The sequence below is a fragment of the Colletes latitarsis genome, chromosome 1 (assembly GCF_051014445.1).
Source record: "Colletes latitarsis isolate SP2378_abdomen chromosome 1, iyColLati1, whole genome shotgun sequence".
Lineage (NCBI taxonomy): Eukaryota > Metazoa > Arthropoda > Insecta > Hymenoptera > Colletidae > Colletes > Colletes latitarsis.
In genome coordinates, this window is record NC_135134.1 from 27,519,974 (window position 1) to 27,592,062 (window position 72,089).

The window sequence follows — 72,089 nt, forward strand, 5'->3', positions numbered from 1 at the left end:
GTGGTCCCACATTACTACGTGATCCAAACCAGAAAAAACCCAGGATCTGTTCAATATGTATGAGAAATATGCGAAAGAATGAGCCTGATGAGAGCAAATCCCAGACCTTACCTTGACCTAACATGAATTATTCTCTAAAATATTGATCGAAACCAGATTTAATTGACTGTTTCAGCGTGATACCACACTACTACGTGATCCAAACCAGAAAAGCCCAGGATCCGTTCAACAAGTATGTTAAAACTGCGAAAGTATGAGTCTGATGAGGGCAAATCCAAGACCTATCCCAGACTTAACTTGCGTTATCCTCTAAAATATTGATCGAAACCAGGTTTAATCGACTGTTTCAGCGTGGTACCACATTACTACGTGATCCAAACCAGAAAAAGCCCACGATCTAGCCATGAAGTATGAGAAATATGCGAAAGTAAGAGCCTGATGAGGGCAAATCCTAGACCTATCCCAGACCTAACTTGCGTTATCCTCTAAAATATTGATCGAAACCAGGTTTAACTGACTGTTTCAGCGTGGTACCACATTACTACGTGATACAATCCAGAAACAGCCCAGGATCTAGCCATGAAGTATGAGAAATATGCGAAAGTATGAGCCTGATGAGGGCAAATCCTAGACCTAACCCAGACCTAAAATGCGTTATCCTCTAAAATATTTATCAAGACCAGGTTTAATTGATTGTTTCAGTGTGGTCCCACATTACTACGTGATCCAAAACAGAAAAAACCCAGGATCTGTTCAACAAGTATGTGAAAAACGCGAAAGTATGAGCCTGATGAGGGCGAATCCCAGATCTATCCCAGACCTACCTTGCGTTGTCCTCTAAAATATTGATGGAAACCAGGTTTAATTGACTGTTTCAGTGTTGTACTTCATTACTACGTTATGCAATCCAGAAAAAGCCCGGGATCTAGCCATCAAGTATGAGAAATATGCGAAAGAATGAGCCTGATGAGGGCAAATCCTAGACCTAATCCAGACCTAACATGCGTTATCCTCTAAAATATTGATCGAAACCAGGGTTAATTGACTGCTTCAGTGTGGTCCCACATTACTACGTGATCCAAACCAGAAAAAACCCAGGACCTGTTCAACATGTATGAGAAATATGCGAAAGAATGAGCCTGATGAGAGCAAATCCCAGACCTAACCTAGACCTAACATGAATTATTCTCTAAAATATTGATCGAAACCAGGTTTAATTGACTGTTTCAGCGTGGTACCACATTACTACGTGATACAATCCAGAAAAAGCCCAGGATCTAGCCATCAAGTTTGAGAAATATGCGAAAGAATGAGCCTGATGAGGGCAAATCCTAGACCTAATCCAGACCTAACATGCGTTATCCTCTAAAATATTGACCGCAACCAGGTTTAATTGACCGTTTCAGTGTGGTCCCACATTACTACGTGATCCAAACCAGAAAAAACCCAGGATCAGTTCAACAAGTATGTGAAAAACGCGAAAGTATGAGTCTGATGAGGTCAAATTCCAGACCTATCCCAGACTTAACTTGCGTTATCCTCTAAAATATTGATCGAAACCAGGTTTAATCGACTGTTTCAGCGTGGTACCACATTGCTACGTGATCCAAACCAGAAAAAACCCAGGATCTGTTCAACAAGTATGTGAAAATCGCGAAAGTATGAGTCGGATGAGGGCAAATCCCAGACCTATCCCAGACCTAACTTGCGTTATCCTCTAAAATATTGATCGAAACCAGGTTTAATTGACTGTTTCAGCGTGGTACCACATTACTACGTGATACAATCCAGAAACAGCCCAGGATCTAGCCATGAAGTATGAGAAATATGCGAAAGTATGAGCCTGATGAGGGCAAATCCTAGACCTAACCCAGACCTAACATGCGTTATCCTCTAAAATATTTATCAAGACCAGGTTTAATTGATTGTTTCAGTGTGGTCCCACATTACTACGTGATCCAAACCAGAAAAAACCCAGGATCCGTTCAACAAGTATATGAAGAATGCGAAAGTATGAGTCTGATGAGTGAAAATCCCAGGCCTAACCTAGACCTAACATGCGTTATCCTATAAAATATTGATCGAAACCATGTTCAATTGACTGTTTCAGTGTTGTACTTCATTACTACGTGATGCAATCCAGAAAAAGCCCAGGATCTAGCCATCAAGTATGAGAAATATGCGAAAGAATGAGCCTGATGAGGGCAAATCCTAGACCTAACCCAGACCTAACATGCGTTATCCTCTAAAATATTTATCCAGACCAGGTTTCATTGAATGTTTCAGTGTGGTACCACTTTACAACGTGATCCAATCCAGAAATAGCCCAGGATCTAGCCATGAAGTATGAGAAATATGCGAAAGTATGAGCCTGATGAGGGGAAATCCTAGACCTAACCTAGACCTAAAATTCGTTATCCTCTAAAATATTTATCAAGACCAGGTTAAATTGATTGTTTCAGTGTGGTCCCACATTACTACGTGATCCAAACCAGAAAAAACCCAGGATCTGTTCAACAAGTATGTGAAAAACGCGAAAGTATGAGCCTGATGAGGGCAAATCCCAGACCTATCCCAGACCTAACTTGCGTTGTCCCCTAAGATATTGATGGAAACCAGGTTTAATTAACTGTTTCAGTGTTGTCCTTCATTACTACGTGATGCGATCCAGAAAAAGCCCAGGATCTAGCCATCAAGTATGAGAAATATGCGAAAGAATGAGCCTGATGAGAGCAAATCCCAGACCTAACCTAGACCAAACATGAATTATTCTCTAAAATATTGTTCGAAATCATGTTCAATTGACTGTTTCAGTGTTGTACTTCATTACTACGTGATGCAATCCAGAAAAAGCCCATTATCTAGCCATCAAGTATGAGAAATATGCGAAAGAATGAGCCTGATGAGGGCAAATCCAAGACCTATCCCAGACCTAACTTGCGTTATCCTCTAAAATATTGATCGAAACCAGGTATAATTGACTGTTTCAGTGTGGTACCACATTACTACGTGATCCAATCCAGAAATAGCCCAGGATCTAGCCATGAAGTATGAGAAATATGCGAAAGTATGAGCCTGACGAGGGCAAATCCTAGACCTAACCCAAACCTAACATGCGTTATCCACTAAACTATTTATCAAGACCAGGTTTAATTGATTGTTTCATTGTGGACCCACATTACTACGTGATCCAAACCAGAAATAACCCAGGATCCGTTCAAGAAGTATGTGAAGAATGCGAAAGTATGAGTCTGATGAGTGAAAATCCTAGACCTAACCTAGACCTAAGATGCATTATCCTCTAAAATATTTATCCAGACCAGGTTTCATTGAATGTTTCACTGTGGTACCACTTTACTACGTGATCCAATCCAGAAATAGCCCAGGATCTAGCCATGAAGTATGAGAAATATGCGAAAGTAAGAGCCTGATGAGGGCAAATCCTAGACCTATCCCAGACCTAACTTGCGTTATCCTCCAAAATATTGATCGAAACCAGGTTTAATTGTCTGTTTCAGCGTGGTACCACATTACTACGTGATACAATCCAGAAACAGCCCAGGATCTAGCCATGAAGTATGAGAAATATGCGAAAGTATGAGCCTGATGAGGGCAAATCCTAGTCTAAACCCAGACCCAACATGCGTTATCCTCTAAAATATTTATCAAGACCAGGTTTAATTGATTGTTTCAGTGTGGTCCCACATTACTACGTGATCCAAACCAGAAAAAACCCAGGATCCGTTCAACAAGTATGTGAGGAATGCGAAAGTATGAGTCTGATGAGTGAAAATCCCAGGCCTAACCTAGACCTAACATGTATTATTCTCTAAAATATTGATCGAAACCAGATTTAATTGACTGTTTCAGTGTGGTCCCACATTACTACGTGATGCAAACCAGAAAAAACCCAGGGTCCGTTCAACAAGTATATGAAGAATGCGAAACTATGAGTCTGATGAGTGAAAATCCCAGGCCTAACCTAGACCTAACATGCGTTATCCTATAAAATATTGATCGAAACCATGTTCAATTGACTGTTTCAGTGTTGTACTTCATTACTACGTGATGCAATCCAGAAAAAGCCCAGGATCTAGCCATCAAGTATGAGAAATATGCGAAAGAATGAGCCTGATGAGGGCAAATCCTAGACCTAACCCAGACCTAACATGCGTTATCCTCTAAAATATTTATCCAGACCAGGTTTCATTGAATGTTTCAGTGTGGTACCACTTTACAACGTGATCCAATCCAGAAATAGCCCAGGATCTAGCCATGAAGTATGAGAAATATGCGAAAGTATGAGCCTGATGAGGGGAAATCCTAGACCTAACCTAGACCTAAAATTCGTTATCCTCTAAAATATTTATCAAGACCAGGTTAAATTGATTGTTTCAGTGTGGTCCCACATTACTACGTGATCCAAACCAGAAAAAACCCAGGATCTGTTCAACAAGTATGTGAAAAACGCGAAAGTATGAGCCTGATGAGGGCAAATCCCAGACCTATCCCAGACCTAACTTGCGTTGTCCCCTAAGATATTGATGGAAACCAGGTTTAATTAACTGTTTCAGTGTTGTCCTTCATTACTACGTGATGCGATCCAGAAAAAGCCCAGGATCTAGCCATCAAGTATGAGAAATATGCGAAAGAATGAGCCTGATGAGAGCAAATCCCAGACCTAACCTAGACCAAACATGAATTATTCTCTAAAATATTGTTCGAAATCATGTTCAATTGACTGTTTCAGTGTTGTACTTCATTACTACGTGATGCAATCCAGAAAAAGCCCATTATCTAGCCATCAAGTATGAGAAATATGCGAAAGAATGAGCCTGATGAGGGCAAATCCAAGACCTATCCCAGACCTAACTTGCGTTATCCTCTAAAATATTGATCGAAACCAGGTATAATTGACTGTTTCAGTGTGGTACCACATTACTACGTGATCCAATCCAGAAATAGCCCAGGATCTAGCCATGAAGTATGAGAAATATGCGAAAGTATGAGCCTGACGAGGGCAAATCCTAGACCTAACCCAAACCTAACATGCGTTATCCACTAAACTATTTATCAAGACCAGGTTTAATTGATTGTTTCATTGTGGACCCACATTACTACGTGATCCAAACCAGAAAAAACCCAGGATCCGTTCAAGAAGTATGTGAAGAATGCGAAAGTATGAGTCTGATGAGTGAAAATCCTAGACCTAACCTAGACCTAAGATGCATTATCCTCTAAAATATTTATCCAGACCAGGTTTCATTGAATGTTTCACTGTGGTACCACTTTACTACGTGATCCAATCCAGAAATAGCCCAGGATCTAGCCATGAAGTATGAGAAATATGCGAAAGTAAGAGCCTGATGAGGGCAAATCCTAGACCTATCCCAGACCTAACTTGCGTTATCCTCCAAAATATTGATCGAAACCAGGTTTAATTGTCTGTTTCAGCGTGGTACCACATTACTACGTGATACAATCCAGAAACAGCCCAGGATCTAGCCATGAAGTATGAGAAATATGCGAAAGTATGAGCCTGATGAGGGCAAATCCTAGTCTAAACCCAGACCCAACATGCGTTATCCTCTAAAATATTTATCAAGACCAGGTTTAATTGATTGTTTCAGTGTGGTCCCACATTACTACGTGATCCAAACCAGAAAAAACCCAGGATCCGTTCAACAAGTATGTGAGGAATGCGAAAGTATGAGTCTGATGAGTGAAAATCCCAGGCCTAACCTAGACCTAACATGTATTATTCTCTAAAATATTGATCGAAACCAGATTTAATTGACTGTTTCAGTGTGGTCCCACATTACTACGTGATGCAAACCAGAAAAAACCCAGGGTCTGTTCAACAAGTATGTGAAGAATGCGATAGTATGAGTCTGATGAGTGAAAATCCCAGGCCTAATCTAGACCTAACATGCGTTATCCTCAAAAATATTGACCGAAACCTGGTTTAATCGACTGTTTCAGTGTGGTACCATATTACTATGTGATCCAAACCAGAAAATAACGCAGGATCTGATCAACGAGTATGTGAAGGGTGCGAAAGTATGAGTCTGACGAGGTCAAATCCCAGACGTATCCCAGACCTAACATGCGTTATCCTCTAAAATATTGATCGAAACCAGGTTTAATCGACTGCTTCAGTGTGATACCACATTACTACGTGATCCAAACCAGAAAAAACCCAGGATCTGTTCAACAAGTATGTGAAAAACGCGAAAGTATGAGCCTGATGAGGGCAAATCCTAGACCTAACCCAGACCTAACTTGCGTTGTCCTCTAAAATATTTATCCAGACCAGGTTTCATTGAATGTTTCAGTGTGGTACCACTTTACAACGTGATCCAATCCAGAAATAGCCCAGGATCTAGCCATGAAGTATGAGAAATATGCGAAAGTATGAGCCTGATGAGGGGAAATCCTAGACCTAACCTAGACCTAAAATTCGTTATCCTCTAAAATATTTATCAAGACCAGGTTAAATTGATTGTTTCAGTGTGGTCCCACATTACTACGTGATCCAAACCAGAAAAAACCCAGGATCTGTTCAACAAGTATGTGAAAAACGCGAAAGTATGAGCCTGATGAGGGCAAATCCCAGACCTATCCCAGACCTAACTTGCGTTGTCCCCTAAGATATTGATGGAAACCAGGTTTAATTAACTGTTTCAGTGTTGTCCTTCATTACTACGTGATGCGATCCAGAAAAAGCCCAGGATCTAGCCATCAAGTATGAGAAATATGCGAAAGAATGAGCCTGATGAGAGCAAATCCCAGACCTAACCTAGACCAAACATGAATTATTCTCTAAAATATTGTTCGAAATCATGTTCAATTGACTGTTTCAGTGTTGTACTTCATTACTACGTGATGCAATCCAGAAAAAGCCCATTATCTAGCCATCAAGTATGAGAAATATGCGAAAGAATGAGCCTGATGAGGGCAAATCCAAGACCTATCCCAGACCTAACTTGCGTTATCCTCTAAAATATTGATCGAAACCAGGTATAATTGACTGTTTCAGTGTGGTACCACATTACTACGTGATCCAATCCAGAAATAGCCCAGGATCTAGCCATGAAGTATGAGAAATATGCGAAAGTATGAGCCTGACGAGGGCAAATCCTAGACCTAACCCAAACCTAACATGCGTTATCCACTAAACTATTTATCAAGACCAGGTTTAATTGATTGTTTCATTGTGGACCCACATTACTACGTGATCCAAACCAGAAAAAACCCAGGATCCGTTCAAGAAGTATGTGAAGAATGCGAAAGTATGAGTCTGATGAGTGAAAATCCTAGACCTAACCTAGACCTAAGATGCATTATCCTCTAAAATATTTATCCAGACCAGGTTTCATTGAATGTTTCACTGTGGTACCACTTTACTACGTGATCCAATCCAGAAATAGCCCAGGATCTAGCCATGAAGTATGAGAAATATGCGAAAGTAAGAGCCTGATGAGGGCAAATCCTAGACCTATCCCAGACCTAACTTGCGTTATCCTCCAAAATATTGATCGAAACCAGGTTTAATTGTCTGTTTCAGCGTGGTACCACATTACTACGTGATACAATCCAGAAACAGCCCAGGATCTAGCCATGAAGTATGAGAAATATGCGAAAGTATGAGCCTGATGAGGGCAAATCCTAGTCTAAACCCAGACCCAACATGCGTTATCCTCTAAAATATTTATCAAGACCAGGTTTAATTGATTGTTTCAGTGTGGTCCCACATTACTACGTGATCCAAACCAGAAAAAACCCAGGATCCGTTCAACAAGTATGTGAGGAATGCGAAAGTATGAGTCTGATGAGTGAAAATCCCAGGCCTAACCTAGACCTAACATGTATTATTCTCTAAAATATTGATCGAAACCAGATTTAATTGACTGTTTCAGTGTGGTCCCACATTACTACGTGATGCAAACCAGAAAAAACCCAGGGTCTGTTCAACAAGTATGTGAAGAATGCGATAGTATGAGTCTGATGAGTGAAAATCCCAGGCCTAATCTAGACCTAACATGCGTTATCCTCAAAAATATTGACCGAAACCTGGTTTAATCGACTGTTTCAGTGTGGTACCATATTACTATGTGATCCAAACCAGAAAATAACGCAGGATCTGATCAACGAGTATGTGAAGGGTGCGAAAGTATGAGTCTGACGAGGTCAAATCCCAGACGTATCCCAGACCTAACATGCGTTATCCTCTAAAATATTGATCGAAACCAGGTTTAATCGACTGCTTCAGTGTGATACCACATTACTACGTGATCCAAACCAGAAAAAACCCAGGATCTGTTCAACAAGTATGTGAAAAACGCGAAAGTATGAGCCTGATTAGGGCGAATCCCAGATCTATCCCAGACCTAACTTGCGTTGTCCTCTAAAATATTGATGGAAACCAGGTTTAATTGACTGTTTCAGTGTTGTACTTCATTACTACGTGATACAATCCAGAAACAGCCCAGGATCTAGCCATGAAGTATGAGAAATATGCGAAAGTATGAGCCTGATGAGGGCAAATCCTAGACCTAACCCAGACCTAACATGCGTTATCCTCTAAAATATTTATCAAGACCAGGTTTAATTGATTGTTTCAGTGTGGTCCCACAATACTACGTGATCCAAACCAGAAAAAACCCAGGATCTGTTCAATATGTATGAGAAATATGCGAAAGAATGAGCCTGATGAGAGCAAATCCCAGACCTTACCTTGACCTAACATGAATTATTCTCTAAAATATTGATCGAAACCAGGATTAATTGACTGTTTCAGTGTGGTCCCACATTACTACGTGATCCAAACGAGAAAAAACCCAGGATCCGTTCAACAAGTATATGAAGAATGCGAAAGTATGAGTCTGATGAGTGAAAATCCCAGGCCTAACCTAGACCTAACATGCGTTATCCTATAAAATATTGATCGAAACCAGGTTTAATGGACTGTTTCAGTGTGGTACCACACTACTACGTGATTCAAACCAGAAAAAACCCAGGATGTGTTCAACAAGTATGTTAAAACTGCGACAGTATGAGTCTGATGAGGGCAAATCCAAGACCTATCCCAGACTTAACTTGCGTTATCCTCTAAAATATTGATCGAAACCAGGTTTAATCGACTGTTTCAGCGTGGTACCACATTACTACGTGATCCAAACCAGAAAAAGCCCACGATCTAGCCATGAAGTATGAGAAATATGCGAAAGTAAGAGCCTGATGAGGGCAAATCCTAGACCTATCCCAGACCTAACTTGCGTTATCCTCTAAAATATTGATCGAAACCAGGTTTAATTGACTGTTTCAGCGTGGTACCACATTACTACGTGATACAATCCAGAAACAGCCCAGGATCTAGCCATGAAGTATGAGAAATATGCGAAAGTATGAGCCTGATGAGGGCAAATCCTAGACCTAACCCAGACCTAAAATGCGTTATCCTCTAAAATATTTATCAAGACCAGGTTTAATTGATTGTTTCAGTGTGGTCCCACATTACTACGTGATCCAAAACAGAAAAAACCCAGGATCTGTTCAACAAGTATGTGAAAAACGCGAAAGTATGAGCCTGATGAGGGCAAATCCCAGACCTATCCCAGACCTAACTTGCGTTGTCCCCTAAGATATTGATGGAAACCAGGTTTAATTGACTGTTTCAGTGTTGTACTTCATTACTACGTGATGCGATCCAGAAAAAGCCCAGGATCTAGCCATCAAGTATGAGAAATATGCGAAAGAATGAGCCTGATGAGAGCAAATCCCAGACCTAACCTAGACCAAAAATGAATTATTCTCTAAAATATTGATCGAAACCATGTTCAATTGACTGTTTCAGTGTTGTACTTCATTACTACGTGATGCAATCCAGAAAAAGCCCAGGATCTAGCCATCAAGTATGAGAAATATGCGAAAGAATGAGCCTGATGAGGGCAAATCCTAGACCTAACCCAGACCTAACATGCGTTATCCTCTAAAATATTTATCCAGACCAGGTTTCATTGAATGTTTCAGTGTGGTACCACTTTACAACGTGATCCAATCCAGAAATAGCCCAGGATCTAGCCATGAAGTATGAGAAATATGCGAAAGTATGAGCCTGATGAGGGGAAATCCTAGACCTAACCTAGACCTAAAATTCGTTATCCTCTAAAATATTTATCAAGACCAGGTTAAATTGATTGTTTCAGTGTGGTCCCACATTACTACGTGATCCAAACCAGAAAAAACCCAGGATCTGTTCAACAAGTATGTGAAAAACGCGAAAGTATGAGCCTGATGAGGGCAAATCCCAGACCTATCCCAGACCTAACTTGCGTTGTCCCCTAAGATATTGATGGAAACCAGGTTTAATTAACTGTTTCAGTGTTGTCCTTCATTACTACGTGATGCGATCCAGAAAAAGCCCAGGATCTAGCCATCAAGTATGAGAAATATGCGAAAGAATGAGCCTGATGAGAGCAAATCCCAGACCTAACCTAGACCAAACATGAATTATTCTCTAAAATATTGTTCGAAATCATGTTCAATTGACTGTTTCAGTGTTGTACTTCATTACTACGTGATGCAATCCAGAAAAAGCCCATTATCTAGCCATCAAGTATGAGAAATATGCGAAAGAATGAGCCTGATGAGGGCAAATCCAAGACCTATCCCAGACCTAACTTGCGTTATCCTCTAAAATATTGATCGAAACCAGGTATAATTGACTGTTTCAGTGTGGTACCACATTACTACGTGATCCAATCCAGAAATAGCCCAGGATCTAGCCATGAAGTATGAGAAATATGCGAAAGTATGAGCCTGACGAGGGCAAATCCTAGACCTAACCCAAACCTAACATGCGTTATCCACTAAAATATTTATCAAGACCAGGTTTAATTGATTGTTTCATTGTGGACCCACATTACTACGTGATCCAAACCAGAAAAAACCCAGGATCCGTTCAAGAAGTATGTGAAGAATGCGAAAGTATGAGTCTGATGAGTGAAAATCCTAGACCTAACCTAGACCTAAGATGCATTATCCTCTAAAATATTTATCCAGACCAGGTTTCATTGAATGTTTCACTGTGGTACCACTTTACTACGTGATCCAATCCAGAAATAGCCCAGGATCTAGCCATGAAGTATGAGAAATATGCGAAAGTAAGAGCCTGATGAGGGCAAATCCTAGACCTATCCCAGACCTAACTTGCGTTATCCTCCAAAATATTGATCGAAACCAGGTTTAATTGTCTGTTTCAGCGTGGTACCACATTACTACGTGATACAATCCAGAAACAGCCCAGGATCTAGCCATGAAGTATGAGAAATATGCGAAAGTATGAGTCTGATGAGGGCAAATCCTAGTCTAAACCCAGACCCAACATGCGTTATCCTCTAAAATATTTATCAAGACCAGGTTTAATTGATTGTTTCAGTGTGGTCCCACATTACTACGTGATCCAAACCAGAAAAAACCCAGGATCCGTTCAACAAGTATGTGAGGAATGCGAAAGTATGAGTCTGATGAGTGAAAATCCCAGGCCTAACCTAGACCTAACATGTATTATTCTCTAAAATATTGATCGAAACCAGATTTAATTGACTGTTTCAGTGTGGTCCCACATTACTACGTGATGCAAACCAGAAAAAACCCAGGGTCTGTTCAACAAGTATGTGAAGAATGCGATAGTATGAGTCTGATGAGTGAAAATCCCAGGCCTAATCTAGACCTAACATGCGTTATCCTCAAAAATATTGACCGAAACCTGGTTTAATCGACTGTTTCAGTGTGGTACCATATTACTATGTGATCCAAACCAGAAAATAACGCAGGATCTGATCAACGAGTATGTGAAGGGTGCGAAAGTATGAGTCTGACGAGGTCAAATCCCAGACGTATCCCAGACCTAACATGCGTTATCCTCTAAAATATTGATCGAAACCAGGTTTAATCGACTGCTTCAGTGTGATACCACATTACTACGTGATCCAAACCAGAAAAAACCCAGGATCTGTTCAACAAGTATGTGAAAAACGCGAAAGTATGAGCCTGATGAGGGCAAATCCTAGACCTAACCCAGACCTAACTTGCGTTGTCCTCTAAAATATTTATCCAGACCAGGTTTCATTGAATGTTTCAGTGTGGTACCACTTTACAACGTGATCCAATCCAGAAATAGCCCAGGATCTAGCCATGAAGTATGAGAAATATGCGAAAGTATGAGCCTGATGAGGGGAAATCCTAGACCTAACCTAGACCTAAAATTCGTTATCCTCTAAAATATTTATCAAGACCAGGTTAAATTGATTGTTTCAGTGTGGTCCCACATTACTACGTGATCCAAACCAGAAAAAACCCAGGATCTGTTCAACAAGTATGTGAAAAACGCGAAAGTATGAGCCTGATGAGGGCAAATCCCAGACCTATCCCAGACCTAACTTGCGTTGTCCCCTAAGATATTGATGGAAACCAGGTTTAATTAACTGTTTCAGTGTTGTCCTTCATTACTACGTGATGCGATCCAGAAAAAGCCCAGGATCTAGCCATCAAGTATGAGAAATATGCGAAAGAATGAGCCTGATGAGAGCAAATCCCAGACCTAACCTAGACCAAACATGAATTATTCTCTAAAATATTGTTCGAAATCATGTTCAATTGACTGTTTCAGTGTTGTACTTCATTACTACGTGATGCAATCCAGAAAAAGCCCATTATCTAGCCATCAAGTATGAGAAATATGCGAAAGAATGAGCCTGATGAGGGCAAATCCAAGACCTATCCCAGACCTAACTTGCGTTATCCTCTAAAATATTGATCGAAACCAGGTATAATTGACTGTTTCAGTGTGGTACCACATTACTACGTGATCCAATCCAGAAATAGCCCAGGATCTAGCCATGAAGTATGAGAAATATGCGAAAGTATGAGCCTGACGAGGGCAAATCCTAGACCTAACCCAAACCTAACATGCGTTATCCACTAAACTATTTATCAAGACCAGGTTTAATTGATTGTTTCATTGTGGACCCACATTACTACGTGATCCAAACCAGAAAAAACCCAGGATCCGTTCAAGAAGTATGTGAAGAATGCGAAAGTATGAGTCTGATGAGTGAAAATCCTAGACCTAACCTAGACCTAAGATGCATTATCCTCTAAAATATTTATCCAGACCAGGTTTCATTGAATGTTTCACTGTGGTACCACTTTACTACGTGATCCAATCCAGAAATAGCCCAGGATCTAGCCATGAAGTATGAGAAATATGCGAAAGTAAGAGCCTGATGAGGGCAAATCCTAGACCTATCCCAGACCTAACTTGCGTTATCCTCCAAAATATTGATCGAAACCAGGTTTAATTGTCTGTTTCAGCGTGGTACCACATTACTACGTGATACAATCCAGAAACAGCCCAGGATCTAGCCATGAAGTATGAGAAATATGCGAAAGTATGAGCCTGATGAGGGCAAATCCTAGTCTAAACCCAGACCCAACATGCGTTATCCTCTAAAATATTTATCAAGACCAGGTTTAATTGATTGTTTCAGTGTGGTCCCACATTACTACGTGATCCAAACCAGAAAAAACCCAGGATCCGTTCAACAAGTATGTGAGGAATGCGAAAGTATGAGTCTGATGAGTGAAAATCCCAGGCCTAACCTAGACCTAACATGTATTATTCTCTAAAATATTGATCGAAACCAGATTTAATTGACTGTTTCAGTGTGGTCCCACATTACTACGTGATGCAAACCAGAAAAAACCCAGGGTCTGTTCAACAAGTATGTGAAGAATGCGATAGTATGAGTCTGATGAGTGAAAATCCCAGGCCTAATCTAGACCTAACATGCGTTATCCTCAAAAATATTGACCGAAACCTGGTTTAATCGACTGTTTCAGTGTGGTACCATATTACTATGTGATCCAAACCAGAAAATAACGCAGGATCTGATCAACGAGTATGTGAAGGGTGCGAAAGTATGAGTCTGACGAGGTCAAATCCCAGACGTATCCCAGACCTAACATGCGTTATCCTCTAAAATATTGATCGAAACCAGGTTTAATCGACTGCTTCAGTGTGATACCACATTACTACGTGATCCAAACCAGAAAAAACCCAGGATCTGTTCAACAAGTATGTGAAAAACGCGAAAGTATGAGCCTGATTAGGGCGAATCCCAGATCTATCCCAGACCTAACTTGCGTTGTCCTCTAAAATATTGATGGAAACCAGGTTTAATTGACTGTTTCAGTGTTGTACTTCATTACTACGTGATACAATCCAGAAACAGCCCAGGATCTAGCCATGAAGTATGAGAAATATGCGAAAGTATGAGCCTGATGAGGGCAAATCCTAGACCTAACCCAGACCTAACATGCGTTATCCTCTAAAATATTTATCAAGACCAGGTTTAATTGATTGTTTCAGTGTGGTCCCACATTACTACGTGATCCAAACCAGAAAAAACCCAGGATCTGTTCAATATGTATGAGAAATATGCGAAAGAATGAGCCTGATGAGAGCAAATCCCAGACCTTACCTTGACCTAACATGAATTATTCTCTAAAATATTGATCGAAACCAGGATTAATTGACTGTTTCAGTGTGGTCCCACATTACTACGTGATCCAAACGAGAAAAAACCCAGGATCCGTTCAACAAGTATATGAAGAATGCGAAAGTATGAGTCTGATGAGTGAAAATCCCAGGCCTAACCTAGACCTAACATGCGTTATCCTATAAAATATTGATCGAAACCAGGTTTAATGGACTGTTTCAGTGTGGTACCACACTACTACGTGATTCAAACCAGAAAAAACCCAGGATGTGTTCAACAAGTATGTTAAAACTGCGACAGTATGAGTCTGATGAGGGCAAATCCAAGACCTATCCCAGACTTAACTTGCGTTATCCTCTAAAATATTGATCGAAACCAGGTTTAATCGACTGTTTCAGCGTGGTACCACATTACTACGTGATCCAAACCAGAAAAAGCCCACGATCTAGCCATGAAGTATGAGAAATATGCGAAAGTAAGAGCCTGATGAGGGCAAATCCTAGACCTATCCCAGACCTAACTTGCGTTATCCTCTAAAATATTGATCGAAACCAGGTTTAATTGACTGTTTCAGCGTGGTACCACATTACTACGTGATACAATCCAGAAACAGCCCAGGATCTAGCCATGAAGTATGAGAAATATGCGAAAGTATGAGCCTGATGAGGGCAAATCCTAGACCTAACCCAGACCTAAAATGCGTTATCCTCTAAAATATTTATCAAGACCAGGTTTAATTGATTGTTTCAGTGTGGTCCCACATTACTACGTGATCCAAAACAGAAAAAACCCAGGATCTGTTCAACAAGTATGTGAAAAACGCGAAAGTATGAGCCTGATGAGGGCAAATCCCAGACCTATCCCAGACCTAACTTGCGTTGTCCCCTAAGATATTGATGGAAACCAGGTTTAATTGACTGTTTCAGTGTTGTACTTCATTACTACGTGATGCGATCCAGAAAAAGCCCAGGATCTAGCCATCAAGTATGAGAAATATGCGAAAGAATGAGCCTGATGAGAGCAAATCCCAGACCTAACCTAGACCAAAAATGAATTATTCTCTAAAATATTGATCGAAACCATGTTCAATTGACTGTTTCAGTGTTGTACTTCATTACTACGTGATGCAATCCAGAAAAAGCCCAGGATCTAGCCATCAAGTATGAGAAATATGCGAAAGAATGAGCCTGATGAGGGCAAATCCTAGACCTAACCCAGACCTAACATGCGTTATCCTCTAAAATATTTATCCAGACCAGGTTTCATTGAATGTTTCAGTGTGGTACCACTTTACAACGTGATCCAATCCAGAAATAGCCCAGGATCTAGCCATGAAGTATGAGAAATATGCGAAAGTATGAGCCTGATGAGGGGAAATCCTAGACCTAACCTAGACCTAAAATTCGTTATCCTCTAAAATATTTATCAAGACCAGGTTAAATTGATTGTTTCAGTGTGGTCCCACATTACTACGTGATCCAAACCAGAAAAAACCCAGGATCTGTTCAACAAGTATGTGAAAAACGCGAAAGTATGAGCCTGATGAGGGCAAATCCCAGACCTATCCCAGACCTAACTTGCGTTGTCCCCTAAGATATTGATGGAAACCAGGTTTAATTAACTGTTTCAGTGTTGTCCTTCATTACTACGTGATGCGATCCAGAAAAAGCCCAGGATCTAGCCATCAAGTATGAGAAATATGCGAAAGAATGAGCCTGATGAGAGCAAATCCCAGACCTAACCTAGACCAAACATGAATTATTCTCTAAAATATTGTTCGAAATCATGTTCAATTGACTGTTTCAGTGTTGTACTTCATTACTACGTGATGCAATCCAGAAAAAGCCCATTATCTAGCCATCAAGTATGAGAAATATGCGAAAGAATGAGCCTGATGAGGGCAAATCCAAGACCTATCCCAGACCTAACTTGCGTTATCCTCTAAAATATTGATCGAAACCAGGTATAATTGACTGTTTCAGTGTGGTACCACATTACTACGTGATCCAATCCAGAAATAGCCCAGGATCTAGCCATGAAGTATGAGAAATATGCGAAAGTATGAGCCTGACGAGGGCAAATCCTAGACCTAACCCAAACCTAACATGCGTTATCCACTAAAATATTTATCAAGACCAGGTTTAATTGATTGTTTCATTGTGGACCCACATTACTACGTGATCCAAACCAGAAAAAACCCAGGATCCGTTCAAGAAGTATGTGAAGAATGCGAAAGTATGAGTCTGATGAGTGAAAATCCTAGACCTAACCTAGACCTAAGATGCATTATCCTCTAAAATATTTATCCAGACCAGGTTTCATTGAATGTTTCACTGTGGTACCACTTTACTACGTGATCCAATCCAGAAATAGCCCAGGATCTAGCCATGAAGTATGAGAAATATGCGAAAGTAAGAGCCTGATGAGGGCAAATCCTAGACCTATCCCAGACCTAACTTGCGTTATCCTCCAAAATATTGATCGAAACCAGGTTTAATTGTCTGTTTCAGCGTGGTACCACATTACTACGTGATACAATCCAGAAACAGCCCAGGATCTAGCCATGAAGTATGAGAAATATGCGAAAGTATGAGTCTGATGAGGGCAAATCCTAGTCTAAACCCAGACCCAACATGCGTTATCCTCTAAAATATTTATCAAGACCAGGTTTAATTGATTGTTTCAGTGTGGTCCCACATTACTACGTGATCCAAACCAGAAAAAACCGAGGATCCGTTCAACAAGTATGTGAGGAATGCGAAAGTATGAGTCTGATGAGTGAAAATCCCAGGCCTAACCTAGACCTAACATGAATTATTCTCTAAAATATTGATCGAAACCAGATTTAATTGACTGTTTCAGTGTGGTCCCACATTACTACGTGATGCAAACCAGAAAAAACCCAGGGTCCGTTCAACAAGTATGTGAAGAATGCGATAGTATGAGTCTGATGAGTGAAAATCCCAGGCCTAATCTAGACCTAACATGCGTTATCCTCAAAAATATTGACCGAAACCTGGTTTAATCGACTGTTTCAGTGTGGTACCATATTACTATGTGATCCAAACCAGAAAATAACCCAGGATCTGTTCAACAAGTATGTGAAAAACGCGAAAGTATGAGCCTGATGAGGGCAAATCCCAGACCTATCCCAGACCTAACTTGCGTTGTCCCCTAAGATATTGATGGAAACCAGGTTTAATTGACTGTTTCAGTGTTGTACTTCATTACTACGTGATGCGATCCAGAAAAAGCCCAGGATCTAGCCATCAAGTATGAGAAATATGCGAAAGAATGAGCCTGATGAGAGCAAATCCCAGACCTAACCTAGACCAAAAATGAATTATTCTCTAAAATATTGATCGAAACCATGTTCAATTGACTGTTTCAGTGTTGTACTTCATTACTACGTGATGCAATCCAGAAAAAGCCCAGGATCTAGCCATCAAGTATGAGAAATATGCGAAAGAATGAGCCTGATGAGGGCAAATCCTAGACCTAACCCAGACCTAACATGCGTTATCCTCTAAAATATTTATCCAGACCAGGTTTCATTGAATGTTTCACTGTGGTACCACTTTACTACGTGATCCAATCCAGAAATAGCCCAGGATCTAGCCATGAAGTATGAGAAATATGCGAAAGTATGAGCCTGATGAGGGCAAATCCTAGACCTAACCCAGACCTAACATGCGTTATCCTCTAAAATATTTATCAAGACCAGGTTTAATTAATTGTTTCAGTGTGGTCCCACATTACTACGTGATCCAAACCAGAAAAAACCCAGGATCTGTTCAATATGTATGAGAAATATGCGAAAGAATGAGCCTGATGAGAGCAAATCCCAGACCTTACCTTGACCTAACATGAATTATTCTCTAAAATATTGATCGAAACCAGGATTAATTGACTGTTTCAGTGTGGTCCCACATTACTACGTGATCCAAACGAGAAAAAACCCAGGATCCGTTCAACAAGTATATGAAGAATGCGAAAGTATGAGTCTGATGAGTGAAAATCCCAGGCCTAACCTAGACCTAACATGCGTTATCCTATAAAATATTGATCGAAACCAGGTTTAATGGACTGTTTCAGTGTGGTACCACACTACTACGTGATTCAAACCAGAAAAAACCCAGGATGTGTTCAACAAGTATGTTAAAACTGCGACAGTATGAGTCTGATGAGGGCAAATCCAAGACCTATCCCAGACTTAACTTGCGTTATCCTCTAAAATATTGATCGAAACCAGGTTTAATCGACTGTTTCAGCGTGGTACCACATTACTACGTGATCCAAACCAGAAAAAGCCCACGATCTAGCCATGAAGTATGAGAAATATGCGAAAGTAAGAGCCTGATGAGGGCAAATCCTAGACCTATCCCAGACCTAACTTGCGTTATCCTCTAAAATATTGATCGAAACCAGGTTTAATTGACTGTTTCAGCGTGGTACCACATTACTACGTGATACAATCCAGAAACAGCCCAGGATCTAGCCATGAAGTATGAGAAATATGCGAAAGTATGAGCCTGATGAGGGCAAATCCTAGACCTAACCCAGACCTAAAATGCGTTATCCTCTAAAATATTTATCAAGACCAGGTTTAATTGATTGTTTCAGTGTGGTCCCACATTACTACGTGATCCAAAACAGAAAAAACCCAGGATCTGTTCAACAAGTATGTGAAAAACGCGAAAGTATGAGCCTGATGAGGGCAAATCCCAGACCTATCCCAGACCTAACTTGCGTTGTCCCCTAAGATATTGATGGAAACCAGGTTTAATTGACTGTTTCAGTGTTGTACTTCATTACTACGTGATGCGATCCAGAAAAAGCCCAGGATCTAGCCATCAAGTATGAGAAATATGCGAAAGAATGAGCCTGATGAGAGCAAATCCCAGACCTAACCTAGACCAAAAATGAATTATTCTCTAAAATATTGATCGAAACCATGTTCAATTGACTGTTTCAGTGTTGTACTTCATTACTACGTGATGCAATCCAGAAAAAGCCCAGGATCTAGCCATCAAGTATGAGAAATATGCGAAAGAATGAGCCTGATGAGGGCAAATCCTAGACCTAACCCAGACCTAACATGCGTTATCCTCTAAAATATTTATCCAGACCAGGTTTCATTGAATGTTTCAGTGTGGTACCACTTTACAACGTGATCCAATCCAGAAATAGCCCAGGATCTAGCCATGAAGTATGAGAAATATGCGAAAGTATGAGCCTGATGAGGGGAAATCCTAGACCTAACCTAGACCTAAAATTCGTTATCCTCTAAAATATTTATCAAGACCAGGTTAAATTGATTGTTTCAGTGTGGTCCCACATTACTACGTGATCCAAACCAGAAAAAACCCAGGATCTGTTCAACAAGTATGTGAAAAACGCGAAAGTATGAGCCTGATGAGGGCAAATCCCAGACCTATCCCAGACCTAACTTGCGTTGTCCCCTAAGATATTGATGGAAACCAGGTTTAATTAACTGTTTCAGTGTTGTCCTTCATTACTACGTGATGCGATCCAGAAAAAGCCCAGGATCTAGCCATCAAGTATGAGAAATATGCGAAAGAATGAGCCTGATGAGAGCAAATCCCAGACCTAACCTAGACCAAACATGAATTATTCTCTAAAATATTGTTCGAAATCATGTTCAATTGACTGTTTCAGTGTTGTACTTCATTACTACGTGATGCAATCCAGAAAAAGCCCATTATCTAGCCATCAAGTATGAGAAATATGCGAAAGAATGAGCCTGATGAGGGCAAATCCAAGACCTATCCCAGACCTAACTTGCGTTATCCTCTAAAATATTGATCGAAACCAGGTATAATTGACTGTTTCAGTGTGGTACCACATTACTACGTGATCCAATCCAGAAATAGCCCAGGATCTAGCCATGAAGTATGAGAAATATGCGAAAGTATGAGCCTGACGAGGGCAAATCCTAGACCTAACCCAAACCTAACATGCGTTATCCACTAAAATATTTATCAAGACCAGGTTTAATTGATTGTTTCATTGTGGACCCACATTACTACGTGATCCAAACCAGAAAAAACCCAGGATCCGTTCAAGAAGTATGTGAAGAATGCGAAAGTATGAGTCTGATGAGTGAAAATCCTAGACCTAACCTAGACCTAAGATGCATTATCCTCTAAAATATTTATCCAGACCAGGTTTCATTGAATGTTTCACTGTGGTACCACTTTACTACGTGATCCAATCCAGAAATAGCCCAGGATCTAGCCATGAAGTATGAGAAATATGCGAAAGTAAGAGCCTGATGAGGGCAAATCCTAGACCTATCCCAGACCTAACTTGCGTTATCCTCCAAAATATTGATCGAAACCAGGTTTAATTGTCTGTTTCAGCGTGGTACCACATTACTACGTGATACAATCCAGAAACAGCCCAGGATCTAGCCATGAAGTATGAGAAATATGCGAAAGTATGAGTCTGATGAGGGCAAATCCTAGTCTAAACCCAGACCCAACATGCGTTATCCTCTAAAATATTTATCAAGACCAGGTTTAATTGATTGTTTCAGTGTGGTCCCACATTACTACGTGATCCAAACCAGAAAAAACCGAGGATCCGTTCAACAAGTATGTGAGGAATGCGAAAGTATGAGTCTGATGAGTGAAAATCCCAGGCCTAACCTAGACCTAACATGAATTATTCTCTAAAATATTGATCGAAACCAGATTTAATTGACTGTTTCAGTGTGGTCCCACATTACTACGTGATGCAAACCAGAAAAAACCCAGGGTCCGTTCAACAAGTATGTGAAGAATGCGATAGTATGAGTCTGATGAGTGAAAATCCCAGGCCTAATCTAGACCTAACATGCGTTATCCTCAAAAATATTGACCGAAACCTGGTTTAATCGACTGTTTCAGTGTGGTACCATATTACTATGTGATCCAAACCAGAAAATAACCCAGGATCTGTTCAACAAGTATGTGAAAAACGCGAAAGTATGAGTCTGATGAGTGAAAATCCCAGGCCTAACCTAGACCTAACATGCGTTATCCTATAAAATATTGATCGAAACCAGGTTTAATTGACTGTTTCAGCGTGGTACCACATTACTACGTGATACAATCCAGAAACAGCCCAGGATCTAGCCATGAAGTATGAGAAATATGCGAAAGTATGAGCCTGATGAGGGCAAATCCTAGACCTAACCCAGACCTAACATGCGTTATCCTCTAAAATATTTATCAAGACCAGGTTTAATTGATTGTTTCAGTGTGGTCCCACATTACTACGTGATCCAAACCAGAAAAAACCCAGGATCTGTTCAATATGTATGAGAAATATGCGAAAGAATGAGCCTGATGAGAGCAAATCCCAGACCTTACCTTGACCTAACATGAATTATTCTCTAAAATATTGATCGAAACCAGGATTAATTGACTGTTTCAGTGTGGTCCCACATTACCACGTGATCCAAGCCAGAAAAAACCCAGGATCCGTTCAACAAGTATATGAAGAATGCGAAAGTATGAGTCTGACGAGTGAAAATCCCAGGCCTAACCTAGACCTAACATGCGTTATCCTATAAAATATTGATCGAAACCAGGTTTAATGGACTGTTTCAGTGTGGTACCACACTACTACGTGATTCAAACCAGAAAAAACCCAGGATGTGTTCAACAAGTATGTGAAAAACGCGAAAGTATGAGCCTGATGAGGGCAAATCCCAGACCTATCCCAGACCTAACTTGCGTTATCCTCTAAAATATTGATCGAAACCTGGTTTAATTGACTGTTTCAGCGTGGTACCACATTACTACGTGATACAGTCCAGAAACAGCCCAGGATCTAGCCATGAAGTATGAGAAATATGCGAAAGTATGAGCCTGATGAGAGCAAATCCTAGACCTAACCCAAACCTAATATGCGTTATCCTCTAAAATATTTATCAAGACCAGGTTTAATTGAATGTTTCAGTGTGGTACCACATTACTACGTGATCCAATCCAGAAATAGCCCAGGATCTAGCCATGAAGTATGAGAAATATGCGAAAGTATGAGCCTGACGAGAGCAAATCCTTGACCTAACCCAGACCTAACATGCGTTATCCTCAAAAGTATTGATCGAAACCTGGTTTAATCGACGGTTTCAGTGTGGTACCACATTACTATGTGATCCAAACCAGAAAATATCCCAGGATCTGTTCAACGAGTATGTGAAGTGTGCGAAAGTATGAGTCTGATAAGGGCAAACCCCAGACCTATCCCAGACCTAACATGCGCTATCCTCTAAAACATTTATCAAGACCAGGCTTAATTGACTGTTTCAGTGTGGTCCCACATTACTACGTGATCCAATCCAGAAAAAGCCCAGGATCTAGCCATCAAGTATGAGTAATATGCGAAAGAATGAGCCTGATGAGAGTAAATCCCAGACCTAACCTAGACCTAACATGAATTATTCTCTAAAATATTGATCGAAACCAGGTTTAATTGACTGTTTCAGTGTGGTACCACATTACTACGTGATACAATCCAGAAACAGCCCAGGATCTAGCCATGAAGTATGAGAAATATGCGAAGGTATGAGCCTGATGAGGGCAAATCCCAGACCTAACCTAGACGTAACATGAATTATTCTCTAAAATATTTATCAAGACCAGGTTCAATTGAATGTTTCAGTGTGGTACCACATTACTACGTGATCCAAACCAGAAAAAACCCTGGATCTGTTCAACAAGTATGTGAAAAACGCGAAACTGTGAGCCTGATGAGGGCAAATCTTAGACCTAACCTTGACCTAACATGCGTTATCCTCTAAAATATTTATCCAGACCAGGTTTCATTGAATGTTTCAGTGTGGTACCACTTTACTACATGATCCAATCCAGAAATAGCCCAGGATCTAGCCATGAAGTATGAGAAATATGCGAAAGTATGAGCCTGAAGAGGGCAAATCCTAGACCTAACCCAGACCTAACATGCGTTATTCTCTAAAATATTTATCAAGACCAGGTTTAATTGACTGTTCCAGTGTGGTACCACATTACTACGTGATCCAAACCAGAAAAAACCCAGGATCCGTTCAACAAGTATGTGAAGAATGCGAAAGTATGAGTCTGATGAGTGAAAATCCCAGGCCTAACCTAGACCTAACATGCGTTATCCTCTAAAATATTTATCAAGACCAGGTTTAATTGATTGTTTCAGTGTGGTCCCACATTACTACGTGATCCAAACCAGAAAAAACCCATGATCCGTTCAACAAGTATGTGAAGAATGCGAAAGTATGAGTCTGATGAGTGAAAATCCCAGACCTAACCTAGGCCTAACATGCGTTATCCTCTAAAATATTGATTGTAACCAGGTTTAATTGACTGCTTCAGCGTGGTACCACATTACTACGTGATACAATCCAGAAACAGCCCAGGATCTAGCCATGAAGTATGAGAAATATGCGAAAGTATGAGCCTGATGAGGGCAAATCCTAGACCTAACCCAGACCTAACATGCGTTAACCTCTAAAATATTTATCAAGACCAGGTTTAATTGATTGTTTCAGTGTGGTCCCACATTACTACGTGATCCAAACCAGAAAAAACCCAGGATCTGTTCAACATGTATGAGAAATATGCGAAAGAATGAGCCTGATGAGAGCAAATCCCAGACCTAACCTAGACCTAACATGAATTATTCTCTAAAATATTGATCGAAACCTGGTTTAATCGACTGTTTCAGTGTGGTACCACATTACTATGTGATCCAAACCAGAAAATGACCCAGGATCTGTTCAACGAGTATGTGAAGTGTGCGAAAGTATGAGTCTGATGAGGTCAAATCCCAGACCTATCCCAGACCTAACTTGCGTTATCCTCTAAAATATTGATCGAAACCAGGTTTAATCGACTGTTTCAGTGTGGTACCACATTACTACGTCATCCAAACCAGAAAAAACCCAGGATCCGTTCAACAAGTATGTGAAGTGTGCGAAAGTATGAGTCTGATGAGGGCAAATCCCCGACCTATCCCAGACCTAAAATGCGTTATCCTCTAAAATATTTATCAAGACCAGGTTTAATTGATTGTTTCAGTGTGGTCCCACATTACTACGTGATCCAAACCAGAAAAACCCATGATCCGTTCAACAAGTATGTGAAGAATGCGAAAGTATGAGTCTGATGAGTGAAAATCCCCGACCTATCCCAGACCTAACATGCGTTATCCTCTAAAATATTTATCAAGACCAGGTTTAATTGATTGTTTCAGTGTGGTCCCACTTTACTACCTGATCCAAAGCAAAGAAAACCCTCGATCAGGTCAACATGCATGCTAAAACTGCGAAAGTATGACCCTGATGTGGGCAAATCACAGACGTAACCCAGACCTAACATGCGTTATCCTCTAAAATATTTATCAAGACCAGGTTTAATTGAATGTTTCAGTGTGGTACCACATTACTACGTGATCCAAACCAGAAAAAACCCAGGATCTGTTCAACAAGTATGTGAAAAACCCGAAAATGTGAGGCTGCTGAGGGCAAATCTTAGACCTAACCTTGACATAAGATGCGTTATCCTCTAAAATATTTATCCAGACCAGGTTTCATTGAATGTTTCAGTGTGGTACCACTTTACTACGTGATCCAATCCAGAAATAGCCCAGGATCTAGCCATGAAGTATTAGAAATATGCGAAAGTATGAGCCTGATGAGGGCAAATCCTAGACCTAACCCAGACCTAACATGCGTTATCCTCTAAAATATTGATCGAAACCAGGTTTAATCGACTGTTTCAGTGTGGTACCACATTACTACGTGATCCAAACCAGAAAAAACCCAGGATCCGTTCAACAAGTATGTGAAGAATGCGAAAGTATGAGTCTGATGAGTGAAAATCCCAGACCTAACCTAGACCTAACATGCGTTATCCTCTAAAATATTGATCCAAACCAGGTTTAATGGACTGTTTCAGTGTGGTACCACACTACTACGTGATCCAAACCAGAAAAAACCCGGGATCTGTTCAACAAGTATGTGAAAAACGCGAAAGTATGAGCCTGATGAGGGCAAGTCCCAGAACTATCCCAGACCTAACTTGCGTTGTCCTCTAAGATATTCATGGAAACCAGGTTTAATTGACTGTTTCAGTGTTGTACTTCATTAGTACGTAATGCGATCCAGAAAAAGCCCAGGATCTAGCCATGAAGTATGAGAAATATGCGAAAGAATGAGCCCGATGAGAGCAAATCCCAGGCCTAACCTAGACCTAACATGAATTATTCTCTAAAATATTGATCGAAACCAGGTTTAATTGACTGTTTCAGTGTTGTACTTCATTACTACGTGATGCAATCCAGAAAAAGCCCAGGATCTAGCCATCAAGTATGAGAAATATGCGAAAGAATGAGCCTGATGAGGGCAAATCCTAGACCTTACCCAGACCTAACATGCGTTATCCTCTAAAATATTGATCGAAACCTGGTTTAATCGACTGTTTCAGTGTGGTACCACATTACTATGTGATCCAAACCAGAAAATATCCCAGGATCTGTTCAACGAGTATGTGAATTGTGCGAAAGTTTGAGTCTGATGTGGGCATATCCCAGGCCTAACCTAGACCTAACTAGCGTTATCCTCTAAAATATTGATCGAAACCAGGTTTAATAGACTGTTTCAGTGTGGTACCACACTACTACGTGATCCAAACCAGAAAAAACCCAGGATCTGTTCAACAAGTATGTGAAAAACGCGAAAGTATGAGCCTGCTGAGGGCAAATCCCAGACATATCCCAGACCTAACTTGCGTTGTCCTCTAAGATATTGATGGAAACCAGGTTTAATCGACTGTTTCAGTGTGGTACTTCATTACTACGTGATGCAATCCAGAAAAAGCCCAGGATCTAGCCATCTAGTACGAGAAATATGCGAAAGAATGAGCCTGATGAGAGCAAATCCCAGACCTAACCTAGACCTAACATGAATTGTTCTCTAAAATATTGATCGAAACCAGGTTTAATTGACTGTTTCAGTGTGGTCCCACATTACTACGTGATCCAGACCAGAAAAAACCCAGGATCCGTTCAACAAGTATGTGAAGAATGCGAAAGTATGAGTCTGATGAGTGAAAATCCCAGGCCTAACCTAGACCTAACATGCGTTATCCTCAAAAATATTGATCGAAACCTGGTTTAATCGACTGTTTCAATGTGGTACCACATTACTATGTGATCCAAACCAGAAAATACCCCAGGATGTGTTCAACAAGTATGTGAAAAACGCGAAAGTATGAGCCTGATGAGGGCAAATCCCAGACCTATCCCAGACCTAACTTGCGTTATCCTCTAAAATATTGATCGAAACCTGGTTTAATTGACTGTTTCAGCGTGGTACCACATTACTATGTGATCCAAACCAGAAAATATCCCAGGATCTGTTCAACGAGTATGTGAAGTGTGCGAAAGTATGAGTCTGATAAGGGCAAACCCCAGACCTATCCCAGACCTAACATGCGCTATCCTCTAAAATATTTATCAAGACCAGGTTTAATTGACTGTTGCAGTGTGGTCCCACATTACTACGTGATCCAATCCAGAAAAAGCCCAGGATCTAGCCATCAAGTATGAGTAATATGCGAAAGAATGAGCCTGATGAGAGTAAATCCCAGACCTAACCTAGACCTAACATGAATTATTCTCTAAAATATTGATCGAAACCAGGTTTAATTGACTGTTTCAGTGTGGTACCATATTACTACGTGATACAATCCAGAAACAGCCCAGGATCTAGCCATGAAGTATGAGAAATATGCGAAGGTATGAGCCTGATGAGGGCAAATCCCAGACCTAACCTAGACGTAACATGAATCATTCTCTAAAATATTTATCAAGACCAGGTTCAATTGAATGTTTCAGTGTGGTACCACATTAGTACGTGATCCAAACCAGAAAAAACCCAGGATCTGTTCAACAAGTATGTGAAAAACGCGAAACTGTGAGCCTGATGAGGGCAAATCTTAGACCTAACCTTGACCTAACATGCGTTATCCTCTAAAATATTTATCCAGACCAGGTTTCATTGAATGTTTCAGTATGGTACCACTTTACTACATGATCCAATCCAGAAATAGCCCAGGATCTAGCCATGAAGTATGAGAAATATGCGAAAGTATGAGCCTGATGAGGGCAAATCCTAGACCTAACCCAGACCTAACATGCGTTTTCCTCTCAAATATTGATTGTAACCAGGATTAATTGACTGCTTCAGCGTGGTACCACATTACTACGTGACACAATCCAGAAACAGCCCAGGATCTAGCCATGAAGTATGAGAAATATGCGAAAGTATGAGCCTGATGAGGGCAAATCCTAGACCTAACCCAGACCTAACATGCGCTATTCTCTAAAATATTTATCAAGACCAGGATTAATTGATTGTTTCAGTGTGGTCCCACATTACTACGTGATCCAATCCAGAAAAAGCCCAGGATCTAGCCATCAAGTATGAGTAATATGCGAAAGTATGAGCCTGATGAGAGTAAATCCCAGACCTAACCTAGACCTAACATGAATTATTCTCTAAAATATTGATCCAAACCAGGTTTAATTGACTGTTTCAGTGTGGTCCCACATTACTACGTGATCCAAACCAGAAGAAACCCAGGATCCGTTCAACAAGTATGTGAAGAATGCGAAAGTATGAGTCTGATGAGTGAAAATCCCAGGCCTAACCTAGACCTAACATGCGTTATCCTCTAAAATACTGATCGAAACCAGGTTTAATTGACTGTTTTAGTGTGGTACCACTTTACTACGTGATCCAAAGCAAAGAAAACCCTCGATCAGGTCAACATGCATGTTAAAATTGCGAAAGTATGACCCTGATGTTGGCAAATCATAGACGTAACCCAGACCTAACATGCGTTATCCTCTAAAATATTTATCAAGACCAGGTTTAATTGAATGTTTCAGTGTGGTACCACATTACTACGTGATGCAATCTAGACAAAGCCCAGGATCTAGCCATCAAGTATGAGAAATATGCGAAAGAATGAGCCTGATGACAGCAAATCCCAGACCTAACCTAGACCTAACATGCGTTATCCTCTAAAGTATTGATCCAAACCAGGTTTAATGGACTGTTGCAGTGTGGTACCACACTACTACGTGATCCAAACCAGAAAAAACCCAGGATCTGTTCAACAAGTATGTGAAAAACGCGAAAGTATGAGCCTGATGAGGGCAAATCCCAGACCTAACTCAAACCTAACATGCGTTATCCACTAAAATATTTATCAAGACCAGGTTTAATTGATTGTTTCAGTGTGGTCCCACATTACTACGTGATCCAATCCAGAAAAAGCCCAGGATCTAGCCATCAAGTATGAGTAATATGCGAAAGTATGAGCCCGATGAGAGTAAATCCCAGACCTAACCTAGACCTAACATGCGTTATCCTCTAAAGTATTGATCCAAACCTGGTTTAATAGACTGTTTCAGTGTGGTACCACATTACTATGTGATCCAAACCAGAAAATTACCCAGGATCTGTTCAAGGAGTATGTGAGTGTGCGAAAGTATGAGCCTGATGAGGGCAAATCCTAGACCTAACACAAACCTAACATGCGTTATCCTCTAAAATATTTATCCAGACCAGGTTTAATTGACTGTTTCAGCGTGGTACCACATTACTACGTGATACAATCCAGAAACAGCCCAGGAACTAGCCATGAAGTATGTGAAAAACGCGAAAGTATGAGCCTGATGAGGGCAAATCCCAGACCTAACTCAAACCTAACATGCGTTATCCACTAAAATATTTATCAAGACCAGGTTTAATTGATTGTTTCAGTGTGGTCCCACATTACTACATGATCCAAACCAAAAAAAACCAAGGATCCGTTCAACAAGTATGTGAAGAATGCGAAAGTATGAGTCTGATGAGTGAAAATCCCAGACCTAACCTAGACCTAACATGCGTTATCCTCTAAAATATTGATCCAAACGAGGTTTAATGGACTGTTTCAGTGTGGTACCACACTACTACGTGATCCAAGCCAGAAAAAACCCAGAATCTGTTCAACAATTATGTGAAAAACGCGAATGTATGAGCCTGATTAGGGCAAATCCCAGACCAATCCCAGACCTAACTTGCGCTGTCCTCTAAGATATTGATAGAAACCAGGTTTAATTGACTGTTTCAGTGTTGTACTTCATTACTACGTGATGCAATCCAGAAAAAGCCCAGGATCTAGTCATCAAGTATGAGAAATATGCGAAAGAATGAGCCTGATGAGAGCAAATCCCAGACCTAACCTAGACCTAACATGAATTATTCTCTAAAATATTGATGGAAACCAGGTTTAATTGACTGTTTCAGTGTTGTACTTCATTACTACGTGATGCAATCCAGAAAGAGCCCAGGATCTAGCCATCAAGTATGAGAAATATGCGAAAGAATGAGCCTGATGAGGGCAAATCCTAGACCTAACCCAGACCTAACATGCGTTATCCTCTAAAATATTTATCAAGACCAGGTTTAATTGAATGTTTCAGTGTGGTACCACATTACTACGTGATCCAAACCAGTAAGAACCCAGGATCCGTTCAACAAGTATGTTAAAACTGCGACAGTATGACCCTGATGAGGGCAAATCCCAGGCCTAACCTAGACCTAACATGCGTTGTCCTCTAAAATATTGATGGAAACCAGATTTAATTGACTGTTTCAGTGTTGTACTTCATTACTACGTGATGCAATCCAGAAAAAGCCCAGGATCTAGCCATCAAGTATGAGAAATATGCGAAAGAATGAGCCTGATGAGAGCAAATCCCAGACCTAACCTAGACCTAACATGAATTATTCTCTAAAATATTGATCGAAAACAGGTTTAATTGACTGTTTCAGTGTTGTACTTCATTACTACGTGATGCAATCCAGAAAAAGCCCAGGATCTAGCCATCAAGTATGAGAAATATGCGAACGAATGAGCCTGATGAGGGCAAATCCTAGACCTAACCCAGACCTAACATGCGTTATCCTCTTAAATACTTATCAAGACCAGGTTTAATTGAATGTTTCAGTGTGGTACCACATTACTACGTGGTGCAATCCAGAAAAAGCCCAGGATCTAGCCATCACGTATGAGAAATATGCGAAAGAATGAGCCTGATGAGAGCAAATCCCAGACCTAACCTAGACCTAACATGAATTATTCTCTAAAATATTGATCGAAACCAGGTTTAATTGACTGTTTCAGTGTTGTACTTCATTACTACGTGATGCAATCCAGAAAAAGCCCAGGATCTAGCCATCAAGTATGAGAAATATGCGAAAGAATGAGCCTGATGAGAGCAAATCCCTGACCTAACCTAGACCTAACATGAATTATTCTCTAAAATATTGATCAAAAGCAGGTTTAATTGAATGTTTCAGTGTGGTACCACATTACTACGTGATCCAAACCAGAAAAAACCCAGGATCCGTTCAACAAGTATGTGAAGATTGCGAAAGTATGAGTCTGATGAGTGAAAATCTCAGGCCTTACCTAGACCTAACTTGCGTTGTCCTCTAAAATATTGATGGAAACCAGGTTTAATTGACTGTTTCAGTGTTGTACTTCATTACTACGTGATGCAATCCAGAAAAAGCCCAGGATCTAGCCATCAAGTATGAGAAATATGCGAAAGAATGAGCCTGATGAGAGCAAATCCCAGACATAACCTAGACCTAACTTGCGTTGTCCTCTAAGATATTGATGGAAACCAGGTTTAATTGACTGTTTCAGTGTTGTACTTCATTACTACGTGATGCAATCCAGAAAAAGCCCAGGATCTAGCCATCTAGTACGAGAAATATGCGAAAGAATGAGCCTGATGAGAGCAAATCCCAGACCTAACCTAGACCTAACATGAATTGTTCTCTAAAATATTGATCGAAGCCTGGTTTAATCGACTGTTTCAGTGTGGTACCACATTACTATGTGATCCAAACCAGAAAATAACCCAGGATCTGTTCAAGGAGTATGTGAAGTGTGCGAAAGTATGAGTCAGATGAGGTCAAATCCAAGACCAATCCCAGACTTAACTTGCGTTATCCTCTAAAATATTGATCGAAACCAGGTTTAATCGACTGTTTCAGTGTGGTACCACATTACTACGTGATCCAAACCAGAAAAAACCCAGGATCAGTTCAACAAGTATGTGAAGAATGCGAAAGTATGAGTCTGATGAGTGAAAATCGCAGGGCTAACCTAGACCTAACATGCGTTATCCTCTAAAATATTGATTGAAACCAGGTTTAATTGACTGCTTCAGCGTGGTACCACATTACTACGTGATGCAATCCAGAAAAAGCCCAGGATCTAGCCATCAAGTATGAGAAATATGCGAAAGAATGAGCCTGATGAGAGCAAATCCCAGACCTAACCTAGACCTAACATGCGTTATCCTCTAAAATATTGATCGAAACCAGGTTTAGTGAACTGTTTCAGTGTGGTCCCACATTACTACGTGATCCAAACCAGAAAAAACCCAGGATCCGTTCAACAAGTATGTGAAGAATGCGAAAGTATGAGTCTGATGAGTGAAAATCCCAGACCTAACCTAGGCCTAACATGCGTTATCCTCTAAAATATTGATTGAAACCAGGTTTAATTGACTGCTTCAGCGTGGTACCACATTACTACGTGATACAATCCAGAAACAGCCCAGGATCTAGCCATGAAGTATGAGAAATATGCGAAAGAATGAGCCTGATGAGAGCAAATCCCAGACCTAACCTAGACCTAACATGCGTTATCCTCTAAAATATTGATCGAAACCAGGTTTAGTGAACTGTTTCAGTGTGGTCCCACATTACTACGTGATCCAAACCAGAAAAAACCCAGGATCCGTTCAACAAGTATGTGAAGTGTGCGAAAGTATGAGTCAGATGAGGTCAAATCCAAGACCAATCCCAGACTTAACTTGCGTTATCCTCTAAAATATTTATCAAGACCAGGTTTAATTGATTGTTTCGGTGTGGTTCCACATTACTACGTGATCCAAACCAGAAAAAACCCAGGATCTGTTCAACGAGTATGTGAAGTGTGTGAAAGTATGAGTCTCATGAGGGCAAATCCCCGACCTATCCCAGACCTAACATGCGTTATCCTCTAAAATATTTATCAAGACCAGGTTTAATTGATTGTTTCAGTGTGGTCGCACATTACTACGTGATCCAAACCAGAAAAAACCCAGGATCTGTTCAACAAGTATGTGAAAAACGCGGAAAGTATGAGCCTGATGAGGGCAAATCCCAGACCTATCCCAGACCTAACTTGCGTTGTCCTCTAAGATATTGATGGAAACCAGGTTTAATTGATTGTTTCAGTGTAGTACTTAAATTACTACGTGATCCAATCCAGAAAATAACCCAGGATCTGCCAAACGAGTATGTGAAGTGTGCGAAAGTATGAGCCTGATGAGAGCAAATCCCAGACCTAACCTAGACCTAACATGAATTATTCTCTAAAATATTGATCGAAACCAGGTTTAATTGACTGTTTCAGTGTGGTCCCACATTACTACCTGATCCAAACCAGCAAAAACCCAGGATCCGTTCAACAAGTATGTGAAGAATGCGAAAGTATGAGTCTGATGAGTGAAAATCCCAGGCCTAACCTAGACCTAACATGCGTTATTCTCAAAAATATTGATCGAAACCAGGTTTAATCGACTGTTTCAGTGTGGTACCACATTACTATGTGATCCAAACCAGAAAATAACCCAGGATCTGTTCAACGAGTATGTGAAGTGTGCGAAAGTATGACCCTGATGAGGTCAAATCCCAGACCAATCCCAGACTTAACTTGCGTTATCCTCTAAAATATTGATCGAAACCAGGTTTAATCGACTGTTTCAGTGTGGTACCACATTACTACGTGATCCAAACCAGAAAAAACCCAGGATCAGTTCAACAAGTATGTGAAGAATGCGAAAGTATGAGTCTGATGAGTGAAAATCCCAGGGCTAACCTAGACCTAACATGCGTTATCCTCTAAAATATTGATCGAAACCAGGTTTAATCGACTGTTTCAGTGTGGTACCACATCACTACGTGATCCAAACCAGAAAACACCCAGGATCAGTTCAACAAGTATGTGAAGAATGCGAAAGTATGAGTCTGATGAGTGAAAATCCCAGGGCTAACCTAGACCTAACATGCGTGATCCTCTAAAATATTGATCGAAACCAGGTTTAATCGACTGTTTCAGTGTGGTACCACATCACTACGTGATCCAAACCAGAAAACACCCAGGATCAGTTCAACAAGTATGTGAAGAATGCGAAAGTAGAAGCCTGATGAGGGCAAATCCCAGACCTATCCCAGACCTAACATGCGTTATCCTCTAAAATATTGAGCGAAACCAGGTTTAATGAACTGTTTCAGTGTGGTCCCACATTACTACGTGATCCATACCAGAAAAAACCCAGGGTCCGTTCAACAAGTATGTGAAGAATGCGAAAGTATGAGTCTGATGAGTGAAAATCCCAGACCTAGCCTAGACCTAACATGCGTTATCCTCTAAAATATTGATCCAAACCAGGTATAATGGACTGTTTCACTGTGGTACCACACTACTACGTGATCCAAACCAGAAAAAACCCAGGATCTGTTCAACAAGTATGTGAAAAACGCGAAAGTATGAGTCTGATGAGGTCAAATCCCAGACCTATCCCAGACTTAACTTGCGTTATCCACTAAAATATTGATCGAAACCAGGTTTAATCGACTGTTTCAGCGTGGTACCACATTACTACGTGATACAATCCAGAAAAAGCCCAGGATCTAGCCATCAAGTTTGACAAATATGCGAAAGAATGAGCCTGATGAGGGCAAATCCTAGACCTAATCCAGACCTAACATGCGTTATCCTCTAAAATATTGATCGCAACCAGGTTTAATTGACTGTTTCAGTGTGGTCCCACATTACTACGTGATCCAAACCAGAAAAAACCCAGGATCCGTTCAACAAGTATGTGAAGAATGCGAAAATATGAGTCTGATGAGTGAAAATCCCAGGCCTAACCTATTCCTAGCATCCGTTATCCTCTAAAATATTGATCGAAACCAGGTGTAATTGATTGTTTCAGTGTTGTACTTCATTACTACGTAATGCAATCCAGAAAAAGCCCAGGATCTAGCCATCAAGTATGAGAAATATGCGAAAGAATGAGCCTGATGAGGGCAAATCCTAGACCTAACCCAAACCTAACATGCGTTATCCTCTAAAATATTTATCAAGACCAGGTTTAATTGAATGTTTCAGTGTGGTACCACATTACTACGTGAACCAAACCAGAAAAAACTCACGATCCGTTCAACAAGTATGTTAAAACTGCGACAGTATGACCCTGATGAGGGCAAATCCCAGACCTAACCTAGACCTAACATGAATTATTCTCTAAAATATTGATCGAAAACAGGTTTAATTGACTGTTTCAGTGTTGTACTTCATTACTACGTGATGCAATCCAGAAAAAGCCCAGGATCTAGCCATCAAGTATGAGAAATATGCGAAAGAATGAGCCTGATGAGGGCAAATCCCAGACCTAACCTAGACCTAACAAGAATTATTCTCTAAAATATTGGTCGAAACCAGGTTTAATTGACTGTTTCAGTGTTGTACTTCATTACTACGTGATGCAATCCAGAAAAAGCCCAGGATCTAGCCATCAAGTATGAGAAATATGCGAAAGAATGAGCCTGATGAGGGCAAATCCTAGACCTAACCCAGACCTAACATGCGTTATCCTCTAAAATATTTATCAAGACCAGGTTTAATTGAATGTTTGAGTGTGGTACCACATTACAACGTGATGCAATCCAGAAAAAGCCCAGGATCTAGCTATCAAGTATGAGAAATATGCGAAAGAATGAGCCTGATGAGAGCAAATCCCAGACCTAACCTAGACCTAACATGAATTATTCTCTAAAATATTGGTCGAAACCAGGTTTAATTGACTGTTTCAGTGTTGTACTTCATTACTACGTGATGCAATCCAGAAAAAGCCCAGGATCTAGCCATCAAGTATGAGAAATATGCGAAAGAATGAGCCTGATGCGAGCAAATCCCTGACCTAACCGAGACCTAACATGCGTTATCCTCTAAAATATTTATCAAGACCAGGTTTAATTGAATGTTTCAGTGTGGTACCACATTACTACGTGATCCAAACCAGTAAGAACCCAGGATCCGTTCAACAAGTATGTGAAGAATGCGAAAGTATGAGTCTGATGAGTGAAAATCCCAGGCCTAACCTAGACCTAGCATGCGTTATCCTCTAAAATATTGATCGAAACCAGGTTTAATCGACTGTTTCAGCGTGGTACCACATTACTACGTGATACAATCCAGAAACAGCCCAGGATCTAGCCATGAAGTATGAGAAATATGCGAAAGTATGAGCCTGATGAGGGCAAATCCTAGACCTAACCCAAACCTAACATGCGTTATCCTCTAAAATATTTATCAAGACCAGGTTTAATTGAATGTTTCAGTGTGGTACCACATTACTACGTGAACCAAACCAGAAAAAACCCAGGATCCGTTCAACAAGTATGTTAAAACTGCGACAGTATGACCCTGATGAGGGCAAATCCCAGGCCTAACCTAGACCTAACATGCGTTGTCCTCTAAAATATTGATGGAAACCAGGTTTAATTGACTGTTTCAGTGTTGTACTTCATTACTACGTGATGCAATCCAGAAAAAGCCCAGGATCTAGCCATCAAGTATGAGAAATATGCGAAAGAATGAGCCTGATGAGAGCAAATCCCAGACCTAACCTAGACCTAACATGAATTATTCTCTAAAATATTGATCGAAAACAGGTTTAATTGACTGTTTCAGTGTTGTACTTCATTACTACGTGATGCAATCCAGAAAAAGCCCAGGATCTAGCCATCAAGTATGAGAAATATGCGAAAGAATGAGCCTGATGAGGGCAAATCCTAGACCTAACCTAGACCTAACATGAATTGTTCTCTAAAATATTGATCGAAGCCTGGTTTAATCGACTGTTTCAGTGTGGTACCACATTACTATGTGATCCAAACCAGAAAATAACCCAGGATCTGTTCAAGGAGTATGTGAAGTGTACGAAAGTATGAGTCAGATGAGGTCAAATCCAAGACCAATCCCAGACTTAACTTGCGTTATCCTCTAAAATATTGATCGAAACCAGGTTTAATCGACTGTTTCAGTGTGGTACCACATTACTACGTGATCCAAACCAGAAAAAACCCAGGATCAGTTCAACAAGTATGTGAAGAATGCGAAAGTATGAGCCTGATGAGAGCAAATCCCAGACATAACCTAGACCTAACTTGCGTTGTCCTCTTAGATATTGATGGAAACCAGGTTTAATTGACTGTTTCAGTGTTGTACTTCATTACTACGTGATGCAATCCAGAAAAAGCCCAGGATCTAGCCATCTAGTACGAGAAATATGCGAAAGAATGAGCCTGATGAGAGCAAATCCCAGACCTAACCTAGACCTAACATGAATTGTTCTCTAAAATATTGATCGAAGCCTGGTTTAATCGACTGTTTCAGTGTGGTACCACATTACTATGTGATCCAAACCAGAAAATAACCCAGGATCTGTTCAAGGAGTATGTGAAGTGTACGAAAGTATGAGTCAGATGAGGTCAAATCCAAGACCAATCCCAGACTTAACTTGCGTTATCCTCTAAAATATTGATCGAAACCAGGTTTAATCGACTGTTTCAGTGTGGTACCACATTACTACGTGATCCAAACCAGAAAAATCCCAGGATCAGTTCAACAAGTATGTGAAGAATGCGAAAGTATGAGTCTGATGAGTGAAAATCGCAGGGCTAACCTAGACCTAACATGCGTTATCCTCTAAAATATTGATCGAAACCAGGTTTAATCGACTGTTTCAGTGTGGTATCACACTACTACGTGACCCAAACCAGAAAAAACCCATGATCTGTTCAACAAGTATGTGAAAAACGCGAAAGTATGAGCCTGATGAGGGCAAATCCCAGACCTATACCAGACCTAACTTGCGTTATCCTCTAAAATATTGATCGAAACCAGGTTTAATTGACCGTTTCAGCGTGGTACCACATTACTACGTGATCCAAACCAGAAAAAACCCAGGATCCGTTCAACAAGTATGTGAAGAATGCGAAAGTATGAGTCTGATGAGTGAAAATCCCAGACCTAACCTAGGCCTAACATGCGTTATCCTCTAAAATATTGATTGAAACCAGGTTTAATTGACTGCTTCAGCGTGGTACCACATTACTACGTGATACAATCCAGAAACAGCCCAGGATCTAGCCATGAAGTATGAGAAATATGCGAAAGTATGAGCCTGATGAGGATAAATCCTAGACCTAACCCAGACCAAACATGCGTTATCCTCTAAAATATTTATCAAGACCAGGTTTAATTGATTGTTTCGGTGTGGTTCCACATTACTACGTGATCCAAACCAGAAAAAACCCAGGATCTGTTCAACGAGTATGTGAAGTGTGTGAAAGTATGAGTCTCATGAGGGCAAATCCCCGACTTATCCCAGACCTAACATGCGTTATCCTCTAAAATATTTATCAAGACCAGGTTTAATTGATTGTTTCAGTGTGGTCGCACATTACTACGTGATCCAAACCAGAAAAAACCCAGGATCTGATCAACAAGTATGTGAAAAACGCGGAAAGTATGAGCCTGATGAGGGCAAATCCCAGACCTATCCCAGACCTAACTTGCGTTGTCCTCTAAGATATTGATGGAAACCAGGTTTAATTGATTGTTTCAGTGTAGTACTTAAATTACTACGTGATCCAATCCAGAAAATAACCCAGGATCTGCCAAACGAGTATGTGAAGTGTGCGAAAGTATGAGCCTGATGAGAGCAAATCCCAGACCTAACCTAGACCTAACATGAATTATTCTCTAAAATATTGATCGAAACCAGGTTTAATTGACTGTTTCAGTGTGGTCCCACATTACTACCTGATCCAAACCAGAAAAAGCCCAGGATCTAGCCATCAAGTTTGACAAATATGCGAAAGAATGAGCCTGATGAGGGCAAATCCTAGACCTAATCCAGACCTAACATGCGTTATCCTCTAAAATATTGATCGCAACCAGGTTTAATTGACTGTTTCAGTGTGGTCCCACATTACTACGTGATCCAAACCAGAAAAAACCCAGGATCCGTTCAACAAGTATGTGAAGAATGCGAAAGTATGAGTCTGATGAGTGAAAATCCCAGGCCTAACCTATTCCTAGCATCCGTTATCCTCTAAAATATTGATCGAAACCAGGTGTAATTGATTGTTTCAGTGTTGTACTTCATTACTACGTAATGCAATCCAGAAAAAGCCCAGGATCTAGCCATCAAGTATGAGAAATATGCGAAAGAATGAGCCTGATGAGGGCAAATCCTAGACCTAACCCAAACCTAACATGCGTTATCCTCTAAAATATTTATCAAGACCAGGTTTAATTGAATGTTTCAGTGTGGTACCACATTACTACGTGAACCAAACCAGAAAAAACTCACGATCCATTCAACAAGTATGTTTAAACTGCGACAGTATGACCCTGATGAGGGCAAATCCCAGACCTAACCTAGACCTAACATGAATTATTCTCTAAAATATTGATCGAAACCAGGTTTAATTGACTGCTTCAGTGATGTACTTCATTACTACCTGATGCAATCCAGAAAAAGCCCAGGATCTAACCGTCAAGTATGAGAAATATGCGAAAGAATGAGCCTGATGAGAGCAAATCCCAGACCTAACCTAGACCTAACATGAATTATTCGCTAAAATATTGATCGAAAACAGGTTTAATTGTCTGTTTCAGTGTTGTACTTCATTACTACGTGATGCAATCCAGAAAAAGCCCAGGATCTAGCCATCAAGTATGAGAAATATGCGAAAGAATGAGCCTGATGGGAGCAAATCCCAGACCTAACCTAGACCTAACATGAATTATTCTCTAAAATATTGATCGAAACCAGGTTTAATTGACTGCTTCAGTGATGTACTTCATTACTACGTGATGCAATCCAGAAAAAGCCCAGGATCTAACCGTCAAGTATGAGAAATATGCGAAAGAATGAGCCTGATGAGAGCAAATCCCAGACCTAACCTAGACCTAACACGAATTATTCTCTAAAATATTCATCAAAACCAGGTTTAATTGACTGGTTCAGTGTGGTACCACATTACTACGTGATCCAATCCAGAAATAGCCCAGGATCCAGCCATGAAGTATGAGAAATATGCGAAAGTATGAGCCTGATGAGGGCAAATCCTAGACCTAACCCAGACCTAACATGCGCTATCCTCTAAAATATTTAACAAGACCAAGTTTAATTGAATGTTTCAGTGTGGTACCACATTACTACGTGATCCAAACCAGTAAAAACCCAGGATCCGTTCAACAAGTATGTGAAGAATGCGAAAGTATGAGTCTGATGAGTGAAAATCCCAGACCTAGCCTAGACCTAACATGCGTTATCCTCTAAAATATTGATCCAAACCAGGTATAATGGACTGTTTCAGTGTTGTACTTCATTACTACGTGATGCAATCCAGAAAAAGCCCAGGATCTAGCCATCAAGTATGAGAAATATGCGAAAGAATGAGCCTGATGAGAGCAAATCCCAGACCTAACCTAGACCTAACATGAATTATTCTCTAAAATATTGATCGAAAACAGGTTTAATTGACTGTTTCAGTGTTGTACTTCATTACTACGTGATGCAATCCAGAAAAAGCCCAGGATCTAGCCATCAAGTATGAGAAATATGCGAACGAATGAGCCTGATGAGGGCAAATCCTAGACCTAACCCAGACCTAACATGCGTTATCCTCTTAAATACTTATCAAGACCAGGTTTAATTGAATGTTTCAGTGTGGTACCACATTACTACGTGGTGCAATCCAGAAAAAGCCCAGGATCTAGCCATCAAGTATGAGAAATATGCGAAAGAATGAGCCTGATGAGAGCAAATCCCAGACCTAACCTAGACCTAACATGAATTATTCTCTAAAATATTGATCGAAACCAGGTTTAATTGACTGTTTCAGTGTTGTACTTCATTACTACGTGATGCAATCCAGAAAAAGCCCAGGATCTAGCCATCAAGTATGAGAAATATGCGAAAGAATGAGCCTGATGAGAGCAAATCCCTGACCTAACCTAGACCTAACATGAATTATTCTCTAAAATATTGATCAAAAGCAGGTTTAATTGAATGTTTCAGTGTGGTACCACATTACTACGTGATCCAAACCAGAAAAAACCCAGGATCCGTTCAACAAGTATGTGAAGATTGCGAAAGTATGAGTCTGATGAGTGAAAATCTCAGGCCTTACCTAGACCTAACTTGCGTTGTCCTCTAAAATATTGATGGAAACCAGGTTTAATTGACTGTTTCAGTGTTGTACTTCATTACTACGTGATGCAATCCAGAAAAAGCCCAGGATCTAGCCATCAAGTATGAGAAATATGCGAAAGAATGAGCCTGATGAGAGCAAATCCCAGACATAACCTAGACCTAACTTGCGTTGTCCTCTAAGATATTGATGGAAACCAGGTTTAATTGACTGTTTCAGTGTTGTACTTCATTACTACGTGATGCAATCCAGAAAAAGCCCAGGATCTAGCCATCTAGTACGAGAAATATGCGAAAGAATGAGCCTGATGAGAGCAAATCCCAGACCTAACCTAGACCTAACATGAATTGTTCTCTAAAATATTGATCGAAGCCTGGTTTAATCGACTGTTTCAGTGTGGTACCACATTACTATGTGATCCAAACCAGAAAATAACCCAGGATCTGTTCAAGGAGTATGTGAAGTGTGCGAAAGTATGAGTCAGATGAGGTCAAATCCAAGACCAATCCCAGACTTAACTTGCGTTATCCTCTAAAATATTGATCGAAACCAGGTTTAATCGACTGTTTCAGTGTGGTACCACATTACTACGTGATCCAAACCAGAAAAAACCCAGGATCAGTTCAACAAGTATGTGAAGAATGCGAAAGTATGAGTCTGATGAGTGAAAATCGCAGGGCTAACCTAGACCCAACATGCGTTATCCTCTAAAATATTGATTGAAACCAGGTTTAATTGACTGCTTCAGCGTGGTACCACATTACTACGTGATGCAATCCAGAAAAAGCCCAGGATCTAGCCATCAAGTATGAGAAATATGCGAAAGAATGAGCCTGATGAGAGCAAATCCCAGACCTAACCTAGACCTAACATGCGTTATCCTCTAAAATATTGAGCGAAACCAGGTTTAGTGAACTGTTTCAGTGTGGTCCCACATTACTACGTGATCCAAACCAGAAAAAACCCAGGATCCGTTCAACAAGTATGTGAAGAATGCGAAAGTATGAGTCTGATGAGTGAAAATCCCAGACCTAACCTAGGCCTAACATGCGTTATCCTCTAAAATATTGATTGAAACCAGGTTTAATTGACTGCTTCAGCGTGGTACCACATTACTACGTGATACAATCCAGAAACAGCCCAGGATCTAGCCATGAAGTATGAGAAATATGCGAAAGTATGAGCCTGATGAGGGCAAATCCCCGACCTATCCCAGACCTAACATGCGTTATCCTCTAAAATATTTATCAAGACCAGGTTTAATTGATTGTTTCAGTGTGGTCGCACATTACTACGTGATCCAAACCAGAAAAAACCCAGGATCTGTTCAACAAGTATGTGAAAAACGCGGAAAGTATGAGCCTGATGAGGGCAAATCCCAGACCTATCCCAGACCTAACTTGCGTTGTCCTCTAAGATATTGATGGAAACCAGGTTTAATTGATTGTTTCAGTGTAGTACTTAAATTACTACGTGATCCAATCCAGAAAATAACCCAGGATCTGCCAAACGAGTATGTGAAGTGTGCGAAAGTATGAGCCTGATGAGAGCAAATCCCAGACCTAACCTAGACCTAACATGAATTATTCTCTAAAATATTGATCGAAACCAGGTTTAATTGACTGTTTCAGTGTGGTCCCACATTACTACCTGATCCAAACCAGCAAAAACCCAGGATCCGTTCAACAAGTATGTGAAGAATGCGAAAGTATGAGTCTGATGAGTGAAAATCCCAGGCCTAACCTAGACCTAACATGCGCTATTCTCAAAAATATTCATCGAAACCAGGTTTAATCGACTGTTTCAGTGTGGTACCACATTACTATGTGATCCAAACCAGAAAATAACCCAGGATCTGTTCAACGAGTATGTGAAGTGTGCGAAAGTATGACCCTGATGAGGTCAAATCCCAGACCAATCCCAGACTTAACTTGCGTTATCCTCTAAAATATTGATCGAAACCAGGTTTAATCGACTGTTTCAGTGTGGTACCACATTACTACGTGATCCAAACCAGAAAAAACCCAGGATCAGTTCAACAACTATGTGAAGAATGCGAAAATATGAGTCTGATGAGTGAAAATCCCAGGGCTAACCTAGACCTAACATGCGTTATCCTCTAAAATATTGATCGAAACCAGGTTTAATCGACTGTTTCAGTGTGGTACCACATCACTACGTGATCCAAACCAGAAAACACCCAGGATCAGTTCAACAAGTATGTGAAGAATGCGAAAGTATGAGTCTGATGAGTGAAAATCCCAGGGCTAACCTAGACCTAACATGCGTGATCCTCTAAAATATTGATCGAAACCAGGTTTAATCGACTGTTTCAGTGTGGTACCACATCACTACGTGATCCAAACCAGAAAACACCCAGGATCAGTTCAACAAGTATGTGAAGAATGCGAAAGTAGAAGCCTGATGAGGGCAAATCCCAGACCTATCCCAGACCTAACATGCGTTATCCTCTAAAATATTGAGCGAAACCAGGTTTAATGAACTGTTTCAGTGTGGTCCCACATTACTACGTGATCCATACCAGAAAAAACCCAGGGTCCGTTCAACAAGTATGTGAAGAATGCGAAAGTATGAGTCTGATGAGTGAAAATCCCAGACCTAGCCTAGACCTAACATGCGTTATCCTCTAAAATATTGATCCAAACCAGGTATAATGGACTGTTTCACTGTGGTACCACACTACTACGTGATCCAAACCAGAAAAAACCCAGGATCTGTTCAACAAGTATGTGAAAAACGCGAAAGTATGAGTCTGATGAGGTCAAATCCCAGACCTATCCCAGACTTAACTTGCGTTATCCACTAAAATATTGATCGAAACCAGGTTTAATCGACTGTTTCAGCGTGGTACCACATTACTACGTGATACAATCCAGAAAAAGCCCAGGATCTAGCCATCAAGTTTGACAAATATGCGAAAGAATGAGCCTGATGAGGGCAAATCCTAGACCTAATCCAGACCTAACATGCGTTATCCTCTAAAATATTGATCGCAACCAGGTTTAATTGACTGTTTCAGTGTGGTCCCACATTACTACGTGATCCAAACCAGAAAAAACCCAGGATCCGTTCAACAAGTATGTGAAGAATGCGAAAATATGAGTCTGATGAGTGAAAATCCCAGGCCTAACCTATTCCTAGCATCCGTTATCCTCTAAAATATTGATCGAAACCAGGTGTAATTGATTGTTTCAGTGTTGTACTTCATTACTACGTAATGCAATCCAGAAAAAGCCCAGGATCTAGCCATCAAGTATGAGAAATATGCGAAAGAATGAGCCTGATGAGGGCAAATCCTAGACCTAACCCAAACCTAACATGCGTTATCCTCTAAAATATTTATCAAGAACAGGTTTAATTGAATGTTTCAGTGTGGTACCACATTACTACGTGAACCAAACCAGAAAAAACTCACGATCCGTTCAACAAGTATGTTAAAACTGCGACAGTATGACCCTGATGAGGGCAAATCCCAGACCTAACCTAGACCTAACATGAATTATTCTCTAAAATATTGATCGAAAACAGGTTTAATTGACTGTTTCAGTGTTGTACTTCATTACTACGTGATGCAATCCAGAAAAAGCCCAGGATCTAGCCATCAAGTATGAGAAATATGCGAAAGAATGAGCCTGATGAGGGCAAATCCCAGGGCTAACCTAGACCTAACATGCGTTATCCTCTAAAATATTGATCGAAACCAGGTTTAATCGACTGTTTCAGTGTGGTACCACATCACTACGTGATCCAAACCAGAAAACACCCAGGATCAGTTCAACAAGTATGTGAAGAATGCGAAAGTATGAGTCTGATGAGTGAAAATCCCAGGGCTAACCTAGACCTAACATGCGTGATCCTCTAAAATATTGATCGAAACCAGGTTTAATCGACTGTTTCAGTGTGGTACCACATCACTACGTGATCCAAACCAGAAAACACCCAGGATCAGTTCAACAAGTATGTGAAGAATGCGAAAGTAGAAGCCTGATGAGGGCAAATCCCAGACCTATCCCAGACCTAACATGCGTTATCCTCTAAAATATTGAGCGAAACCAGGTTTAATGAACTGTTTCAGTGTGGTCCCACATTACTACGTGATCCATACCAGAAAAAACCCAGGGTCCGTTCAACAAGTATGTGAAGAATGCGAAAGTATGAGTCTGATGAGTGAAAATCCCAGACCTAGCCTAGACCTAACATGCGTTATCCTCTAAAATATTGATCCAAACCAGGTATAATGGACTGTTTCACTGTGGTACCACACTACTACGTGATCCAAACCAGAAAAAACCCAGGATCTGTTCAACAAGTATGTGAAAAACGCGAAAGTATGAGTCTGATGAGGTCAAATCCCAGACCTATCCCAGACTTAACTTGCGTTATCCACTAAAATATTGATCGAAACCAGGTTTAATCGACTGTTTCAGCGTGGTACCACATTACTACGTGATACAATCCAGAAAAAGCCCAGGATCTAGCCATCAAGTTTGACAAATATGCGAAAGAATGAGCCTGATGAGGGCAAATCCTAGACCTAATCCAGACCTAACATGCGTTATCCTCTAAAATATTGATCGCAACCAGGTTTAATTGACTGTTTCAGTGTTGTACTTCATTACTACGTGATGCAATCCAGAAAAAGCCCAGGATCTAGCCATCAAGTATGAGAAATATGCGAAAGAATGAGCCTGATGAGGGCAAATCCTAGACCTAACCCAGACCTAACATGCGTTATCCTCTAAAATATTTATCAAGACCAGGTTTAATTGAATGTTTGAGTGTGGTACCACATTACAACGTGATGCAATCCAGAAAAAGCCCAGGATCTAGCCATCAAGTATCAGAAATATGCGAAAGAATGAGCCTGATGAGAGCAAATCCCAGACCTAACCTAGACCTAACATGAATTATTCTCTAAAATATTGGTCGAAACCAGGTTTAATTGACTGTTTCAGTGTTGTACTTCATTACTACGTGATGCAATCCAGAAAAAGCCCAGGATCTAGCCATCAAGTATGAGAAATATGCGAAAGAATGAGCCTGATGCGAGCAAATCCCTGACCTAACCGAGACCTAACATGCGTTATCCTCTAAAATATTTATCAAGACCAGGTTTAATTGAATGTTTCAGTGTGGTACCACATTACTACGTGATCCAAACCAGTAAGAACCCAGGATCCGTTCAACAAGTATGTGAAGAATGCGAAAGTATGAGTCTGATGAGTGAAAATCCCAGGCCTAACCTAGACCTAGCATGCGTTATCCTCTAAAATATTGATCGAAACCAGGTTTAATCGACTGTTTCAGCGTGGTACCACATTACTACGTGATACAATCCAGAAACAGCCCAGGATCTAGCCATGAAGTATGAGAAATATGCGAAAGTATGAGCCTGATGAGGGCAAATCCTAGACCTAACCCAAACCTAACATGCGTTATCCTCTAAAATATTTATCAAGACCAGGTTTAATTGAATGTTTCAGTGTGGTACCACATTACTACGTGAACCAAACCAGAAAAAACCCAGGATCCGTTCAACAAGTATGTTAAAACTGCGACAGTATGACCCTGATGAGGGCAAATCCCAGGCCTAACCTAGACCTAACATGCGTTGTCCTCTAAAATATTGATGGAAACCAGGTTTAATTGACTGTTTCAGTGTTGTACTTCATTACTACGTGATGCAATCCAGAAAAAGCCCAGGATCTAGCCATCAAGTATGAGAAATATGCGAAAGAATGAGCCTGATGAGAGCAAATCCCAGACCTAACCTAGACCTAACATGAATTATTCTCTAAAATATTGATCGAAGCCTGGTTTAATCGACTGTTTCAGTGTGGTACCACATTACTATGTGATCCAAACCAGAAAATAACCCAGGATCTGTTCAAGGAGTATGTGAAGTGTACGAAAGTATGAGTCAGATGAGGTCAAATCCAAGACCAATCCCAGACTTAACTTGCGTTATCCTCTAAAATATTGATCGAAACCAGGTTTAATCGACTGTTTCAGTGTGGTACCACATTACTACGTGATCCAAACCAGAAAAAACCCAGGATCAGTTCAACAAGTATGTGAAGAATGCGAAAGTATGAGCCTGATGAGAGCAAATCCCAGACATAACCTAGACCTAACTTGCGTTGTCCTCTTAGATATTGATGGAAACCAGGTTTAATTGACTGTTTCAGTGTTGTACTTCATTACTACGTGATGCAATCCAGAAAAAGCCCAGGATCTAGCCATCTAGTACGAGAAATATGCGAAAGAATGAGCCTGATGAGAGCAAATCCCAGACCTAACCTAGACCTAACATGAATTGTTCTCTAAAATACTGATCGAAGCCTGGTTTAATCGACTGTTTCAGTGTGGTACCACATTACTATGTGATCCAAACCAGAAAATAACCCAGGATCTGTTCAAGGAGTATGTGAAGTGTACGAAAGTATGAGTCAGATGAGGTCAAATCCAAGACCAATCCCAGACTTAACTTGCGTTATCCTCTAAAATATTGATCGAAACCAGGTTTAATCGACTGTTTCAGTGTGGTACCACATTACTACGTGATCCAAACCAGAAAAATCCCAGGATCAGTTCAACAAGTATGTGAAGAATGCGAAAGTATGAGTCTGATGAGTGAAAATCGCAGGGCTAACCTAGACCTAACATGCGTTATCCTCTAAAATATTGATCGAAACCAGGTTTAATCGACTGTTTCAGTGTGGTATCACACTACTACGTGACCCAAACCAGAAAAAACCCATGATCTGTTCAACAAGTATGTGAAAAACGCGAAAGTATGAGCCTGATGAGGGCAAATCCCAGACCTATACCAGACCTAACTTGCGTTATCCTCTAAAATATTGATCGAAACCAGGTTTAATTGACCGTTTCAGCGTGGTACCACATTACTACGTGATCCAAACCAGAAAAAACCCAGGATCCGTTCAACAAGTATGTGAAGAATGCGAAAGTATGAGTCTGATGAGTGAAAATCCCAGACCTAACCTAGGCCTAACATGCGTTATCCTCTAAAATATTGATCGAAACCAGGTTTAATCGACTGTTTCAGCGTGGTACCACATTACTACGTGATACAATCCAGAAACAGCCCAGGATCTAGCCATGAAGTATGAGAAATATGCGAAAGTATGAGCCTGATGAGGGCAAATCCTAGACCTAACCCAAACCTAACATGCGTTATCCTCTAAAATATTTATCAAGACCAGGTTTAATTGAATGTTTCAGTGTGGTACCACATTACTACGTGAACCAAACCAGAAAAAACCCAGGATCCGTTCAACAAGTATGTTAAAACTGCGACAGTATGACCCTGATGAGGGCAAATCCCAGGCCTAACCTAGACCTAACATGCGTTGTCCTCTAAAATATTGATGGAAACCAGGTTTAATTGACTGTTTCAGTGTTGTACTTCATTACTACGTGATGCAATCCAGAAAAAGCCCAGGATCTAGCCATCAAGTATGAGAAATATGCGAAAGAATGAGCCTGATGAGAGCAAATCCCAGACCTAACCTAGACCTAACATGAATTATTCTCTAAAATATTGATCGAAAACAGGTTTAGTTGACTGTTTCAGTGTTGTACTTCATTACTACGTGATGCAATCCAGAAAAAGCCCAGGATCTAGCCATCAAGTATGAGAAATATGCGAAAGAATGAGCCTGATGAGGGCAAATCCTAGACCTAACCCAGACCTAACATGCGTTATCCTCTAAAATACTTATCAAGACCGGGTTTAATTGAATGTTTCAGTGTGGTACCACATTACTACGTGGTGCAATCCAGAAAAAGCCCAGGATCTAGCCATCTAGTATGAGAAATATGCGAAAGAATAAGCCTGATGAGAGCAAATCCCAGACCTAACCTAGACCTAACATGAATTATTCTTTAAAATATTGATCGAAACCAGGTTTAATTGACTGTTTCAGTGTTGTACTTCATTACTACGTGATGCAATCCAGAAAAAGCCCAGGATCTAGCCATCAAGTATGAGAAATATGCGAAAGAATGAGCCTGATGAGAGCAAATCCCTGACCTAACCTAGACCTAACATGAATTATTCTCTAAAATATTGATCAAAAGCAGGTTTAATTGAATGTTTCAGTGTGGTACCACATTACTACGTGATCCAAACCAGAAAAAACCCAGGATCCGTTCGACAAGTATGTGAAGATTGCGAAAGTATGAGTCTGATGAGTGAAAATCTCAGGCCTTACCTAGACCTAACTTGCGTTGTCCTCTAAAATATTGATGGAAACCAGGTTTAATTGACTGTTTCAGTGTTGTACTTCATTACTACGTGATGCAATCCAGAAAAAGCCCAGGATCTAGCCATCAAGTATGAGAAATATGCGAAAGAATGAGCCTGATGAGAGCAAATCCCAGACATAACCTAGACCTAACTTGCGTTGTCCTCTAAGATATTGATGGAAACCAGGTTTAATTGACTGTTTCAGTGTTGTACTTCATTACTACGTGATGCAATCCAGAAAAAGCCCAGGATCTAGCCATCTAGTACGAGAAATATGCGAAAGAATGAGCCTGATGAGAGCAAATCCCAGACCTAACCTAGACCTAACATGAATTGTTCTCTAAAATATTGATCGAAGCCTGGTTTAATCGACTGTTTCAGTGTGGTACCACATTACTATGTGATCCAAACCAGAAAATAACCCAGGATCTGTTCAAGGAGTATGTGAAGTGTACGAAAGTATGAGTCAGATGAGGTCAAATCCAAGACCAATCCCAGACTTAACTTGCGTTATCCTCTAAAATATTGATCGAAACCAGGTTTAATCGACTGTTTCAGTGTGGTACCACATTACTACGTGATCCAAACCAGAAAAATCCCAGGATCAGTTCAACAAGTATGTGAAGAATGCGAAAGTATGAGTCTGATGAGTGAAAATCGCAGGGCTAACCTAGACCTAACATGCGTTATCCTCTAAAATATTGATCGAAACCAGGTTTAATCGACTGTTTCAGTGTGGTATCACACTACTACGTGACCCAAACCAGAAAAAACCCATGATCTGTTCAACAAGTATGTGAAAAACGCGAAAGTATGAGCCTGATGAGGGCAAATCCCAGACCTATACCAGACCTAACTTGCGTTATCCTCTAAAATATTGATCGAAACCAGGTTTAATTGACCGTTTCAGCGTGGTACCACATTACTACGTGATCCAAACCAGAAAAAACCCAGGATCCGTTCAACAAGTATGTGAAGAATGCGAAAGTATGAGTCTGATGAGTGAAAATCCCAGACCTAACCTAGGCCTAACATGCGTTATCCTCTAAAATATTGATTGAAACCAGGTTTAATTGACTGCTTCAGCGTGGTACCACATTACTACGTGATACAATCCAGAAACAGCCCAGGATCTAGCCATGAAGTATGAGAAATATGCGAAAGTATGAGCCTGATGAGGGCAAATCCTAGACCTAACCCAGACCAAACATGCGTTATCCTCTAAAATATTTATCAAGACCAGGTTTAATTGATTGTTTCGGTGTGGTTCCACATTACTACGTGATCCAAACCAGAAAAAACCCAGGATCTGTTCAACAAGTATGTGAAAAACGCGGAAAGTATGAGCCTGATGAGGGCAAATCCCAGACCTATCCCAGACCTAACTTGCGTTGTCCTCTAAGATATTGATGGAAACCAGGTTTAATTGATTGTTTCAGTGTAGTACTTAAATTACTACGTGATCCAATCCAGAAAATAACCCAGGATCTGCCAAACGAGTATGTGAAGTGTGCGAAAGTATGAGCCTGATGAGAGCAAATCCCAGACCTAACCTAGACCTAACATGAATTATTCTCTAAAATATTGATCGAAACCAGGTTTAATTGACTGTTTCAGTGTGGTCCCACATTACTACCTGATCCAAACCAGAAAAAGCCCAGGATCTAGCCATCAAGTTTGACAAATATGCGAAAGAATGAGCCTGATGAGGGCAAATCCTAGACCTAATCCAGACCTAACATGCGTTATCCTCTAAAATATTGATCGCAACCAGGTTTAATTGACTGTTTCAGTGTGGTCCCACATTACTACGTGATCCAAACCAGAAAAAACCCAGGATCCGTTCAACAAGTATGTGAAGAATGCGAAAATATGAGTCTGATGAGTGAAAATCCCAGGCCTAACCTATTCCTAGCATCCGTTATCCTCTAAAATATTGATCGAAACCAGGTGTAATTGATTGTTTCAGTGTTGTACTTCATTACTACGTAATGCAATCCAGAAAAAGCCCAGGATCTAGCCATCAAGTATGAGAAATATGCGAAAGAATGAGCCTGATGAGGGCAAATCCTAGACCTAACCCAAACCTAACATGCGTTATCCTCTAAAATATTTATCAAGACCAGGTTTAATTGAATGTTTCAGTGTGGTACCACATTACTACGTGAACCAAACCAGAAAAAACTCACGATCCGTTCAACAAGTATGTTAAAACTGCGACAGTATGACCCTGATGAGGGCAAATCCCAGACCTAACCTAGACCTAACATGAATTATTCTCTAAAATATTGATCGAAAACAGGTTTAATTGACTGTTTCAGTGTTGTACTTCATTACTACGTGATGCAATCCAGAAAAAGCCCAGGATCTAGCCATCAAGTATGAGAAATATGCGAAAGAATGAGCCTGATGAGGGCAAATCCCAGGGCTAACCTAGACCTAACATGCGTTATCCTCTAAAATATTGATCGAAACCAGGTTTAATCGACTGTTTCAGTGTGGTACCACATCACTACGTGATCCAAACCAGAAAACACCCAGGATCAGTTCAACAAGTATGTGAAGAATGCGAAAGTATGAGTCTGATGAGTGAAAATCCCAGGGCTAACCTAGACCTAACATGCGTGATCCTCTAAAATATTGATCGAAACCAGGTTTAATCGACTGTTTCAGTGTGGTACCACATCACTACGTGATCCAAACCAGAAAACACCCAGGATCAGTTCAACAAGTATGTGAAGAATGCGAAAGTAGAAGCCTGATGAGGGCAAATCCCAGACCTATCCCAGACCTAACATGCGTTATCCTCTAAAATATTGAGCGAAACCAGGTTTAATGAACTGTTTCAGTGTGGTCCCACATTACTACGTGATCCATACCAGAAAAAACCCAGGGTCCGTTCAACAAGTATGTGAAGAATGCGAAAGTATGAGTCTGATGAGTGAAAATCCCAGACCTAGCCTAGACCTAACATGCGTTATCCTCTAAAATATTGATCCAAACCAGGTATAATGGACTGTTTCACTGTGGTACCACACTACTACGTGATCCAAACCAGAAAAAACCCAGGATCTGTTCAACAAGTATGTGAAAAACGCGAAAGTATGAGTCTGATGAGGTCAAATCCCAGACCTATCCCAGACTTAACTTGCGTTATCCACTAAAATATTGATCGAAACCAGGTTTAATCGACTGTTTCAGCGTGGTACCACATTACTACGTGATACAATCCAGAAAAAGCCCAGGATCTAGCCATCAAGTTTGACAAATATGCGAAAGAATGAGCCTGATGAGGGCAAATCCTAGACCTAATCCAGACCTAACATGCGTTATCCTCTAAAATATTGATCGCAACCAGGTTTAATTGACTGTTTCAGTGTGGTCCCACATTACTACGTGATCCAAACCAGAAAAAACCCAGGATCCGTTCAACAAGTATGTGAAGAATGCGAAAATATGAGTCTGATGAGTGAAAATCCCAGGCCTAACCTATTCCTAGCATCCGTTATCCTCTAAAATATTGATCGAAACCAGGTGTAATTGATTGTTTCAGTGTTGTACTTCATTACTACGTAATGCAATCCAGAAAAAGCCCAGGATCTAGCCATCAAGTATGAGAAATATGCGAAAGAATGAGCCTGATGAGGGCAAATCCTAGACCTAACCCAAACCTAACATGCGTTATCCTCTAAAATATTTATCAAGACCAGGTTTAATTGAATGTTTCAGTGTGGTACCACATTACTACGTGAACCAAACCAGAAAAAACTCACGATCCGTTCAACAAGTATGTTAAAACTGCGACAGTATGACCCTGATGAGGGCAAATCCCAGACCTAACCTAGACCTAACATGAATTATTCTCTAAAATATTGATCGAAAACAGGTTTAATTGACTGTTTCAGTGTTGTACTTCATTACTACGTGATGCAATCCAGAAAAAGCCCAGGATCTAGCCATCAAGTATGAGAAATATGCGAAAGAATGAGCCTGATGAGGGCAAATCCCAGGGCTAACCTAGACCTAACATGCGTTATCCTCTAAAATATTGATCGAAACCAGGTTTAATCGACTGTTTCAGTGTGGTACCACATCACTACGTGATCCAAACCAGAAAACACCCAGGATCAGTTCAACAAGTATGTGAAGAATGCGAAAGTATGAGTCTGATGAGTGAAAATCCCAGGGCTAACCTAGACCTAACATGCGTGATCCTCTAAAATATTGATCGAAACCAGGTTTAATCGACTGTTTCAGTGTGGTACCACATCACTACGTGATCCAAACCAGAAAACACCCAGGATCAGTTCAACAAGTATGTGAAGAATGCGAAAGTAGAAGCCTGATGAGGGCAAATCCCAGACCTATCCCAGACCTAACATGCGTTATCCTCTAAAATATTGAGCGAAACCAGGTTTAATGAACTGTTTCAGTGTGGTCCCACATTACTACGTGATCCATACCAGAAAAAACCCAGGGTCCGTTCAACAAGTATGTGAAGAATGCGAAAGTATGAGTCTGATGAGTGAAAATCCCAGACCTAGCCTAGACCTAACATGCGTTATCCTCTAAAATATTGATCCAAACCAGGTATAATGGACTGTTTCACTGTGGTACCACACTACTACGTGATCCAAACCAGAAAAAACCCAGGATCTGTTCAACAAGTATGTGAAAAACGCGAAAGTATGAGTCTGATGAGGTCAAATCCCAGACCTATCCCAGACTTAACTTGCGTTATCCACTAAAATATTGATCGAAACCAGGTTTAATCGACTGTTTCAGCGTGGTACCACATTACTACGTGATACAATCCAGAAAAAGCCCAGGATCTAGCCATCAAGTTTGACAAATATGCGAAAGAATGAGCCTGATGAGGGCAAATCCTAGACCTAATCCAGACCTAACATGCGTTATCCTCTAAAATATTGATCGCAACCAGGTTTAATTGACTGTTTCAGTGTGGTCCCACATTACTACGTGATCCAAACCAGAAAAAACCCAGGATCCGTTCAACAAGTATGTGAAGAATGCGAAAATATGAGTCTGATGAGTGAAAATCCCAGGCCTAACCTATTCCTAGCATCCGTTATCCTCTAAAATATTGATCGAAACCAGGTGTAATTGATTGTTTCAGTGTTGTACTTCATTACTACGTAATGCAATCCAGAAAAAGCCCAGGATCTAGCCATCAAGTATGAGAAATATGCGAAAGAATGAGCCTGATGAGGGCAAATCCTAGACCTAACCCAAACCTAACATGCGTTATCCTCTAAAATATTTATCAAGACCAGGTTTAATTGAATGTTTCAGTGTGGTACCACATTACTACGTGAACCAAACCAGAAAAAACTCACGATCCGTTCAACAAGTATGTTAAAACTGCGACAGTATGACCCTGATGAGGGCAAATCCCAGACCTAACCTAGACCTAACATGAATTATTCTCTAAAATATTGATCGAAAACAGGTTTAATTGACTGTTTCAGTGTTGTACTTCATTACTACGTGATGCAATCCAGAAAAAGCCCAGGATCTAGCCATCAAGTATGAGAAATATGCGAAAGAATGAGCCTGATGAGGGCAAATCCCAGGGCTAACCTAGACCTAACATGCGTTATCCTCTAAAATATTGATCGAAACCAGGTTTAATCGACTGTTTCAGTGTGGTACCACATCACTACGTGATCCAAACCAGAAAACACCCAGGATCAGTTCAACAAGTATGTGAAGAATGCGAAAGTATGAGTCTGATGAGTGAAAATCCCAGGGCTAACCTAGACCTAACATGCGTGATCCTCTAAAATATTGATCGAAACCAGGTTTAATCGACTGTTTCAGTGTGGTACCACATCACTACGTGATCCAAACCAGAAAACACCCAGGATCAGTTCAACAAGTATGTGAAGAATGCGAAAGTAGAAGCCTGATGAGGGCAAATCCCAGACCTATCCCAGACCTAACATGCGTTATCCTCTAAAATATTGAGCGAAACCAGGTTTAATGAACTGTTTCAGTGTGGTCCCACATTACTACGTGATCCATACCAGAAAAAACCCAGGGTCCGTTCAACAAGTATGTGAAGAATGCGAAAGTATGAGTCTGATGAGTGAAAATCCCAGACCTAGCCTAGACCTAACATGCGTTATCCTCTAAAATATTGATCCAAACCAGGTATAATGGACTGTTTCACTGTGGTACCACACTACTACGTGATCCAAACCAGAAAAAACCCAGGATCTGTTCAACAAGTATGTGAAAAACGCGAAAGTATGAGTCTGATGAGGTCAAATCCCAGACCTATCCCAGACTTAACTTGCGTTATCCACTAAAATATTGATCGAAACCAGGTTTAATCGACTGTTTCAGCGTGGTACCACATTACTACGTGATACAATCCAGAAAAAGCCCAGGATCTAGCCATCAAGTTTGACAAATATGCGAAAGAATGAGCCTGATGAGGGCAAATCCTAGACCTAATCCAGACCTAACATGCGTTATCCTCTAAAATATTGATCGCAACCAGGTTTAATTGACTGTTTCAGTGTGGTCCCACATTACTACGTGATCCAAACCAGAAAAAACCCAGGATCCGTTCAACAAGTATGTGAAGAATGCGAAAATATGAGTCTGATGAGTGAAAATCCCAGGCCTAACCTATTCCTAGCATCCGTTATCCTCTAAAATATTGATCGAAACCAGGTGTAATTGATTGTTTCAGTGTTGTACTTCATTACTACGTAATGCAATCCAGAAAAAGCCCAGGATCTAGCCATCAAGTATGAGAAATATGCGAAAGAATGAGCCTGATGAGGGCAAATCCTAGACCTAACCCAAACCTAACATGCGTTATCCTCTAAAATATTTATCAAGACCAGGTTTAATTGAATGTTTCAGTGTGGTACCACATTACTACGTGAACCAAACCAGAAAAAACTCACGATCCGTTCAACAAGTATGTTAAAACTGCGACAGTATGACCCTGATGAGGGCAAATCCCAGACCTAACCTAGACCTAACATGAATTATTCTCTAAAATATTGATCGAAAACAGGTTTAATTGACTGTTTCAGTGTTGTACTTCATTACTACGTGATGCAATCCAGAAAAAGCCCAGGATCTAGCCATCAAGTATGAGAAATATGCGAAAGAATGAGCCTGATGAGGGCAAATCCCAGACTTAACCTAGACCTAACAAGAATTATTCTCTAAAATATTGGTCGAAACCAGGTTTAATTGACTGTTTCAGTGTTGTACTTCATTACTACGTGATGCAATCCAGAAAAAGCCCAGGATCTAGCCATCAAGTATGAGAAATATGCGAAAGAATGAGCCTGATGAGGGCAAATCCTAGACCTAACCCAGACCTAACATGCGTTATCCTCTAAAATATTTATCAAGACCAGGTTTAATTGAATGTTTGAGTGTGGTACCACATTACAACGTGATGCAATCCAGAAAAAGCCCAGGATCTAGCCATCAAGTATGAGAAATATGCGAAAGAATGAGCCTGATGAGAGCAAATCCCAGACCTAACCTAGACCTAACATGAATTATTCTCTAAAATATTGGTCGAAACCAGGTTTAATTGACTGTTTCAGTGTTGTACTTCATTACTACGTGATGCAATCCAGAAAAAGCCCAGGATCTAGCCATCAAGTATGAGAAATATGCGAAAGAATGAGCCTGATGCGAGCAAATCCCTGACCTAACCGAGACCTAACATGCGTTATCCTCTAAAATATTTATCAAGACCAGGTTTAATTGAATGTTTCAGTGTGGTACCACATTACTACGTGATCCAAACCAGTAAGAACCCAGGATCCGTTCAACAAGTATGTGCAGAATGCGAAAGTATGAGTCTGATGAGTGAAAATCCCAGGCCTAACCTAGACCTAGCATGCGTTATCCTCTAAAATATTGATCGAAACCAGGTTTAATCGACTGTTTCAGCGTGGTACCACATTACTACGTGATACAATCCAGAAACAGCCCAGGATCTAGCCATGAAGTATGAGAAATATGCGAAAGTATGAGCCTGATGAGGGCAAATCCTAGACCTAACCCAAACCTAACATGCGTTATCCTCTAAAATATTTATCAAGACCAGGTTTAATTGAATGTTTCAGTGTGGTACCACATTACTACATGAACCAAACCAGAAAAAACCCAGGATCCGTTCAACAAGTATGTTAAAACTGCGACAGTATGACCCTGATGAGGGCAAATCCCAGGCCTAACCTAGACCTAACATGCGTTGTCCTCTAAAATATTGATGGAAACCAGGTTTAATTGACTGTTTCAGTGTTGTACTTCATTACTACGTGATGCAATCCAGAAAAAGCCCAGGATCTAGCCATCAAGTATGAGAAATATGCGAAAGAATGAGCCTGATGATAGCAAATCCCAGACCTAACCTAGACCTAACATGAATTATTCTCTAAAATATTGATCGAAAACAGGTTTAGTTGACTGTTTCAGTGTTGTACTTCATTACTACGTGATGCAATCCAGAAAAAGCCCAGGATCTAGCCATCAAGTATGAGAAATATGCGAAAGAATGAGCCTGATGAGGGCAAATCCTAGACCTAACCCAGACCTAACATGCGTTATCCTCTAAAATACTTATCAAGACCGGGTTTAATTGAATGTTTCAGTGTGGTACCACATTACTACGTGGTGCAATCCAGAAAAAGCCCAGGATCTAGCCATCTAGTATGAGAAATATGCGAAAGAATAAGCCTGATGAGAGCAAATCCCAGACCTAACCTAGACCTAACATGAATTATTCTCTAAAATATTGATCGAAACCAGGTTTAATTGACTGTTTCAGTGTTGTACTTCATTACTACGTGATGCAATCCAGAAAAAGCCCAGGATCTAGCCATCAAGTATGAGAAATATGCGAAAGAATGAGCCTGATGAGAGCAAATCCCTGACCTAACCTAGACCTAACATGAATTATTCTCTAAAATATTGATCAAAAGCAGGTTTAATTGAATGTTTCAGTGTGGTACCACATTACTACGTGATCCAAACCAGAAAAAACCCAGGATCCGTTCGACAAGTATGTGAAGATTGCGAAAGTATGAGTCTGATGAGTGAAAATCTCAGGCCTTACCTAGACCTAACTTGCGTTGTCCTCTAAAATATTGATGGAAACCAGGTTTAATTGACTGTTTCAGTGTTGTACTTCATTACTACGTGATGCAATCCAGAAAAAGCCCAGGATCTAGCCATCAAGTATGAGAAATATGCGAAAGAATGAGCCTGATGAGAGCAAATCCCAGACATAACCTAGACCTAACTTGCGTTGTCCTCTAAGATATTGATGGAAACCAGGTTTAATTGACTGTTTCAGTGTTGTACTTCATTACTACGTGATGCAATCCAGAAAAAGCCCAGGATCTAGCCATCTAGTACGAGAAATATGCGAAAGAATGAGCCTGATGAGAGCAAATCCCAGACCTAACCTAGACCTAACATGAATTGTTCTCTAAAATATTGATCGAAGCCTGGTTTAATCGACTGTTTCAGTGTGGTACCACATTACTATGTGATCCAAACCAGAAAATAACCCAGGATCTGTTCAAGGAGTATGTGAAGTGTACGAAAGTATGAGTCAGATGAGGTCAAATCCAAGACCAATCCCAGACTTAACTTGCGTTATCCTCTAAAATATTGATCGAAACCAGGTTTAGTCGACTGTTTCAGTGTGGTACCACATTACTACGTGATCCAAACCAGAAAAATCCCAGGATCAGTTCAACAAGTATGTGAAGAATGCGAAAGTATGAGTCTGATGAGTGAAAATCGCAGGGCTAACCTAGACCTAACATGCGTTATCCTCTAAAATATTGATCGAAACCAGGTTTAATCGACTGTTTCAGTGTGGTATCACACTACTACGTGACCCAAACCAGAAAAAACCCATGATCTGTTCAACAAGTATGTGAAAAACGCGAAAGTATGAGCCTGATGAGGGCAAATCCCAGACCTATACCAGACCTAACTTGCGTTATCCTCTAAAATATTGATCGAAACCAGGTTTAATTGACCGTTTCAGCGTGGTACCACATTACTACGTGATCCAAACCAGAAAAAACCCAGGATCCGTTCAACAAGTATGTGAAGAATGCGAAAGTATGAGTCTGATGAGTGAAAATCCCAGACCTAACCTAGGCCTAACATGCGTTATCCTCTAAAATATTGATTGAAACCAGGTTTAATTGACTGCTTCAGCGTGGTACCACATTACTACGTGATACAATCCAGAAACAGCCCAGGATCTAGCCATGAAGTATGAGAAATATGCGAAAGTATGAGCCTGATGAGGGCAAATCCTAGACCTAACCCAGACCAAACATGCGTTATCCTCTAAAATATTTATCAAGACCAGGTTTAATTGATTGTTTCGGTGTGGTTCCACATTACTACGTGATCCAAACCAGAAAAAACCCAGGATCTGTTCAACAAGTATGTGAAAAACGCGGAAAGTATGAGCCTGATGAGGGCAAATCCCAGACCTATCCCAGACCTAACTTGCGTTGTCCTCTAAGATATTGATGGAAACCAGGTTTAATTGATTGTTTCAGTGTAGTACTTAAATTACTACGTGATCCAATCCAGAAAATAACCCAGGATCTGCCAAACGAGTATGTGAAGTGTGCGAAAGTATGAGCCTGATGAGAGCAAATCCCAGACCTAACCTAGACCTAACATGAATTATTCTCTAAAATATTGATCGAAACCAGGTTTAATTGACTGTTTCAGTGTGGTCCCACATTACTACCTGATCCAAACCAGAAAAAGCCCAGGATCTAGCCATCAAGTTTGACAAATATGCGAAAGAATGAGCCTGATGAGGGCAAATCCTAGACCTAATCCAGACCTAACATGCGTTATCCTCTAAAATATTGATCGCAACCAGGTTTAATTGACTGTTTCAGTGTGGTCCCACATTACTACGTGATCCAAACCAGAAAAAACCCAGGATCCGTTCAACAAGTATGTGAAGAATGCGAAAGTATGAGTCTGATGAGTGAAAATCCCAGGCCTAACCTATTCCTAGCATCCGTTATCCTCTAAAATATTGATCGAAACCAGGTGTAATTGATTGTTTCAGTGTTGTACTTCATTACTACGTAATGCAATCCAGAAAAAGCCCAGGATCTAGCCATCAAGTATGAGAAATATGCGAAAGAATGAGCCTGATGAGGGCAAATCCTAGACCTAACCCAAACCTAACATGCGTTATCCTCTAAAATATTTATCAAGACCAGGTTTAATTGAATGTTTCAGTGTGGTACCACATTACTACGTGAACCAAACCAGAAAAAACTCACGATCCATTCAACAAGTATGTTTAAACTGCGACAGTATGACCCTGATGAGGGCAAATCCCAGACCTAACCTAGACCTAACATGAATTATTCTCTAAAATATTGATCGAAACCAGGTTTAATTGACTGCTTCAGTGATGTACTTCATTACTACCTGATGCAATCCAGAAAAAGCCCAGGATCTAACCGTCAAGTATGAGAAATATGCGAAAGAATGAGCCTGATGAGAGCAAATCCCAGACCTAACCTAGACCTAACATGAATTATTCGCTAAAATATTGATCGAAAACAGGTTTAATTGACTGTTTCAGTGTTGTACTTCATTACTACGTGATGCACTCCAGAAAAAGCCCAGGATCTAGCCATCAAGTATGAGAAATATGCGAAAGAATGAGCCTGATGGGAGCAAATCCCAGACCTAACCTAGACCTAACATGAATTATTCTCTAAAATATTGATCGAAACCAGGTTTAATTGACTGGTTCAGTGTGGTACCACATTACTATGTGATCCAATCCAGAAATAGCCCAGGATCCAGCCATGAAGTATGAGAAATATGCGAAAGTATGAGCCTGATGAGGGCAAATCCTAGACCTAACCCAGACCTAACATGCGCTATCCTCTAAAATATTTAACAAGACCAGGTTTAATTGAATGTTTCAGTGTGGTACCACATTACTACGTGATCCAAACCAGTAAAAACCCAGGATCCGTTCACACAAGTATGTGAAGAATGCGAAAGTATGAGTCTGATGAGTGAAAATCCCCGGCCTAACCTAGACCTAACATGCGTTATCCTCAAAAATATTGATCGAAACCAGGTTTAATCGACTGTTTCAGTGTGGTACCACACTACTACGTGATCCAAACCAGAAAAAACCCAGGATCTGTTCAACAAGTATGTGAAAAACGCGAAAGTATGAGCCTGATGAGGGCAAATCTCAGACCTACCCCAGACCTAACTTGCGTTATCCTCTAAAATATTGATCGAAACCAGGTTTAATTGACTGTTTCAGCGTGGTACCACATTATTACGTGATACATTCCAGAAATAGCCCAGGATCCAGCCATGAAGTATGAGAAATATGCGAAAGTATGAGCCTGACGAGGGCAAATCCCAGACCTATCCCAGACCTAACATGCGTTATCCCCTAAAATATATATCAAGACCAGGTTCAATTGATTGTTTCGGTGTGGTCCCTCATTACTACGTGATCCAAACCAGAAAAAACCCAGGATCCGTTCAACAAGTATGTGAAGAATGCGAAAGTATGAGTCTGATGAGTGAAAATCCCAGACCTAACCTAGGCCTAACATGCGTTATCCTCTAAAATATTGATCCAAATCAGGTTTAATGGACTGTTTCAGTGTGGTACCACACTACTACGTGATCCAAACCAGAAAAAACCCAGGATCTGTTCAACAAGTATGTGAAAAACGCGAAAGTATGAGCCTGATGTGGGCAAATCCCAGACCTATCCCAGACCTAACTTGCGTTGTCCTCTAAGATATTGATGGAAACCAGGTTGAGTTGACTGTTTCAGTGTTGTACTTCATTACTACGTGATGCAATCCAGAAAAAGCCCAGGATCTAGCCATCAAGTATGAGAAATATGCGAAAGAATGAGCCTGAAGAGAGCAAATCCCAGACCTAACCTAGACCTAACATGCGTTATCCTCTAAAATATTGATCCAAACCAGGTTTAATGGACTGTTTCAGTGAGGTCCCACACTACTACGTGATCCAAACCAGAAACCCAGGATCTGTTCAAAAAGTATGTGAAAAACGCGAAAGTATGAGCCTGATGAGGGCAAATCCAAGACCTATCCCAGACCTAACTTGCGTTGTCCTCTAAGATATTGATGGAAACCAGGTTTAATTGACTGCTTCAGTGTGGTACCACATTACTACGTGATCTAATCCAGAAATAGCCCAGGATCTAGCCATGAAGTATGAGAAATATGCGAAAGTATGAGCCTGACGAGGGCAAATCCTAGACCTAACCCAGACCTAACATGCGTTATCCTCTAAAATATTTATCAAGACCAGGTTTAATTGATTGTTTCAGTGTAGTTCCACATTACTACGTGATCCAAATCAGAAAAAACCCAGGCTCTGTTCAACGAGTATGTGAAGTGTGCGAAAGTATGAGTCTGATGAGGGCAAATCCCCGACCTATCCCAGACCTAACATGCGTTATCCTCTAAAATATTTATCAAGACCAGGTTTAATTGATTGTTTCAGTGTGGTCCCACATTACTACGTGATCCAAACCAGAAAAAACCCATGATCCGTTCAACAAGTATGTGAAGAATGCGAAAGTATGAGTCTGATGAGTGAAAATCCCAGACCTAACCAAGACCTAACATGCGTTATCCTCAAAATAATTGATCGAAACCTGGTTTAACCGACTGTTTCAGTGTGGTACCACATTACTATGTGATCCAAACCAGGAAATAACCCAGGATCTGTTCAACGAGTATGTGAAGTGTGCGAAAGTATGAGCCCGATGAGGGCAAATCCCAGACCTATCCCAGACCTATCTTGCGTTGTCCTCTAAGATATTGATGGAAACCAGGTTTAATTGACTGTTTCAGTGTTGTACATCATTACTACGTGATGCAATCCAGAAAAAGCCCAGCATCTAGCCATCAAGTAAGAGAAATATGCGAAAGAATGAGCCTGATGAAAGCAAATCTCAGACCTAACCTAGACCTAACATGAATTATTCTCTAAAATATTGATCAAAACCAGGTTTAATTGACTGTTTCAGTGTGGTCCCACATTACTACGTGATCCAAACCAGAAAAAACCCAGGATCCGTTCAACAAGTATGTGAAGAATGCGAAAGTATGAGTCTGATGAGTGAAAATCCCAGACCTAACCAAGACCTAACATGCGTTATCCTCAAAATAATTGATCGAAACCTGGTTTAATCGACTGTTTCAGTGTGGCACCACGTTACTATGCGATCCAAACCAGAAAATAATCCAGGATCTGTCAAACGAGTATGTGAAGTGTGCGAAAGTATGACCCTGATGAGAGCAAATCCCAGGCCTAACCTAGACCTAACATGCGTTATCCTCTAAAACATTGATCGAAACCAGGTTTAATCGACTGTTTCAGTGTGGTATCACACTACTACGTGACCCAAACCAGAAAAAACCCAGGATCTGTTCAACAAGTATGTGAAGAATGCGAAAGTATGAGTCTGATGAGTGAAAATCCCCGACCTAACCTAGACCTAACATGCGTTATCCTCTAAAATATTGATCCAAACCAGGTTTAATGGACTGTTTCAGTGTGGTACTTCATTACTACGTGATGCAATCCAGAAAAAGCCCAGGATCTAGCCATCAAGTATGAGAAATATGCGAAAGAATGAGCCTGATGAGAGCAAATCCCAGACCTATCCCAGACCTAAAATGCGTTATCCTCTAAAATATTTATCAAGACCAGGTTTAATTAATTGTTTCAGTGTGGTCCCACATTACTACGTGATCCAAACCAGAAAAAACCCAGGATCTGTTCAACAAGAATGTGAAGAATGCGAAAGTATGAGCCTGATGAGGGCAAATCCCAGACCTAACCTAGACCTAACATGCGTTATCCTCAAAAATATTGATCCAAACCAGGTTTAATGGACTGTTTCAGTGTGGTACCACTTTACTACGTGATCCAAAGCAGAAAAAACCCTCGATCAGGTCAACATGTATGTTAAAACTGCGAAAGTATGACCCTGATGAGAGCAAATCCCAGGCCTAACCTAGACCTAACATGCGTTATCCTCTAAAACATTGATCGAAACCAGGTTTAATCGACTGTTTCAGTGTGGTATCACACTACTACGTGACCCAAACCAGAAAAAACCCAGGATCTGTTCAACAAGTATGTGAAGAATGCGAAAGTATGAGTCTGATGAGTGAAAATCCCCGACCTAACCTAGACCTAACATGCGTTATCCTCTAAAATATTGATCCAAACCAGGTTTAATGGACTGTTTCAGTGTGGTACCACACTACTACGTGATTCAAACCAGAAAAAACCCAGGATCTGTTCAACAAGTATGTGAAAAACGCGAAAGTATGAGCCTGATGAGGGCAAATCCCAGACCTATCCCAGACCTAACTTGCGTTGTCCTCTAAGATATTGATGGAAACCAGGTTTAATTGACTGTTTCTGTGTTGTACTTCATTACTACGTGATGCAATCCAGAAAAAGCCCAGGATCTAGTTATCAAGTATGACAAATATGCGAAAGAATGAGCCTGATGGGAGCAAATCCCAGACCTAACCTAGACCTAACATGAATTATTCTCTAAAATATTGATCGAAACCAGGTTTAATTGACTGCTTCAGTGATGTACTTCATTACTACGTGATGCAATCCAGAAAAAGCCCAGGATCTAACCGTCAAGTATGAGAAATATGCGAAAGAATGAGCCTGATGAGAGCAAATCCCAGACCTAACCTAGACCTAACATGAATTATTCTCTAAAATATTGATCGAAACCAGGTTTAATTGACTGCTTCAGTGATGTACTTCATTACTACGTGATGCAATCCAGAAAAAGCCCAGGATCTAACCGTCAAGTATGAGAAATATGCGAAAGAATGAGCCTGATGAGAGCAAATCCCAGACCTAACCTAGACCTAACATGAATTATCCTCTAAAATATTTATCAAGACCAGGTTTAATTGAATGTTTTAGTGTGGTACCACATTACTACGTGATCCAAACCAGTAAAAACCCAGGATCCGTTCAACAAGTATGTGAAGAATGCGAAAGTATGAGTCTGATGAGTAAAAATCCCCGGCCTAACCTAGACCTAACATGCGTTATCCTCAAAAATATTGATCCAAACCAGGTTTAATGGACTGTTTCAGTGTGGTACCACTTTACTACGTGATCCAAAGCAGAAAAAACCCTCGATCAGGTCAACATGTATGTTAAAACTGCGAAAGTATGACCCTGATGAGAGCAAATCCCAGGCCTAACCTAGACCTAACATGCGTTGTCCTCTAAAATATTGATGGAAACCAGGTTTAATTGACTGTTTCTGTGTTGTACTTCATTACTACGTGATGCAATCCAGAGAAAGCCCAGGATCTAGCTATCAAGTATGAGAAATATGCGAAAGTATGAGCCTGATGAGGGCAAATCCTAGACCTAACCCAAACGTAACATGCGTTATCCTCTAAAATATTTATCAAGACCAGGTTTAATTGAATGTTTCAGTGTGGTACCACATTACTACGTGAACCAAACCAGAAAAAACCCAGGGTCCGTTCAACAAGCAAGTTAAAACTGCGACAGTATGATCCCTATGAGAGCAAATCCCAGACCTAACCTAGACCTGACATGCGTTGTCCTCTAAAATATTGATGGAAACCAGGTTTAATTGACTGTTTCAGTGTTGTACTTCATTACTACGTGATGCAATCCAGAAAATGCCCTGGATCTAGCCATCAAGTATGAGAAATATGCGAAAGAATGAGCCTGATGAGAGCAAATCCCTGACCTAACCTAGACCTAACATGAATTATTCTCTAAAATATTGATCGAAACCAGGTTTAATTGACTGTTTCAGTGTTGTACTTCATTACTACGCGATGCAATCCAGAAAAAGCCCAGGATCTAGCCGTCAAGTATGAGAAATATGCGAAAGTATGAGCCTGATGAGGGCAAATCCTAGACCTAACCCAGACCTAACATGCGTTATCCTCTAAAATATTTATCAAGATCAGGTTTAATTGATTGTTTCAGTATGGTACCACATTACTACGTGATCCACACCAGAAAAAACCCAAGATCCGTTCACAAATATGTGAAGAATTGTAAAGTATGAGTCTGATGAGTGAAAATCCCAGGCCTAACCTAGACCTAACATGCGTTATCCTCAATAATATTGATCGAAACCAGGTTTAATTGACTGTTTCAGTGTTGTACTTCATTACTACGTGATGCAATCCAGAGAAAGCCCAGGATCTAGCCGTCAAGTATGAGAAATATGCGAAAGAATGAGCCTGATGAGAGCGAATCCCAGACCTAACCTAGACCTAACATGAATTATTCTCTAAAATATTGATCGAAACCAGGTTTAATTGACTGTTTCAGTGTTGTACATCATTACTACGTGATGCAATCCAGAGAAAGCCCAGGATCTAGCCGTCAAGTATGAGAAATATGCGAAAGAATGAGCCTGATGAGAGCGAATCCCAGACCTAACCTAGACCTAACATGAATTATTCTCTAAAATATTGATCGAAACCAGGTTTAATTGACTGTTTCAGTGTTGTACTTCATTACTACGCGATGCAATCCAGAAAAAGCCCAGGATCTAGCCGTCAAGTATGAGAAATATGCGAAAGTATGAGCCTGATGAGGGCAAATCCCAGACCTAACCCAGACCTAACATGCGTTATCCTCTAAAATATTTATCAAGATCAGGATTAATTGATTGTTTCAGTGTGGTACCACATTACTACGTGATCCACACCAGAAAAAACCCAAGATCCGTTCACAAATATGTGAAGAATGCGAAAGTATGAGTCTGATGAGTGAAAATCCCAGGCCTAACCTAGACCTAACATGCGTTATCCTCAATAATATTGATCGAAACCAGGTTTATTTGAGTGTTTCAGTGTTGTACTTCATTACTACGCGATGCAATCCAGAAAAAGCCCAGGATCTAGCCATCTAGTATGAGAAATATGCGAAAGAATGAGCCTGATGAGAGCAAATCCCTGACCTAACCTTGTCGTAACATGAATTATTCTCTAAAATATTCATCAAAACCAGGTTTAATTGAATGTTTCAGTGTGGTACCATATTACTACGTTATCCAATCCAGAAATAGCCCAGGATCCAGCCATGAAGTATGAGAAATATGCGAAAGTATGAGCCTGATGAGGGCAAATCCTAGACCTAACCCAGACCTAACATGCGTTATCCTCTAAAATATTTATCAAGACCAGGTTTAATTGAATGTTTCAGTGTGGTACAACATTACTACGTGATCCAAACCGGTAAAAACCCAGGATCCGCTCAACAAGTATGTGAAGAATGCGAAAGTATGAGTCTGATGAGTGAAAATCCCCGGCCTAACCTAGACCTAACATGCGTTATCCTCAAAAATATAGATCCAAACCAGGTTTAACGGACTGTTTCAGTGTGGTACCACACTACTACGTGATCCAAACCAGAAAAAACCCAGGATCTGTTCAAGAAGTATGTGAAAAACGCGAAAGTATGAGTCTGATGAGGGCAAATCCGAGACCTAACCTAGACCTAACATGCGTTATCCTCTAAAATATAGATCCAAACCAGGTTTAATGGACTGTTTCAGTGTGGTACCACACTACTACGTGATCCAAACCAGAAAAAACCCAGGATCAGTTCAACAAGTATGTGAAAAACGCGAAAGTATGAGCCTGATGTGGGCAAATCCCAGACCTATGCCAGACCAAACTTGCGTTATCCTCTAAAATATTGATCGAAACCAGGTTTAATTGACTGTTTCAGCGTGGTACCACATTACTATGTCATACAATCCAGAAACAGCCCAGGATCTAGCCATGAAGTGTGAGAGATATGCGAAAGTATGAGTCTGATGAGTGAAAATCCCAGGCCTAACCTAGACCTAACATGCGTTATCCTCAATAATATTGATCGAAACCAGGTTTATTTGAGTGTTTCAGTGTTGTACTTCATTACTACGTGATGCAATCCAGAAAAAGCCCAGGATCTAGCCATCTAGTATGAGAAATATGCGAAAGAATGAGCCTGATGAGAGCAAATCCCTGACCTAACCTAGTCCTAACATGAATTATTCTCTAAAATATTCATCAAAACCAGGTTTAATTGACTGTTTCAGTGTGGTACCACATTACTACGTGAACCAAACCAGAAAAAACCCAGGATCTAGCCGTCAAGTATGAGAAATATGCGAAAGAATGAGCCTGATGAGAGCAAAACCCAGACCTAACCCAGACCTAGCATGAATTATTCTCTAAAATATAGATCGAAGCCAGGTTTAATTGACTGTTTCAGCGTGGTACCACATTACTACGTGATACAATCCAGAAACAGCCCAGGATCTAGCCATGAAGTGTGAGAGATATGCGAAAGTATGAGCCTGATGAGGGCAAATCCTAGATCTAACCCAAACGTAACATGCGTTATCCTCTAAAATATTTATCAAGACCAGGTTTAATTGAATGTTTCAGTGTGGTACCACATTACTACGTGAACCAAACCAGAAAAAACCCAGGATCCGTTCAACAAGCAAGTTAAAACTGCGACAGTATGACCCCTATGAGAGCAAATCCCAGACCTAACCTAGACCTGACATGCGTTGTCCTCTAAAATATTGATGGAAACCAGGTTTAATTGACTGTTTCAGTGTTGTACTTCATTACTACGTGATGCAATCCAGAAAATGCCCTGGATCTAGCCATCAAGTATGAGAAATATGCGAAAGAATGAGCCTGATGAGAGCAAATCCCTGACCTAACCTAGACCTAGCATGAATTATTCTCTAAAATATTGATCGAAACCAGGTTTAATTGACTGCTTCAGTATTGTACTTCATTACTACGTGATGCAATCCAGAAAAAGCCCAGGATCTAGCCGTCAAGTATGAGAAATATGCGAAAGAATGAGCCTGATGAGAGCAAATCTCAGACCTAACCCAGACCTAACATGAATTATTCTCTAAAATATTCATCAAAACCAGGTTTAATTGACTGTTTCAGTGTGGTACCACATTACTACGTGATAGATTCCAGAAATAGCCCAGGATCTAGCCATGAAGTATGAGAAATATGCGAAAGTATGAGCCTGACGAGGGCAAATCCTAGAACTAACCCAGACCTAACATGCGTTATCCTCTAAAATATTTATCAAGACCAGGTTTAATTGATTGTTTCTGTGTGGTCCCACATTACTACGTGATCCAAACCAGAAAAAACCCAGGATCCGTTCAACATGTATGAGAAGAATGTGAAAGTATGATTCTGACGAGTGAAAATCCCAGGCCTAACCTAGACCTAACATGCGTTATCCTCAAAAATATTCATCGAAACCTGGTTTAATCGACTGTTTCAGTGTGGTACCACATTACTATGTGATCCAAACCAGAAAACAACCCCGGATCTGTTCAACGAGTATGTGAAGTGTGCGAAAGTATGAGTCTGATGAGGGCAAATCCCAGACCTATCCCAGACCTAACATGCGTTATCCTCTAAAATATATATCAAGACCAGGTTCAATTGATTGTTTCGGTGTGGTCCCACATTACTACGTGATCCAAACCAGAAAAAACCCAGGATCCGTTCAACAAGTATGTGAAGAATGCGAAAGTATGAGTCTGATGAGTGAAAATCCCAGACCTAACCTAGGCCTAACATGCGTTATCCTCTAAAATATTGATCCAAATCAGGTTTAATGGACTGTTTCAGTGTGGTACCACACTACTACGTGATCCAAACCAGAAAAAACCCAGGATCTGTTCAACAAGTATGTGAAAAACGCGATAGTATGAGCCTGATGAGGGCGAATCCCAGGCCTATCTCAGGCCTAACTTGCGCTATCCTCTAAAATATTGATCGAAACCTGGTTTAATCGACTGTTTCAGTGTGGTACCACATTACTATGTGATCCAAACCAGAAAATAACCCAGGATCTGTTCAACGAGTATGTGAATTGTGCGAAAGTTTGAGTCTGATGAGGGCATATCCCAGACCTAACCTAGACCTAACTTGCGTTGTCCTCTAAAATATTGATCGAAACCAGGTTTAATAGACTGTTTCAGTGTGGTACCACATTACTACGTGATCCAAACCAGAAAAAAACCAGGATCAGTTCAACAAGTATGTGGAAAACGCGATAGTATGAGCCTGATGAGGGCGAATCCCAGGCCTATCTCAGACCTAACTTGCGCTATCCTCTAAAATATTGATCGAAACCAGGTTTAATTGACTGTTTCAGCGTGGTACCACATTACTACGTGATCCAAACCAGAAAAAAACCCAGGATCTGTTCAACGAGTATGTGAAGTGTGCGAAAGTGTGAGTCTGATGAGGGCAAATCTCAGACCTATCCCGGACCTAACTTGCGTTATCCTCTAAAATATTGATCGAAACCAGGTTTAATTGACTGTTTCAGTGTGGTACCACTTTCCTACGTGATCCAAAGCAGAAAGAACCCACGATCAGGTCAACATGCTTGTTAAGACTGCAAAAGTATGACCCTGATGAGGGCAAATCCCAGGCCTAACCTAGACCTAACATGCGTTATCTTCTAAAATATTGAGCGAAACCGGTTTAATCGACTGTTTCAGTGTGGTACCACATTACTATGTGATCCAAACCAGAAAATAACCCAGGATCTGTTCAACGAGTATGTGAATTCTGCGAAAGTTTGAGTCTGATGAGGGCATATCCCAGACCTAACCTAGACCTAACTTGCGTTATCCTCTAAAATATTTATCAAGCCCAGGTTTAATTGAATGTTTCAGTGTGGTACCACATTACTACGTGTACCATACCGGAAAAAACCCAGGATCCGTTCAACAAGTATGTGAAGAATGCGAAAGTATGAGTCTGATGAGTGAAAATCCCAGGCCTAACCTAGACCTAACATGCGTTATCCTCTAAAATATTGATCGATTCCAGGTTTAATGGACTGTTTCAGTGTGGTACCACTTTACTACGTGATCCAAAGCAGAAAAAACCCTCGATCAGGTCAACATGTATGTTAAAACTGCGAAAGTATGACCCTGATGAGAGCAAATCCCAGGCCTAACCTAGACCTAACATGCGTTGTCCTCTCAAATATTGATGGAAACCAGGTTTAATTGACTGTTTCAGTGTTGTACTTCATTACTACGTGATGCAATCCAGAGAAAGCCCAGGATCTAGCCGTCAAGTATGAGAAATATGCGAAAGAATGAGCCTGATGAGAGCGAATCCCAGACCTAACCTAGACCTAACATGAATTATTCTCCAAAATATTGATCGAAACCAGGTTTAATTGACTGTTTCAGTGTTGTACTTCATTACTACGCGATGCAATCCAGAAAAAGCACAGGATCTAGCCGTCAAGTATGAGAAATATGCGAAAGTATGAGCCTGATGAGGGCAAATCCTAGACCTAACCCAGACCTAACATGCGTTATCCTCTAAAATATTTATCAAGACCAGGTTTAATTGAATGTTTCAGTGTGGTACAACATTACTACCTGATCCAAACCGGTAAAAACCCAGGATCCGCTCAACAAGTATGTGAAGAATGCGAAAGTATGAGTCTGATGAGTGAAAATCCCAGGCCTAACCTAGACCTAACATGCGTTGTCCTCTAAAATATTGATGGAAACCAGGTTTAATTGACTGTTTCAGTGTTGTACTTCATTACTACGTGATGCAATCCAGAGAAAGCCCAGGATCTAGCCGTCAAGTATGAGAAATAT